The following is a 72,089-nucleotide window of genomic DNA, read 5'->3' as shown; positions in this document are numbered from 1 at the left end:
TATGATTCAATGCAAGGAGCTCGCGCTTGTAACCTCACAGGCTAGTTGATGTTAGGATGAGACGAAGTATTGGTTAGTTATTCTTTATTTCAATATCTCAAGTTTCTACGTTACATAAACATATCTTGAAATTGCAAAAATATCTGTCGTTATTGCACTTATGGGCTATCGGTCATTGTAGGGCATGACTATGTTGTTTTAAGAGAGGACGAGCTGCGCTAAAGGGAACGTCCAGTTTAACTAGGGAAGGTGTCGTTAGGCACGCTTGAACTGCACTTATTGACAGGTTTTTTTGCAGTGAACAGTGTTCCACGTGAAACAATTTTTTATTTACACAAAATATGGAGGTGTATCAAGTTTGTACAGTTCTGTGTTTGGTACTTGTATGCAAGTCCATGGTTGTTCATTATGTTTCTCATTTGGTTAAACTTCCTAGTATAAAATAAACCTCGAAATTAAAAAAAAATTGTCATTGCATCGCTAAAGAAATTGCAATGCTATGTACGTGTACCCCATATCTTTCACTGAGGCACCACAGAAAGTTCTGATGATTTATGGAAAAAAATAGGTAGGTGAGGAAACTGAATAATCAACACGTCTGGTGCACTTCAGGTGGTGTCTTCATAGGTAGAGAATTTGACACAGCTTACACAAATCTGCAGTTGCCAAATTTTTTGTGTTTTTTTTCACACCTGAATAGTTCTCACCCAAGATACTACGTAATGGAATGAGCTAGTGTGGGCCAGTTGGGCCTCCACTTAAATGGTAAAATCTGTTTTCTAGTGCTAATCCGTATGAGTAAAGTGAAACAAAGCATGAATGTTGTGTTTGGACCAAAAAATCGTACAGGATACTGTACACTTCTGCAGTGTGATGAGAGTACTAGAAAGTGTACAATACAAGGAGTACATAATAGTGTCATAAAAATTGGAAACATGTCAATCATTCATTCAAACCAAACGGACACAAACAAAGCGAGGGTTGAAGGTGGTTCTAAGGGAACATCCACGGACAACCACGTCCCACAGAATGTACTATATTACAATTTGGAACATGTTAAAATCGAATTCTATTTAAAAAATTTAGATCTTGGAATCCTTTCCCCCATCTTGAATTTTTACTCATGTTGGTGCAACATTGTATGTTTTCCGTAGTATGGCTGCCTTTTCCAAAAAACGTCCCCGTGCACGCCAATGCTCTTGATGAAGAGGGCAGTGTCGTTTCAGCCCAGAAACATTGGATAGGCTGCAGTTGCCCGATTGTCTTTTGCACTGACCGGAGTGCCCCTTTGTGGGTGAGCCGCACAGACCCAGACCGGCAACAGATGGTGTCCCTTCCTGAAGCATGGAGCTGCACTCTCTAAGCAGTTCTAGCACTCAGGTTATCTTGGCTGGTGCAGTAGTAGGAAAAGCTTTTTCCCCTTTCAAATTCAGCTGGGACTTTTGCTTTCAGCACTCTTATTCCCAACTTTTCCCGATGTTTCAAGTCTGGGAGTGTGGTGTCTGTGGCTCTGCAATCTTTACTCACATTAGCCGCAAGATGTCCACACCTTTCCGATGGGGTGGCTACTGCAAGATCCGAGACAGTTAAGCTGTCAAGGCTCATTAATGGGCCATTCCTATAAGAGGCAGGCAGCCTGTCGAAGCACCAACCTTGGCTATTCAAAATTATGGCACCAAAGTGTTTGCAGGGCAGTCTCGTCTTCTGAAAATCAGGGCAACTGCAGCTTGTTGTGGTGAACTGTGCAAGGTAAGAAGCATTTGCCGATGCAGCACTTTGAACATGAAATATGCCACTAGGCTCATCTGTGATTATGTGGTCCGCATCAATGTCCCCGGCAGCATGTAGACTTGCCATTATGTGCTTGACCACGGCACGTGGCCTGTTGTGCAGGAATGTTGGTACAGACTAGTGATAAACTCTGTGGCCTGAGGAGAAGTGCAAGTTGTCTTTTGAGAAATGTTTCTCCCTGTCACTCAGAAATGTCTTCATCATCTGCAGCAGACTTATCAGGCTCTTTCGTCCACTGTGGCATTTTAAGTAGTGCTCTTTGAGCATCTTGTTTTGGGCTTCTGTATTAGTTCTAACAGTTAGCTCACTCTTAAAGCAGGAAGCCCACATTTCTTTTACATTTAACCACTGTCCCTCCACATAGATCTGCAGCTTTCGAATCGATTTCCAGATGGTGGAAGTTAGAGGCACTCGACTTCCACCATCTGGTGGAAGTCGAGTGCCTCTAACGGCAAAATATCCCTTTAAAAAAAAAACAAGTTTTCAAATGCCCAGCCGCGTAGGTGGCTGGCGCATCTGTGTTGATCTTCTGAGAAGAGGTGGAATGCCCCCCGTGTCTTGGTCCCGTGTGCAACTAAGCGGCGTGGCAGGCGAGTTTGGAGGGCCTGCCTCCGGCGTTGCAGGATCGTTCTGACTCTCTTGAAACGTGATTGGAAAGTCGTCACTGGAAATCGGAGACGGTGAACCATTTCGCTGACTGATGCCGGAGGAAAGGGAAAACTTCCTCGATGTTTTTATGTGCCTGTGGCTCTCGTCTCGATTCATAGATATTGCCTCTTGCTCCTTGGGTATATTGTCTCGGGTGTGTGTGTGATCCTGACATTCTGCATGCCGCCCATTTTTTATGAATACGGCTGTACCTTCCCCTCTTCTGCTTTGTCGTGTGAAACAAAACTTACTGAAACCATCCAGATGATAACATTTAGTTGCTCACTCATGAGCGTTGGTCTCCGATAGTACAAACACAATAACGTTGGCGATGACACCTCTTATCAAAAAAACAGAACTGGTCCCAATATTTTCTAATGATCCGAATATTTACGTGTACCACAGTATATATCAAATTTGGGGGTTTTACGTGCCAAACCTACGACGGGCATCTGGCACGCCCCAGCGGAGGACTGAGGATTAATTTCGACCACCTGGGGATCTTTTGACGTGCAACCGAAAGCTCGGTTACACGGCGCCTTCTCCGCAATAAGCCTCCGTCATATTGCGGGCACCTCGGTCGGGATTCGAACCCGCCACCTGGGGATCCGTAGGCCGGCGCTCTCGCCTCGGAGCCACCGAGGCGGCTCACAGTATATATGATGCCGCCGTCCAGTGCCAAGTTACTCATAAGGCTCAAAAAATCCGATAGTCAGCCTAAAAAAAAACCTGAGACGAAGTCATCAAGTTACACTATTTCTTCCAGGTCAGCGTGTCAGTAAATTCAGATGGGACGGCCTTTCTTGTCCATCTTTGCAAAGACATTGACGTCCCTTACCTACACAAACTTCAAGTGCATTTCTCTGGCGTGGGAATGGGCCATCCAGAAGAGCTCTCGGTAGAGCCTAGTGAGGTTGCCATTGAAATACAGACGCTGCAGCGATGACCCCTTGCTTAGTGCGTGCAACCTACCGCAAGCCGTCATCCACTTTTTCTTGCCGCCAACCGGTTGGAACCTCACCAAAACTGGTGGGGTCCGCTTTTTCCACTCGGGAGGCGGTGTATGGCAAGCACCTGAACGGCCGGAAATTTGAGACGCCCGCTCTTCGCGCAATGTCTGCAATGATTTCCCCAAGGTGTTCTTGAGGTCACTGAGGCAGGCATTGAATCTCCAGATTAGGGAGGCGGCCATACTGCTCGTTGGTGTTAAGCTCTTCTTTGAGAGCCTAGATCTCTTTGGCCTGCTCATGCATATGGCCTCTCAGCTCCATCACCTCAGCCCTGACCTCGTTAATGACCTGGTCATTAGCCGTGACCGCTGCCAAAAGTGTGTTGTACTGGGCAGAAAACAATTCCATTGAGGCCTGGACTCCACTGATTGTCTTTCATCTGCTTGACGACGCGCCTTAATGCCAAAAGGATGTCCACTTTCAAGGAAGCTGCTGGAGCGAGTCTATATGCTAGCCCTCATCATCAGGAGCTCTTTCAAAATGGAAGAGAGCTGTGACGGCCATGCGTCACATTCGGTGTTCCTGGTGTCGTTTTCCCTGCAGAATGATATTAATGGCTCTTTGCCTCACCCATCCTCAGCCTTCTGTGATCCTCGAGCACATCTTCCCGATGTGGCAGGAGGCTAAGCAGAAGGCGCACCTTATCATCCTGCCGTTCCTCAAAAGGGCCTTGGAGCACACAGAACATTCCGAAGTTTGTCACGCTGCATCACGATACAAAAATGAATGTATAAAAAAAACAATAGCCAAAGACAATGAGGTGGGCCAGCTGGTTGTGCCCCTGTGAGAAACACAAATAAAAACAAAGCCAACAAAAAAACAAAAAAAGAAACAACTGTAGTTGGTCAGCTAGCTTTACCCCTGACAGGAACAGTCAATGGTTGTGGGCGCCGGTGCAACAAAATAGTCCACTGGCTCCTGCGCTCTTGCATACTCATTGCGCGGCCGAGGTCGGAGGCAATCGGATGCGAACGGCCCCGGCCTCGACTGGGCAGTGCCGCCTGCTCCCCCCGCTGGTTCCACTTTCGGTGAATGAGCCACCTCACCGCTAGCTGGACACCGTGCCGAGCAGAAAGACCGTTGCGGAGATAGCATCCACGCACAGTCAGTATGTCAATAAATCAATCAATCGCTGACAAGCAGTCAATGACAATCAATCAATCAATTAGTGTTTGAGTGTCCAGGAACAACCCCTTGAGTCTTAGCTCTGGCACACTTGTGAGACAAAAAAAAAGGAAATTAAAATGGAAACACCAGGGCAATGGTGGAATGGAGTTCACCAGTCTTAAATGTACTGAGTCCTGACATGTACAGTCTTACATTCAACTGAAAAAAATAAGATGTTTACGAATCTCTAACGCAAAATTGGAGTGCAGCTCTTGAGGAGGAGGGGGAAGGGTACGGAGGGGAGGGTATGCCCCTCTTCCTCTATCCCCTCCTCTCCCGTCCTCCTCCAAGTCAGTTTCCTTGCTAACTTTAGCAAGGAAAAATAACTTGCACCTATGAAGAAATTCAATTGCTCCGCTAGATGTAGCGGGGAATTGAATCGGTGTTAAGGTCACGTGACATCAGTTTTCCCGCTAAATTTAGCGCGGTTATGCTGATATCGCAAAACATGGAAACGGGCACCTTAGAGCTGTGTTCTAATATTAAATATATTAGTATTGCTATATTAATACCAGTGTGACATCAGGAAAGTCGCAAATTAGAAGACAGTTGGAGAAGTCAGAACAAGCAGATGAACAACGTAGAAGCTACAACAAAGCTTGCATATTCTAAACAAATGCAAGTACATGATATTGTAGTGACACACAAGTACTTATCAACCCTTTTCAAGCATTAACTGCCTGCAAACAGAATGACCAAAAGTTCTGCAGCACAAACAAAAAATAGAGTGCATCAGAGTACATGTTGTAGAACTCGGTCAATCTAAGAATAGGGCTTAATCGATTACAATGACGAGAGGTATAAAAGAATGATTGATGTCGTGTAAGCGCACGTGACACTCTAAGGCTCACTTCTAACAAAAGGCGGGGAGAGTTAATAAAATCGTGAAGAGCTCTGAATAAGAGCAACATGTTTACCTTAGCCCGGCACTGATGCAGGCTCAGCAAGTTCACAAGTTCAAAATCAGTTTCATAATTGAAGTTATGTGGACCACTCTTAACGTAGTGATGTTCTAAGATGGAAATGAACTTTTGAACTTTGTCGAGTGCCAAGGAGTTTTAGAAATGCTGTTCAATGCAACTGAGGCATACCCAAGTTGTGATCTCGCGAACGAATGGTGCAGTGTCGGAAACGTAAACGGAATTTTAAATTCTTTTGTTATGATATATGTGGTGCTAATGTGCTGAGAGACGAGTTCATAACTGTTTTTATGGGATCACCGAATCGTAAGCTTGAATCAAACGTAACTCACTGGTCCCTCATCTCAAATACAAGCGTTAAGAACTCACTGCGGATGCTGTACGCGAAAATGGTATTCAATGTTTTCCGTGAAAATGTCTTAACCATGGTTTTCGATTGGTTAAGACAAATATCATTAACCGAGCACCAGTTCTAAAAGGAACATGCATCCTCTTGAAGCTCAATGCAATCATCACTGCGAATTATTTGTTTGTAGAGTTTTATGTCATCTGAATACTGCAGAAATAAAGGCTTAGAAAACAGGGGGGAAGCGCTGTTTACGAAAGCAGAGAACCCGGGGGGACCTAAAACAGATCCCTGAGAAATTTCAGAGGAAGCCCTGTAGAATGAAGAGGCTATGTTGTTAACCCGGATGTACGCGATTCTTTTTGTCAGGTGGTCTTTAATCCAGTCCAGAAGTGAGCCACACACTCCATAGGCGGAACGCTTCGCTAAGAGAATAGTGTGGTTAACAATGTCGAAGGCCTTGCTCAAGTCAAAGCGGATAACGTCCAGCTGACCTTTATTACAAACGACCTGAGAAGGGGTGGACATTAATGTTGCGAGGTTTGTAGCAGTTGACCGGCCGGACATTAAACCGTGTGTGTTAGGGATGGCTATGTTGCGAAACTTAAGAGACGAGAATTGATGTATGACCATTTCAAAGTGCTTGGAAAATGAAGGAACAAGAGAGAGATAGGTCTATAGTTAAGGACATCAGCCCTATTTTCTGTCTTTAATATTGGAACCACAACAGCTATTCTTCATTTTTCTGGAAATATCCCCGACCTCAGGAAGTTATTAAGTACAGTGCACAAAATGGATAAGATTTAGTATTTCTGAGGGTATTCTGGCGCTCCAGCAGATAATGTGGCTCTCATTTTCTTAATACATAACGCAACACATTCTTTATCGACATGAATGCTACTGAGTAGGTTGCCGAACCCAGTCAAATGAAACAACGTAGGAGACGTCGAGTCGGAGCTGTTTTTATAGACTAAACCAAGATGAGCTGTAAACAACTACGTACACTCACCGCATCGCCTCCATAAAATTCGGAAGCTATCTCCGATCTCACTGGCGTACCTCCAGAATCTCTTTGGATATTTCACAAGATCCTATTCTACAGACTCGCGGTGAAGTTTTTGATCACAGTTAAAAAACGGTTGAATTGTTTTCTACCGCTCTTAATTCTGCTTCCCACTTTGAGAGGCAGTTTTTTTGTTTTTTTTCTATGCAAGAAGTCTTTTTTGACCAAGAGAGATTTTAGTTCTAAGGATAACCAGTTAGAAAAGTGAGAATTTTTTGACGTTCTTAAAGGGACACTGACAGGGTATTTATGCTCGCCGAGGTTTTTAGTTGTACGTGACATGAGAGCTCAACTACTCAGAACAGAATTTGCGGCTCGAAATTCGGTTTCTTTCCGCCCGAAAACCGCCGATCAAGAACTGACCGGTTCGAGTCTCGCTCACTCTCTTTTTCGCGGTCACGGGCCGTTTTCTAAGGTATCGATGCGACCACCAAATTTAATCAAAGTCGTGCGTCGCTGAAGGCACACACTCATTATTAAAAATAGAAAAAAATATGAAACCCATTTTTGTGGCTTCTAAAAAGCTGTAAATACGTTGATTGAAAAAAAGCCGTTTACAACTCCCTGTAACGCCGAATTAGAGCGCAGCTCTTGAGGAGGAGGAGGGAAGGGTACTGGGGGGTGGGTCAAGTGACCTCGGGGGCGGGGGTCACGTGACCTTGGGGGTCACGTGACCTTGGGGGTCACGTGACCTTGGGGCGTCACGTGACGTCGCGGGGGCCACGTGACGATACCGATGACGTCATCAGTAGCGTCACTGATGACGCCATCAGTGATGATGATGCGGATGCCGGTGACGTCACTAATGACGTCATCAGTGGTGATGATGACGACGACGCGGATGCCGGTGACATCATCAGTGACGTCACTGATGACGTCATCAATGGCTATGACGTCAACGGGGGGTCACGTGACCTCGGGGGTATCCCCAGGTCACGTGACCCCAGGGGGGGTCACTTGACCTGGGTAACCATCGTGACCCTCGTGAGGGTAACCCTAGTAACCCTTGTGAGGGCAACTCTCGTGACCCTCGTGAGGGTAACTCTCGTGACCCTCGTGAGGGTAACTCTCGTGACCCTCGTAAGGGTAACTCTCATAACCCTCGTGACCCTCGTGAGGGTAACCCTCGTGAAGGTTACCCTCACGAGGGTTACTAACCCTCGTAACCCTCATGAGGGTTACGAGGGTAAGTAACCCTCGTGAGGGTAACTCTCATAACCCTCGTGACCCTCGTGAGGGTAGCCCTCGTGAAGGTTACCCTCACGAGGGTTACTAACCCTCGTGAGGGTTAGTAACCCTCACGAGGGTCACGAGGGTTACTAACCCTCGTAACCCTCGTAACCCTCACGAGGGTTACGAGGGTTAACCCTCGTGAGGGTAACCCTCGTGAAGGTAACCCTTTTGAGGGTAACTAACCCTCGTAACCCTCGTGAGGGTTACGAGGGTAAGTAACCCTCGTGGCCCTCGTGATCCTCGTTAGGGTAACCCTCATGAGATTAACCCTCGTAACCCTCGAAACCCTCACGAGGGTTACGAGGGTTGCGGTTACGCCGACGCCGACGCCGACGCCGACGTCGACGCCGACGGCGACGGCGACGCCGACGCCGACGGCGACGCCGCTCAAGCCGGGAACGGGCCCCTAAGAGCTGCGCTCTAAAAAAGTTCCACAGACAACCGGAAGCATTCTGTGTGTTCGTCGTTTCGCGTATCGTGGGACTCGCGGGGACGGCGATGGCAGCGGACGACGGGCGTGGGACCTCTATTTCAGAACTGTCGTTCGCGGTACCGGCGAATTCTGTCTACCGTTAAAAGAGAAATTTGGGACTGATCAAAAGAATTGGTATTCATCCCGTACGACACGCCCGGCCACCAAGCCGATTTGCACGAAAACGTCGCCGAGCCGTCGCTCCCTTCTCGTGGCTGAAGACATCGCTCGCGCAAACGTCAAGCACGACGTGTCTACTTCGAGTTGAGTATGCACGCGTACGATTTCTTTACTACGTGAGAATGTCACCAATGCGCGGTGCATCCCGACTTCGACCCAGGAGTGCTTTTGCTAGAGAAAAATCGACAGCAAACTTTCCAACTTACAGTTTACCGGCTGAATTGTTACTAAGGAAAGAGATCCACCAGAAAAGTGATGCCCCAGTAGCTCAGTGGGAAAGACGTCCGGTTCACACGCGGTAGGACCGGGTTCGATCCCCCGTGAAACTTTATTTTTTTTTCTTCAAACAATTTCTGATGTTTACATATATATATATATTTTTTTACAATCATCACTGAAGAAACAAACTAATGTTGTGGACGATACTTCGCTGATTTAAATGGTATGGGATTTCCGTTTTGACACCTGCGAGCTCAATGTAATCACTTTCCACAAAATGCAAGGAGCATATAAATCAGGTAACGTCTGCTTTCCGAGGTGCCCGTATATGTTCTACAGGAATTGCAGCCAGCCGTTGGTCCCGATCCCATTGATCTTTCGGAAACTCTGTCGCACAATGCCACTTTTTTTCGGATTCAGGAAATGTGAGCCAGCTCGTCACGCAACATCTTGGGTGTATTCTTTTCGGAGCCGATCATGAAAATTCACCACGGGCACTCACTACTCATCTCCAACTCCTCAATGTACAAAACAACTCATCTTGGAGTACAGAACAACGAGCGGAACAAACATAACTGCAAAACAATCGCACGGCGAGCAGTTCCCGCACGCCCCATCGCACGCTGCATGTCCTGTCGTCTGCTACCGGAGAGGAGAAAAAAAAACAAAACGCACGGTCGGGTGTAGCCACGTGACTTCCGCCACTCACTCTCTTCTCTCCACTTCTCCGACCTCCGTCGGGTTTCGGTTTCGGTTTCGAGGAGTTGCGTCTTTTGGCTTTATTAAAAAAATACGCTACTCTGTTGCAAAATATTAATTGGGTAGTCCTCCGACACCATAATGAAGCGCCTGGCAAAAAATAAAATTTTTTTTGGGGGGGGTGTCAGTGTCCCTTTAATGCAATGCATATTGCCGCGCGCAGGGTCACGGACTTGTAGAAAGTTCTCGTTCATTCTTGCTTTGGACATAACTATCGTTCATCCTTGTTTTTGTTGTTCTAGAAAGTGCTTGTTCATTCTCGCCCCGAGCGCGCTACGCTCGAACCTTCTCCGCCGAATCTTCGAGATAGTGACTCACTCTAGATAAGAGGCCGCCCGCGACCTTGTCGAGTCAGTTTCGCCCCAGCGCTCGACTCCGCTGTCTCGCCGACCTCGACGCTCGCGACGCTTTGTTATTATTTTCTATTCTCCTTTTTGTTTTCGGCACAAGTTCGCCACATTAAACGTTTATTTCTTCCTGTTTATTTATTGTCATTCTGGTAACCACCCGTGACATTTTGGTGGAGGTGCGGGGTACCGCATGCCTGCACAGCGTTCCCCTCCAAGATCCCGCAGTGCAAGTCCGGTACCAAGCCCAGTGAGAAGACCACTCCCCGCGGAACCCGAAACTCGGACCAGCCGGCGCATCAAGGGAGAGGATCCTGAATACGGTTTGTTACTGGACAAGCCCAAGCCGAAGAAGACGACGATGGCCGACCAGGCGCAGGCCCCGGCTGCTCCTGCCGTCGTATACCTGCCCGTCGCACCCAAAACTCCGACGCCGTTCCACGGAGACGCACACGAGGACATAGAGGACTGGCTGCAACACTATGAACGGGTGGCCCGCCATAACGGGTGGTCAGCCGAGCACTGCTTGCAGAATCTTTACTTTTCGATGGAAGGAACTGCGAGGCACTGGTTGGAAAACCACGAGGCTCCTTTGACGTCATGGGAGGTGTGCAAGCAAGAATTAAAGAAGACGTTTGCCTGCCAACACCGACGTGAGAGGGCCGAAGATCTCCTGCGAACAAGGACCCAAGACCTACATGAGAGCGTCACCAGCTTCGTTGAGGATGTTCTCCGCCTGAGCGCCCGCGCCGATCCTCAGGCTACCGAGGAGAAGAAGCTGCACCACTTGATGAGGGGTGTGAAAAGTGAGATATTCGGCGGCCTCATTCGCTATCCCCCGACAACCGTCGACGGGTTCGTCACGGAGGCGACGAATATGGAACGGGCCCTACAAGCACGCGCCAGACACTACCAGCGACACCCCGGCGTAACCACTCTGGCGACATCCGGATCCGACCTTGGCACCACCCTCCCCGGCATCCATGAAATTATCCGTGAAGTCGTCCAGGAGGAACTCAAGAAGCTCCTGCCCGCTGCAGTACGCCCGGCCTCACTCTCCATCGCCGAGGTTGTGCGGGAAGAAGTCCAGAGAACCTTCCAGAAAGAGGCTCCCGTCGTCGTGGCAGCCCCCGAGGAGCCCACGTTGACTTACGCCGCAGTGGCTCGACGGCCACCGCCTCCTCCTCGTCGCGCCTATGTCGCGCCGCCCCGACGTCAGTCTCCTGCGCCGCAGCACGACCGACACCACGACGACCAGGTCCAGTACGCCTGCCCGGAGCCTCGCGCACCCCGCAAGACCGACGTGTGGCGTACGCCCGACCGACGCCCTCTGTGCTTCCATTGCGGGGAAGCGGACCACACCTACCGCCGATGCCCATACCGACGACTCGGGCTTCGCGGGTTCCACCCGAACGACCCGCGACCCCGTTATGGTGAACGCCCTCGGGAGATCGACGAGTACCTGCGACGACCTCAGTCCCCCGAGCCTACGTCCCGCCGAGAGTTCCGGTCGCCGTCGCCACTACGTCCAGCTTCGCCGATGCACCGACCCCGACGAGAAAGCCTGTCGCCCCTCGCTCCTCGCCGGGGAAACTAGGCGCGGCAACCCCTGGAGGTGGAGTTGCCGAAGACGACCGACGCCAAGATCCTCCACGAACGTCGGAGGGCCCCCACTCGAACGCTACCAGAGATCGAAACCACGCCCCTGCAACGGTGTCCAGTAACCTAAACGTCGTCATCGACGGCCACGACGCATCAGCGCTCGTGGACACTGGAGCAGACTACTCAGTCTTGAGTGGGAGGCTCTCCCGCCGCCTTCGGAAAGTCACGACGCCGTGGGATGGACCTCAGATACGAACCGCCGGAGGGCACCTCATCACACCGGTCGGGAGAGGCACTGCTCGCGTCGAGATCCACGGTGAGACGTGCCCTGTCAAGTTCGTCGTTCTGCAAGACTGTTCGAGGGACGTTATCCTCGGAATGGACTTTCTCTGCGAGTATGGCGCCGTCATCGACCTCGGAGCAAACCGGCTGACGCTTCGAAAACCTGCTCCACCACATGAGGACCCCAAAATGACGTCATCCGCGGTACGAGCCCTCGCAAACCATGTGAACCTACCGCCGCAGTCAAGTGTTTTCGTACCTGTCGGGGTCGATGAGACTTTCTGTGGCGACGTTTTGCTCGAAGGAAGCCTCCAGTTGCTTCTAGGAAGAGGGATCGGCATCGCAAGAGGCGTCACGGAGCTCCAAGACGGACGCACTACTGTCGCACTCGTAACGAACTTCCGACAGGAGGCCCAGCACCTTACGAGAGGCACCGCCGTGGGCCACGCCGAGGAACTCCCGGACGCAGCCGCAATCGCCGGAATATCAGAAGACCTCTCTTCGTGGCCACCTAAGACAACGCCGCCTTCGCAGTTTGACATCGACCCAACCCTGCCTACCCCACAACGACGACAACTCAGTGACCTTCTCGCCGAGTTCACTGAGTGCTTCTCCACGTCGTCAAAGGTGCGCCAAACGACCGTTGCGAAACATCGAATTGTCACTGAAGACAACGCGCTTCCTGTGCATCGGTCGCCGTACCGTGTTTCCGTGAAAGAAAGAGAAGTCATCCTGAAGCAGGTCCAAGAAATGCTCGATGACGACATTGTCCAGCCCTCAAGCAGCCCGTGGGCTTCACCGGTAGTCCTGGTGAAAAAGAAAGACGGGACTCTTCGGTTCTGCGTGGACTATCGCCGACTAAACGCCGTAACGAAAAAGGACGTCTACCCGCTGCCACGCATCGACGACACTCTGGACCGGCTGCGCCATGCCCGATACTTTTCGTCGATGGACCTGAAGACTGGGTACTGGCAGATCGAGGTCGACGAACGGGATCGTGAGAAGACTGCCTTCGTCACGCCGGACGGACTGTACGAATTTAAAGTGATGCCGTTCGGACTGTGCACAGCACCGGCGACGTTCCAGCGCGTAATGGACACCGTTCTTTCCGGCTTGAAATGGCAAAGCTGCCTCGTCTATCTCGACGACGTCGTGGTATTCGCAAGCGACTTCGACGAGCACCTGAGACGTTTGCGAGCCGTACTACAGGCTATCCAGAATGCTGGACTGACACTAAAGCCGTCAAAATGTCGGTTCGCTTACGGCGAGCTCAAGTTCCTGGGCCATGTCGTGAGTGCTCAGGGTGTAAGCCCTGATACTTCCAAGACATCTGCTGTTGCAGAATTTCCCAAGTCATCAGACAAGAAAGCCGTAAGAAGATTTCTTGGACTGTGCGCTTACTACAGGCGTTTTGTTCGCGATTTCGCCAAGATTTCTGCACCGCTCACGCATTTGACCAAGGACGACGTGAACTTCCATTGGGGGGAGGAGCAAGAACAAGCGTTCAACGAACTGAGGGAAAGACTCCAGTTGCCCCCTATCCTCAGACACTTCGATCCATCAGCGGAAACGGAAGTTCACACGGACGCCAGCAACGCCGGACTCGGCGCGGTACTCGCCCAAAGACAAGACGGAGCAGAGAGGGTGATCGCTTACGCAAGCCGGGCACTGTCTAAGGCAGAGAAAAATTACTCGACGACCGACAAGGAATGTCTCGCTGTCATCTGGGCGTTAACCAAGTTCCGCCCGTACCTGTACGGGATCCCGTTTCGCGTTGTCACGGACCACCACGCTCTCTGTTGGCTCGCCAACCTCAAGGACCCGTCAGGACGCCTCGCTCGCTGGAGTCTGCGACTGCAAGAATTCGACGTGGCCATTGTGCATAAGTCTGGCCGCAAGCATAACGACGCCGACTGTTTGTCTAGGGCCCCAGTCGAATCTCCTCCCGAAAGCACTGACGACGACGACGACGCCTGTTTTCTCGGTGCAGTGACAGATGCCGACATGGGAGCACTTCAACGAGACGACCCGGAACTTCGCGCCGTGATCGAACACCTCGAAGGCCAGGGAAGTTCAGTTCCGAGAGTCTTGGCCCGAGACTTGTCAAGCTTCGTTCTGCGGCGAGGTGTGCTCTTCAAGAAGAACTTCGGAACGAGCAACCCTGCTTGGCTGCTGGTTGTTCCGGCCAGCCTGCGAGAAGAAATCTTTCAAGCATGCCACGACGACCCGACGGCTGGACACCTTGGCTATAGCCGGACGCTCGCCCGGATTCGTAACAAGTACTACTGGCCGAGACTCCCGAAAACAGTCCATCTGTACACAAGGTCGTGCCATGAGTGCCAACGACGTAAGAGGCCTCCGACGAAGCCAGCAGGACTCCTGCAGCCGATACCTGCCCCAACTAGGCCTTTCCAGCAAGTCGGAATGGATTTGCTTGGGCCGTTCCCAACATCGACGCAAGGAAATCGGTGGATTATCGTCGCGACCGATTATCTTACACGATACGCCGAGACGAAAGCCCTGCCATCGGGAACAGCCGTGGAAGTCGCCAAATTTTGCGTCGAGTCCATTCTCCTTCGACACGGCGCACCTGAAGTACTGATTACAGATCGCGGGTCATCCTTCATGGCCCAGCTGACGCAAGAAGTCCTTCGTCTCAGCCACACCAGCCATCGTCGCACCACGGCGTACCACCCGCAGACCAACGGGCTGACGGAGAGACTCAACAAAACCATCGCCGACATGATTTCCATGTACGTCGACGTAGAGCACAAGACATGGGACGAGGTGCTGCCGTACGTCACGTTTGCGTACAACACAGCGGTTCAAGAAACCACGGGAATGACACCGTTCCAACTGGTACACGGCCGAACGGTTACCACGACGCTCGACGCCATGCTGCCTCACGTGCCAACCGGTGATGTCAACGACGACGCTCAACTCATCTCCCAGCGCGCGGAGGAAGCTCGTCAACTGGCAAGAGTCAAGATTCAAGACCAACAGCGAGTCGACGCACGCCGGTATAACCTTCGTCGCCGGGACGTCCACTTTCAACCCGGAGACCGGGTATGGGTTTGGACACCAATACGTCGTCGCGGTCTCAGCGAAAAACTTCTGAAACGCTATTTCGGACCCTACAAGATCATCCGACGCCTCGGCGATCTGAACTACGAAGTTCTGCCCGACGGAACGCGCCCATCTGCAAGACGTCAGCCGCGACCCGAGGTGGTGCACGTCGTTAGGCTGAAGCCGTATTACGAACGATAGAACTTTCCACTCTCGTCGACGGGTGAACTGTGAACTGTGAACTGCGACTCGCGATTCTGCTGCCTCTTTGTTTTGGATTTGTTTTTGTTTGTTGTTCTTCGTTTTGTGCTGCATCGGGACGATGCACTTTTTAAAGGGGGGGGGATAATGCCGCGCGCAGGGTCACGGACTTGTAGAAAGTTCTCGTTCATTCTTGCTTTGGACATAACTATCGTTCATCCTTGTTTTTGTTGTTCTAGAAAGTGCTTGTTCATTCTCGCCCCGAGCGCGCTACGCTCGAACCTTCTCCGCCGAATCTTCGAGATAGTGACTCACTCTAGATAAGAGGCCGCCCGCGACCTTGTCGAGTCAGTTTCGCCCCAGCGCTCAACTCCGCTGTCTCGCCGACCTCGACGCTCGCGACGCTTTGTTATTATTTTCTATTCTCCTTTTTGTTTTCGGCACAAGTTCGCCACATTAAACGTTTATTTCTTCCTGTTTATTTATTGTCATTCTGGTCACCACCCGTGACAATATCTCTATAGCCCCCAGAACAATTCTTCGTGGGGCAAGTGACTTGCTCATTCACATTGATAGGCTTAAGAACAGATGCCCAGTTGACATCCGTAAAATAATAGTGCATTTAAATGTAGTCGCCTGCCGAGAAATTACTATACGAGGTGTGAGGAAGACATCTTTAGGAAGGAGGAGTGCAAACTGGTGAAATACGGGAGAACACTACATCAAGTGCAGGGTGATATATATCTTCAGGGACCAATGGGGATTGACTCCGAACGATGGAAACGCGTTCCATACTAGAGAAACATGAATCTTAAGAATTCTCCTGGTTGTTAAAGGGGTACTCTGGCGATTTTTTTAGCTGCCTCAACTAACTACCCTACTGAAAAAACCCGTATAAAAATTCATACTGGTTGACCCGTATATCTCATACGGTGTTATGGGATACGGGTCTCCCGTATGATACTGGGAACCCGTACCTGTACAGGTTGACCCATTCAGATACAGGAACCCGTTTAGATACGGGGCCCGCACCTGTACGGGTTCACCCGTTTAGGTAAGGGAAAGCGTGCCTTACGGGTCGACCCGTTTAGATATAGGAACCCGTACCTTACAGGTTGACTCATTTAGATATAGGAACCAATATTTATGCATGTTCATCTGTTCAGATAGAGAAACCTATATCTTTAAAGGTTTATCCCTTCTGACGCAGTAATAGGAATCAACATGGTGTCCAACGTTTGCAAACGGATGGACGGATCTTTGCAGGTTTAACGATTCACATGCATTTGTCATGCAAAGAATGAGCATGAGCCAGGTCATTTCAGGTTATACGTGTATTTAGTGAAGGCAAATTGGCATCTGCAGAACACCAACAAGAAGCTTAACCTCTAAGCAAGCTTAGAAGTCAAACTTCTAGTTAATATCCTGCAGTAGGATATTAACAAATTTGCATACTGCAGTAGATTCACCCGAGCTATCCTCTTCCCTGGAGAGGCCTCTCGAGGATGCCTCCATAGGTACTCGTTGAAGGCATCTGCAGGGGAAAAGAATACAACAATAAGTCATGTATATCTACAGTTCCATGAAAAATTTAATATTTTACTTCCTGCAATTATAAGTAAGCAATTTCCGCTACAATTTATGCTTTGTTAATATCTTGTGATACCATGTAGACCCCAAGAGCAACTTCTTACGATTACACAGTCTGCTTAAAACAGCAGGCATGCATGATTCGGCCCGAAAGTTTTGAACCAGTTCAGACCGAGTTCAGAGGAGTGCAGAAGCAGTGCGCAAGTCGGGCTGCGGCTGCGTGAACTTAAGCTGCAGCGTTACAAACGACCCTGTAATTGGTTTCCGAAAGACCGAAGAGTTGCCATCTGTTACTGCATGAACGCTGAACTGACTTCGGCCAGCGCAAGATTCTGTGGAACTGAGGCTGAGCTCGTGCAGCACTGGAATAAATCGAACAGGCCAGTTCAGCGTCCATGCAACTTCCGGTTGAATCTAATGAGTCAGTTCTTACACTATTTGAACTAGATCAGCCAGTTCAAGCAAATCGAAAAGACCTAGTGTGACTTTCCACAACTATGCACTTAAAGTTTGCTTGCAACAATGTGTTCCTTGCATTTCAGTGTTTATGAAAATTATAGACCTTGGAGCAGGGGACAAAAAGGAACGGAAAGACACGAAGCTCCAGAGCTTCGTGTCTGTCTGTCCCTTTTTTTCCCCACGTTCCTGGGTAACCACGTCTATCCTTAACCAGCTCGCCTGCCTGTTAACTTAAGTAAAAGTATGTTCAATAAAGCTAAATATGTATTTTCAATTATGAACATGGGCCTCTGATTGCCCACAACCTCTAACTTATTTCATGCCCAACAATGTCACCATGGGAACAAGTAAAATGAATACTGAACACACAATTCTCGACCGGCAGTTTTAGTGCAAAAGAAAGATTTTGATTTGCAATTGTTGTTCTGGGCATGTATATAAATTGACAACACAGATTTGATATCAAGAACCATTTAACTAATTTAATATCCGTGTTACGACCCTTGAATGGTCTATTCATACGAGATAGTTCCCTGGTAAGAAAACTGAGCACTAGAAAGAAGGAACACCCACGGTCAGAAGGCGGTTCAGAAAAAATGGGCAGTACTCAAAGGACAGAGCCAAACATAGTTCGGTTGTAGCAGTTCTAGTGAACAAACAGACTCACTTTCACAACTCTGCTAGTGCCAGCTTTTCGTTCAAAAGAAAAAATAAGTGCCTCAGCAGAAGGTCCTGCAAGCAGGCCACTGATATCATGGGCCTCCCCCAAAACTTGCAGGGATTAGCAGATATTTGCAATGCGGAGCATGTTACTGTAAAACCTCCTCAGTGTGAATACATCAGAAAGCACCAAGGGACCTAGATGACCGTGACAAGGTCACTTTACTTTTCTTCATATATTAAAAACAAAGAGGGAGATAGGGCTTCTTCATTTCGGTTTTGCGCTCAGAGCTTCACGTTCCTAAAGCTCGAACTAGTCGAACCGTGACCTTTCAACAGCCTATAACACTGAAAGTTCCGAAAGCCTTGGAATATTTTATCACATTAATTTTGTCGTAGCAGGTTGCAACTTCAGAAGCCATAAGGTTTGAGTGACTCACCAAGTATGAGACATCTGTGAGAAGTGGGCACTTACTGCTGCCAACTTGACTGGAGTCAGGGCCCTCTCGGCGAAAGCGCCCTTGAAGCGCCGGCATAGCACCCCAGTCACACTCCGCCCATGCAGCTTCTCCCTGCCGAAGATCAACTTCGTGGCCTCTTTAACGAACATGGAGTCTCCCCGGGCTCCCCTCACGTAGAACAGTTTGTCCTTTTCCACCAAGACACCATGGCAAAGGTGAACCTAGAAATAGATAGAAATGCTCTACAGGAAATGCAGCCAGCCATTGGTCCCGATCTCATTGATCTTTCGGAAACTTGTGTAGACGTCTGCCGCACAATGCCACTTTTTTCGGACGCAGGACATGCAAGGCAGCTCTTCATGCAACATCTTGGGCGTATTCTTTTCAAAGCCAATCACAGAAATTCACCACGGGCACTCACTACTCGTCTCCAACTTCTCAATGTAAAGAACACCTCATCTTGAAGTACAGAACAGAGAGTGGAACAAACATAACTGCAAAAGAATCGCATAGCAAACAGTTCCAGCCACGCATGTCGTCTGCTATGCACACAAAAAAAAAAACACGGAGGGGAAAACAAAAAAGCTCACGGTCGGGTGTAGCCACGTGACTTCCGCCCACTCACTCTCTCCTCTCCACTTCTCCGACCTCCGTGCGCGGGTTTCAGTTTCAGTTCTGAGCAGTTGCGTTTTTTGGCTTTAAAGGGAAGATGGGGGACTTCTACATTTGAGAAAAAACGCTTGAATTGCGTTCATTTGGCCTTTAGAATAACAGATATCAAAATTATATTTCAATGCGACGCGCCGGAGAGTTACAAGAGCAATTTCAAAATATGGCTGAAGCCCCGCCCCCCTAGCCTTGGGCAGCGAAAAGAGCCGTCGATGACGTCATGGACAGCGACTGTCTTTCGAGTTTTTCTCGCGTTTAACAATACTTACGCAGCAAATGATTTGGGTATTCGGGTTCACGGGGTAAAAATACACTAGAATTCACTTCTAACTCATTTTTTCCAAGAAGCTCCGTAGCTTCCCTTTAATAAAATATATGTGACTGTTGCAAAATATTAATTTGGTAGTCTTTCGACACTATTAAAAATCGGCTGGCAAAAAATGAAAACTTTTATTGGGGGGTTAAGTGTCCGTTTAAGTGAGTTCAGAGTAAAGAGAGAAAGCGAAAGAAGGGTACCAATTATAACACAATTTTAATTGGGCTACTTGGTACATGATTTATGAAAAACCTCGAAATAAGACAAGGACACTAGATAGAAAACGTTTCAGAAAAGTGCCAATTAATTGGGAAAGAAATATCTTATCAATGCCCGGCCCTACTCTTTACATTCACCAGCATTCTGAAGCAGCCCGATGGTTCAATTTAAGGAAGCATATAAATAACCTCATTCAAGGAGCTGTGGAAACAATAAAATTTAGTCACTTGCCCAATATCTGGAATGAATATTCCATGAAATTCTGAACTTACCTCGTCATCAGCCTCTGCAAGCACTGGCACACACTCGGGAAATGCCTCCGGCGGGCCTGCTACAAGATCCGCTGCTGGAACAGCAGCATCAGCGGCCGGTACAGGTCGAGCGTGATCCACACCAGCTCGCACTACGTGAACTGAAGCAGGAGCGCCAGCTGCAGGAACCACTGCTGGGCAAGCTGGAGGAGCTGACCCAACCCTGCCAGACGGGACATTGTCCACTGCAACATAATAAAACACTCTTTAGAAACAAGACACAGTTCAGGAGTCAACCGATTTTTCGGACGCCAAAAATTCAGACAAGCTTGATTATTCGGACTTCAGCACTTTCCTCGTTCGTTGATGGCATGAGGGCTTCATAGTACTTCATGCCACAGAAGACTACCGGCAGTGTGCTTATTTGTTTTTCCGTAACACACCGGGACTGGAAAAGTAGCGCAAGCAGGACACAAAACAAAAGGATGAGAAACAAAACCAAAGAAGAAAAAGAGGAAGAAAAGAAATGCGCTCAAGTTCGCCGGCAGTGGGCGGCAGAGAGGTTGTTTAGTTTACACAAAAAATACCGGTGAATAGCTAATGAATATTCATGCCAAGCATTTCCAACGGTTTGCGAGATATAAGCTCAATCTTTCTGACGAAATTCAATGCTGTAGCAGATCGTCTGCTCACCTTTTAACCAGTTGCACAGTTGCGTCGCTAGACACAATCTGCCGCCCGATTAAAGTTCAGCCTTGTTGGTGCTGTGGTCATGCCTACGACCAGCTTCCTCACTCCCTCCTCCTCAACAAAAAGAACTCCTTTGTCCCCAATGACGAAAGGATGTGTGCTGGCCGGCCTCATCAGAAAGCGCATATTTAAAATGTTTTGACTGACAGAACAAACTTTCACTTCAAGCCTCATCTATGCGCACAGACCATGGTGTCTTGGTATGACGTAATTGTTTGACATACTGCAGAACCAGAAAAATATTTCTTCAATCAAAGCAAAAGTGCTGCCGAGCAAAACGGGCTCATCGCCATCAGCAACAAGAAACAAACTCTCAAAGCTCCATTTGCACCCTAAGAGACGAAAAGAGAATTATAGACACCTCTTAAACTCATTGATACATTGAAGCACCCCTGTAGTATATGCTTACTTCTGTTTGCGACAAAAAAAAAATTAAAATTACTTTTGATTTCTCAGATAAAGTGTGAGCACATAATGTGTAGTGTGTGAGGTAAGCAACTGAAAGTGCCTCCACGCTTACCTAGTAGTGCCAGCAGCTGCTTCTTGATAGCGTCCTCTCTATCTGGGGCTCCTGCTCCAGGTTCAGCACCCTCTGCTTTGCCGACCTCAGCTTTTCAACCAGCCGGGCATGCTTCCCAAGCGACACAGCGGACGTCCTGTCCTCTGTCTTTTTTTTTTTTTTTCTTGTACTTGCCACCCACTGCAGGGGATGGCGACATCAAAATCTGGAAAAGAAAAAGGTCCAGGTGTTGTAATATTTATTTAATATAAACTCCAACACATAATTGGGACACACATAGTTCACATTAAATTGCTCTCCCCCCCTTTATTTTTTGGGTGCAGGTTTCAGCCCTATACCTGTGATAGCCCCCTCCCTGAAGAAATGCTTCCAGACGCCCCTGACAAGATATCCGGTATTCACTGTCAGTACAGGAAATAATTGGTATATCGTCCTTTACATACTCTAGTTTGTAAAGGACGATACCTGTTGTCAGAAAACACTGTGTAGGTAAACGAAATAGTATGATAAAATATTGTGTTAAAAGGTACTTCTAAGTTAGTTAGAAAGTAAAATATGATAATACTACTTTGCACCCAGTGTACTTTCTATGAGGAACGTAAACTCTCAGTTGCTTTGTACTTGCAATTCAGTGCTTTTAAATACGATAGCATCTATAAGCAAAGCATATGCACTTTAGGCGTCTGTTGGTCCGAGGATTTGTAACTGCTTTTGAAAAGAGCATGTGCCGGCACATTATAATTCAGAAAAGAAAAACATGCCGCCGGCACTGCGCCTCAAACCCACAACTGTTGAAGTCTAAGCCGGGCATCGTATCCGCTTCACTACGAGCATACATGGGTAAGCATTTGCGAAAGAGCTACTGGTTGCAGGCAAGAGCTGCGTTGATGCACGTGCCAGTGACTCAACGCCGTTGTTGCCATAGCAATGTGCGCCGCATCTGGTCGCAGTCGCACATAGCCACATCTGAGGAGAGCTCTGTGAACCAGACTTGAGTATCATCTTTCGTTGTCGGTATACGAAAGCAGGTCTCACCAGAGGAACATTACGCAAGCGTGCTGAGGCACAGTGAAAGCAAAGTGCCTAGGGTACTTCGGAACAACATAAAACATGTTTGTTGAAAGCTGGAGAGGCAAGTAGCAACAAGAGGACCATTGAAGCGGATGAAAAGATTAAAGAGAGGAAACTTCGGCTGCAACGCAAGCAGGACGCCAAACAAATGAGGACGTCTTGCGATAGTGGAGAAGAGATGTAACTTCGTGTACAGCGAGATTTTGACTTGACTTAGAGCAGGTGAGCACATCTCGTAAGACTGAAGAGTGTCGAATTCAGATTTAATGCGGTCGAGAAACGAGCAGGAGAGTGTCTGTTGAAATTGAAGAGGGACAACTGCAGCTACAGCACAGTCGAGACCAGGAGTGGCCAAGCTGCGGCACTTTGTGTGTTAATGTGCGGCTTGTGGTCCACTTTCATAGAGCGTTCTACCCACCGGATCTGTGTACCAGAATAGCAAGCAATTTAAAAAGTGTCTGTACAAATAGTCCTGACCAGCCATAATGAATGGACACAATTACTCATAAAGCGAACAAAATGCAAGATATTCTTTAGCCTAACCGTTCAAATTTACCCACGATTACTGCCCACTGGTAACGGAAGTGAAGTATGCTGCTGATTTGAAAAAGGGAAACAAAAGACGAACCCCCTCCTTCTGAACAGAGCCGAAGATGAGGTAAGAAAAACAGCCTAAAGGCACACATAAACCTCGAACCTTGAGTTCAATACCATAGGGATGGCCACGTGCTTCTTTTTCAAAGCAGCAACCAGCTCAGCTCGTGTCTCTGTAAAACAAAACATGCACACTGAATTACATCTCAAAGTCGTCGTGTTTGTCTTCCTTTCCCTTCTTGTATCGGGGTTTACAAATATGACCGTTCACCAGCCAGCCTGCGCTAAAACCCTTGTTTCAAAAATTATTTTTTTCGATATTTTTACACATTAAATGCACCACCTAGTCGAACTTATGTGGTAAATTTGTCGAGCTTACAAAGCCGATTTGTTGCGATTTATTTTGAGTGTCGTCGCTACCATCTGGAGCGCCCTGTAGTTAAACAACGTAAAACCCTTCGCTCTTGCCGCCCAGTTCTTCACAAATCGGGCGCAAGGACCGAATCGGGCGCAAGGACATATTCGTGCCCACCACATTTCGCGAATTTTAGACGCCGGAACGGGGGCCCACGAAATTTCCGCTTTCCACGTGTCCTTAAATTTCGCTAATTTTTGGACGCGTGGAATTTGCAAAACATCGGGGGCTGGCGAACATTAGGGAGTGTTCGGAGACCGCGTTTCCCCCTCTGCAACGAAGATGCGCGTGCCCGCCGATAGTCTTGACTGTAGAGTTCCGGGTATATAGCGAGTTGCGGAGGGCGTTGCGGGACAGCGAAAACGATCAACGAAAACTCCCCATTAACGGTTTGCAGTATACGTTGTGCTTCGAGCCCCTGATGCGTAGACATCAACTTACCATTCCCCGGCGCACGCTCCAACAGCCTCCCAGTAGACGCTTTTCGGCACGTCGGGGTCGAAGTCGCCAACGCTCGCCGGTTTGAACTTCTTGATACGGTTCACCACGCTGACTATTGCCTTCGCGCCATCAATATAAATCACGTACGCTTAGTACATATCGACACCGATACACACCGATCGAGATAGCCCTAACGTCAATGCGGCTTTGGTTCACAGCACTGGCTCGCACTGGCCGGCTAGCCAGCGGCGCTGGTATGTAGGGATTCGATTGGATTAAATAAATAATCTGCCTTAGTTTATATTAATACTATTATTACTCAAAATAGTTTTAGAACATTTAAAAGCATAGAAACTTACCATGTTAAGTTTATTTATTGTTAAGAAAAACATTGTTTGTCCGTCGTTGGTTTTTCTGCGCTCTAGCTTGCAGCTACGAAATCCAATCCAATCCGACGTCAATAAACCGAAACCGAAACTACCGCGGTACAGGGCTCAAAGCTATGAAGCAAACTCTCGTTTATCTCGGCCTCGCTTCCCATGGATTTGGTTTTCTCATTTTATGACTTTAAATATGCATGTCATAAAATGGTTGAGTTTGATAGCTGAAACTGTTAAACTGAAATGACCTAATATGTGATTTTCTGATTAAAATTCTTTATTGAAAAAAATATCACAGTTTAGTTTCGCGGTGAGCGCGTTCCCGTCGAGGTCTGATAATTTCTGGTCGCGTTAAATAGACCGATCTCACCGGCCAGTTTGACTACGCCACCGCTGCCGCAATGCAGCGAGGGAACTTTAGTCTTTGGGCACGTGCGACAACCTCGCTGGAGCTCTTCGCGTGCAGAGCACGAGAAGGCACGAGCCCTCGCGTGCACGGCCGTCTGCCTCCTGTGAACTAAAGTTATGGCGGCTTTACGCATGCGCCCAACGCTTAGTGAGATCGGTCTATTGTGTATACTGCTAGAGCCTGTACAAGGTTACCGACCGCCGGTTTAAGTGCGGCGCCGGTAAGGCGTTACCGGTCGCTCCGATACGTGGTTGCTGTTAGCCGCGCATCGATTACTGGCCACCGGTACGTTATTACGGCCCACGAGTGTGGCGTACCGGCTTCGCCTGTACGTGTTCACTCGCCGCCTGTATTTGATATGGGCAACCGATACGGCGTATCGGCTTCGCCGGTACGTGGTTACCGGTTACCGGTGTGGCCTACCGGCTGTTCCCGTACGCGTTTACCGGCCGCCTGTACATGGTATGGGCAGCCGGTACGGCGTATCGGCTTCGCCAGTACGTGGTTACAGGTCTCCGGTACAGAGCTACCGGTTACCGATATGAGAATACAGGACTCCGGTGTGAACCGGTATAGGCCGGTATACATTTGTACAGGTTTTTTCAGTAGGGTATATTTCCTGACTCCCCGGCCTTTACCCTTTCCGGTATGCTATTTAGTATCACGAAATTCATAATAGTTATTGCCAATGCGGCAAATGAAAATGGTGCAAAAACCAACATTCAAACATACGCGCACTTTTCAGTGCCGTGACGTCAGTGGCGGGCAGGCTTGCCAGTCGAGCGAGCAGTCTAAAAAATAGAATATGCCAATCATTTGTTCCGTGCTGGAGCACGGGGATTGGAGCGAGCATCCAAAGCATTCATTTGACACCATGAAACTGCTTCGAATCAGTTGGGAACAAATTCTACAGTCCAAAGAGTGAACCCCTGCACTTTAACTGACGTCACTTTTTCGTTGTTGCCAGTAGAGACTTTCAGTTTGAGAAACACGGTGAGGACCAAAATTGTAAATTCTATAACTTCGTGAAAAAAAATTATTTTGACCTAATATTTGGGATACTATTTTGGCGATGTTGTTTGGCGAGTTTAGCAAAATTTCAAGCCAATCGGGGACCATAAAGAAATCGCCAGAGCACCCCTTTAAGAGCATAATTGTGCTGTCTGAGATCTAAAAACGATACGAAGTTCAGTAGACGGCTGCATTTCTGCTTGCAATAAAAGTTGTCAGTGTGAACATTTAAATTTGTCCAGTTAATACCTGGAGCGTTAAAGTTTCCATTATCAAAAGGTTGCACCTATACAACTCTTTCACTATATTCTCAATGTTACAAGACACCTGATGAGGTGTAGTTTGAGGAGGGAGATAAAACAATCCGAATAAAACACCCGCTTTGTGCACTCGATTTCAACCGATAGACACTCAGGGGACCCCTCTAAATCCTCGCGTCTTTTTGAGTTGTACCGCCTGTCAACTGCAATCATCACACCACCTCCTATGCTACCTCGCAAAAAAAAGTCACGATCGCGATGAAAAAAATTTCAAAATAGGGCGGAAAGTTATCTTCAGAGCTAATGGTGGGACGCAACCAGGTTTTCAAGCAAGCACATAAAAGAATAGTTAGATACAGTAACACGAGAAAAGAAACACTCGGCCTTCGTCCGAAGACCACAAAATGTTTTGATAAGACAGCCTAGTCTTACTCATCAGTGTTTTCTGCAGTGGTTTTTGGCCACTTACCGAGATACTTTGAGCAAATCATCTTGAAGAACAGCTCTGAAGGGCTTGAATAAACCCCAGTCAGCGCAACGGTTCGAGCCCTCGGGCATGTGGACATGGGCATTGAATGTGCCGTTCGCTCGTCATGTCCGTCACCCTTGGAGGCAGGCGGATCTTCGAGCATACATTGATTGAGTAAAATTATATGCACGGGCGCGTGCACGTTGACTGGAAATTGCTATGCACACGACGTTTTGAAACTCGTATAAAACGAATGGTTAGAACGAATTTCCGAAGCGGTAGCGTAGCTAAGTGGCAAGGTGTCTGCCTCATACGCAGCGGACCCCGGTTCGGTCTGCAGTGTGGACTTACTTTTTTTTTCTCTTTTTTCTTGAACATTTTATTTTGTCGATATTTACTACATTTCTTTTTTATGATTAACACTTAAAAAAAAAATGTTGCCAACAAAATTTTGCTGAACTAAAGGGTATAAGACTTCCTTTCCGGATGTGCAATGAAGGAAAGCAGGGCTTGGGTTGTCAGCTGGACGCCGCAACGCGGCGTGTACGGAGGGGGGGGGGGGGTGCCAAGTGGGTTAATGCTTTTGCACTTAGCAGCCACACACTGTCGCTGTGAAGCGGCGTGAACGCAGGTTGGGGGGGGGGGGGCGGGGAGCTTTACTTATATCGATTTCCACCATGCCCGTAACATTTGCGCCTAGAACCGAGAGGAGTCGGACACCCACCCAACGATTCCGATGCTAGAGATGCCGCGGATCTCCCAGCTCCAATAGTCTGTCCTCTTGGCAGCCCGAGGGGGTGAGGAATCTGAATCTGCGCATTCCTGGCTGTCAGCCATGGTGAACTAGAAGGCTGGAGGCCCCCGACACTCTGCCCGAGGGCAGACACGGGCCACGGCAGCCGGTTTCAAAGCTGCGCCGGCCTCCGCTCTCCTCAAGCCTGTGATTTCTGCAGGGCCCGCCTTTACGTCATCGCACAGTGAGCAGACGAGCTATAGCGAACCAGAATAAGGCGGGTAGTGGAAAAAGCGGCGGCCTCCATGTGAGGCACTTTGTGTAGAATCTATCAGGTGGCACTGGCGTTCCATCCCGGACCACTTCTGCCGGCGGCGAGCCCGTTCGAAGCGTAGCTGGTTTCAACCTTAGTGGTTCATTACCACGGCCTGTATGTGTTTCATGGATGTTGCAACGTCTATGAATTAATGTTTAAAGTTTATTCGCGCAATGTAGCGATTTTGTGTTTTCGGTACGCTGTAGTGTTTGCCCTGGCTGGCTGGCAGACGCTCCTCCATACGGACCCGTCTACCTGCCTAGTCTTGCAAGGCACCCAGAGTATCTTGTCTTTTTGGAAATAAAGACCATAATTAGTATTCTGCTTTGATTTTCAGTTATATGCCCATAATAAATGCGTGTACCACTTTCCTTTGTTAAAGAACATGCCATTGTGAAAAATAATTGTTGAAAAGCTACACTTCCATTTGGAACGTGCTGAACGAAGGAAAAGTAGGTAAAATACTCGTAATCATTGCGGCACTCTTTGTGGAACTATTTCTGGAGTGTTGTAGCGTTCGACTTCCGCCGTCCGCCGCAGGTGATCAATCAGACGACTCTTTCCTTGGGGTCAAGCGGGGTTTATTACCATGACTCCTGGATCCCGACCTGGCCAAGACTCGGGACAGCAACTCCTGTCGGCCGCACTGGCCACCCCTTTTAAGCCCGTGCGTATGCAATGGGCACCGGGAGCCGCCCCCCCGCTAGTCGCCGGTTTGGCCGCCGTGTGGCGGGCCGAGCGCCCCACACCTCTCCCCCTTAGAGGTCGAGGTCTAAGATGGCCTCCTCGTGGGCCGGGTCGCGGAGCAGATCCGGGCGGAATCGGCGGAGCACCCGGATGGCCTCCGCGACTTTCAACGGGCGGGGAGCTGCCGGAGGTGCAGCAGGAGGTGGTGCGGCTCGGCGAGCCCAGTCCGCGGCGACGCGAGCTTGGTGCAAGGCGCCCGCCAGGTGGATGGGGTGGTGCAGTTCCGGCACTCCGCAGACGGGGCACAGCAGGCATCGAGGCTCAGGCTGTAGAAGCTCTGTCGAGCCTGCTTCCTCGCCTTCATGAGGGCCTGAAGACTGATGTTGGATGAAGCTCTCCTGTCGTCGCCGAATGCACCCTGGAGGTCGTGGAAGACGTGATCTTGCGCGAACCGTCGGAGCAGCGCCCCTGTGTAGATGCGCAGTAGGATGGATGAGATGGTGATGGGCCTGAAGTCTCCGCCAGTAGTGGCCGAGCGGGACTTGGGTATGAAAACTCTTGGCCACCTTGAGGTCCTCGGGAAGCATAGCGAAGGCCAACCAGTTGGTGAAAATGATGGCAAGAATGGCTGGTGGAATCTGGAAACCTCGTTCAGGGTAAGGCCGTCCGGGCCAGGGGCAGTCTTTGCGTCGGTGTTCTTGAGCACTCTTTGGAGCTCTCCTTCGGTGAACGGCTCCACCTCTACGTTGAGTACTTGTTCGGATGTTATGAACCCGTCAACCGGTCTTGATGGTGTAGACATGAGAAGGTCGTAGACCCGGTGGAGCTCCGAGAAGAGGACTGCTGGGTCAGCCCAGTCCAGCCCCAACTCGTCGACGAGCACCTTAGGCCCCAGACTGTACAGCCGTTGATGTTCTGCATAGCGTTCGTTACGGCGCTGGTTACGGTTCTTGGCTAGACGACGCTTCTTTTTCTTGCTGCCCTCGGTGCCTCCCCTCTCCCCAGGTCCTCTCCTATCTTGATGGGGTCCAGCAACCCTTGAGCGATGGTGACAGGGGTTCCTGGTGCGGGCTGCAGACGCACCCAGGCAGATCCGGCGTCGTGAACGCGGACCGGTTGAATAGGAACCGGCTGCTTGTGTGCCGCCGCCTTGAAGGTCTCCAGGATCTCCTTGTAATGGCGTGTATTTCGCTGCCCTGTGATTCCCTGTGAGGACTGGGTGGTGAATACCCTGGCAAAAGCAAGGTTCATATGAGGGTGGTCCTTGCAGGTGATCTCTGCCCTGGCCAGTGCCGTCAGTTCCGAGACGGTCCACCGCGCGTTGAACTCTGCTGGTGGAAGAGAGTTTGCGGTGCCAATGTACGTGTGACCTCTGCGATGATGGATTTAGCAAAGGGACCAGGAACGATGACAGTTGGCGGGGTGTCTGGCGAGGGGCCACAAAGGGATGAAGTTCGGAGTAAGGGTGAGACATCCTTTCCCCGTCGCGTGCCGAGCTCCCTGCGCATCGCCTCTGCGCACTGGGGCATCAGACGGTAGTCCCGGACGCTCTGCCATGTTCTTCTTGGCATCAATGCAGCGAGCTCTTCGTCACTACGCATGCACAGAGAAGCCTGGAGCTTGCACAGCACGAGTGCATGAGTGTCCCTCTCTGTCCAGGGCCTTGCCTCCGGTGTAGGGGGGATATCTCGGGGGGTGACCGGGGTTGGAGAATGATGTATGGACTTCTCGCTTCACCGCTGTGGTCTTGGCGTGGTGAGGGGTGATGAGGGTATGTCCGTCTGCAGGCCGGAGGAATCTTGCACTGATGGCAGTGGTCCCCCTGGAGTGGCAGTGGGGGGCTCACCATGTGCAGGAACCCTGGAGTCCGGCCGAGGTAACCTGCTCCGCAGCTGTTCTTGCTGTAGCAAGTCCCTGTACAACTTCCGCCCCCTGATGCCCTTGATGGTTTGCCAAGGTACCCCTGCGTACCCCTTGGCGAGTTCTTTGTTGGTAAACTTCATCTTGGCGGGCATCGACAATTCTTGGACCGCCAAAGTCCTGACGTCCTCCGTGGTCCAGTCACCTGCTGGTGGGAGACGCAAAGCAGGGGTGCTGGTTGTGAAGGGCATCGACATGTCTGCCCTCTTGGAGTCCCGGGAGAACTCTGGGTGCTCCTTCTCCTCGGTGTGACTTGCAGGGGAAGGAGTGGAAGCCTGCGGAAGCTCGTTGCTGGCCACACTGTGTGAGTCGGCGTTCGTCACTACGGTTGAAGTGGGCGATACTAATGGTTTCTTCCGACACCTTGTGTAATGAGACGACATGGAGGTGCTCTTGGTGTACGTTTTGGCGAGGCAATAGAAGCACCTCCGTACGAAGTGACAACAATGAACATGTTCGTAGTGCCCCCCAGAGAGATGCGAGAAGTTAGTCGTTTGTCGCACAGGTGGCAGACAATCTCCTCTGAGGGATACAGCCTCTCAAAGGTTTGCTAACACGCTAGGTGATGGATGAGTCCCTGACATGCTGAAATAAATAGGAAAAAAAATATGAAGCACTATTCCCCCAGCCGCTTGCGACACAGGGTATTTGTATTTAAGTGTAGGCTGTGAGGCCGAGAGGGAGAGCCTGGTAATGTGGCCTGTGCTGTACAGGCCACAGTAACTTGTTCAAAAGGTACAAAGTTCCCTAGAGCACTAGATTATACTAGTCCTGCAGACTACGCCACTACATGTAGTGAAAACCAGCTAGTGGTGCCCTGCGTAGCCCCAAAGCGTAGATCCGATCCACAGGGCTGCATGCCGAAGCACAAAAAAAAACAACCCAAAAACCATGTTTATTGCGCCAAAGTGCCGAACTGCGCTTGATTACGAACAAAAAACCTACAAATGTTGCTAAAAGAAAGAAAAGAAAAGTGAAAAGACGTTTTTCTCTGCTGCTAGTCTAACAGAGGTGGTGAAATCCACGGGTGGAACGTATTGCCCTCTGTTGATGGCCGGCGCAACTAAACAAAGTTGCATGCGCTCCCAGTTCGCGTGCAAAGTTCGAACTGGAAACCGGCAGAGCTGCCACGAGAAAAAAAAAAGGATGGCAGTGGGACCAGGGACTTTTGTGCGTGGTTCGACGCACGGAGACTGAAAAAAAAAAATGTTTAGTGTAGGAACCAGCGGTCCACTAGCGCCTAGCACTAACTCCAGCAGCCAAAAAACGAGTGACCGTTAAGGGGTGAAGAAAGCCTCAGCGGCCGGCTGCTCACACGTTTGGAGAGGTGCTGAAACTGCGCTGGCGGACTTGAGAATCTTCCAAGAGCAGCGGGGGGTGCCCGGCGGTGTCCGGGAGCACGCAATAGTCGTGGAGGCGTGCGGACCTGGCCAAAGGCGCGATCGCCGGGAACTCGGCTCGCTAACCAAACGCAGCCGAAACGAAGCTGACTTTCTGTTTACCCACAAAATACCCAAGGCGTTTGGCTTTTTTTTTTTTTTTTTTTTTTTTTAACGAGTAGGATTTGTGCACAAAAATCGTTTCCTCGCCCACCCCTTCGCAGAGGCATCAGGCTGATCTTTGGCATGAAGTCTGGAAGTCCTTATCCTCTCCAAGGGAGAGGGACCCACCAATAGCCCCATGGCAACACACAACCGCCGGGGCGCTTCATCGCCCGTGCACCACGGAGGTCATCTGCTGATGCCGACGAAAGCACCTGACCCCCCCCGAAGGCAAAGTATAGTCAATACCTTAAAATCCTGTCTACCAAACCCAAGATTGGTAAGAGCTGCAGCACTTTTTGGCGACCAAACACTTGATATATATGTGATAGTCAAACTAGTCACAACCGGTGCAACACTATTGGCCCCTTTAATAATATCCAGAAGCTCTGGAACACTATAGTTTGCACTTTCCGCTCATGTGCGGCATCTGGGGTGGAATACGTACCCACCACCTGTGTATCAACCACAGTCATCTGACTACCTCCTGCAATAACGAGGTCTGGCACATATTTCTGTGTTGCGGTGTGGCACTCGGGTTCTACCAGCACCTCCCATCCCTTTTCTTTCAGATGACCAGGAGCATACTGCACTAAACTATCATGTCGTTTGATTCTGGCACTGTGCGTGCAGAAGCAATTTTGCGTAATGTGTCCCAGTGACTCCGCGGAGTCACAACCGGCCCGACGAGTCAAGACGTCCCGACCCCTTTTAGTCCTAGTCATGTGAGGAAGCGCATTTGCCCTCGTCTTTACCAAATCAATGAACCTCTTTCCATTCATCGGACGTGTACCTTTTCCAACCCACACCTGCGAAGACGGTACACGTGAGCACTCCTTCAGGGCAGCACCGTCTGCACTCTTGTGCCACTCTCTCGCCCAAAACCTGGATACAGCTCCCCTAGATCGAAGCACCTTGCCCTTAAAGATGAACGACCGTTCTAGTCAATCTTTCAAGTCGACCATGTGCGGCAGCTGCAAGGCCACGGCGCACGCAGGATGCGATGACGTGCCCAGTGCCAACAATCTATGCAGTGCCATACCTGGTATGGCGGTACGTAAACAAGGGGCACCAAGAGAGTCATAGTTACTCCCGCCGTTTATTCGCGCTTTGATGAATCTCCTCACGTTGACATTCAGAGCACTGGGCAGAGATCACATTGCATCAACACCGACCGGAGGCCATTGCAGAGTGTGTCGGTCATATCGCTTTAGGTTCCGTCCACAGGGACCAGCAGCCATCTCCCCCTTTCAGCCTTCTCCTCCCATTTACACATAATGCCCCTTTAAATTGAATATAAATTGGAACTAAAATTATTGGTAGCTCTCGACTGAATTCAAACCCATGTGCCCACAGTTTGGAGCGCGGTGCTTTAACCACTCTGCCATCGGCAAGAGTTCATAGCCGCTTCCAAGAGCGGGGTTTTATATCCACGGTTTTCTTTTTCAGGGGAGCACTAGCAGCACTGCCAAATTTCTGAATATGGCACATGATCACGTAACATTATATGACCACATAAGTTACCTAATCACGGAGATTACGGGATCATGTGTCACCTAAGTTCAGGCCTAATTAAATCATGCAAGTGCTAAGTAGGCCAGCATGATTACAAAATGATAACCAATACAGTAAAACCTCGTTATAACAAAGTTGAAGGAGCGGTCGTAGTTCTTTCGTTATAACCATTAGTTTGTTATAGCCAATGTCCATTTCTCCATACTATTAGCAAGCAAGGGGAATTATGATTGCTTTGTTATATCCATTAGTTTGTTATATCCCATTTTGTTATAACGAGGTTTTACTGTAGTGTAAGGTTACGTATCGCATGTCACGTAAGATTAGAAATAAATGGAGCGTGCAAGGCTTACGTAGGTATGCGTTCTTACCCTTCCTTAGCGGATGGGAGTGAAGAATGCACGAAGCAAGAGGCAGGCAGAAGATGAGGCTGAGCAGCCATGAACATTGTGCCCAGCAATCCCCATATGCACAGCACGCACATCATGTGTATGGTAGAGCTTGACACATTTTGTGCTTCTAAGGCTTTGACAGGATAGTCAAGCTTGGGTAACTTTTTTAAAGTGCAGCTTTTAGACGCCCGTTTCCGGGTTGAGCGGCGTCGGCATTGGCGTAAACGCGTGTTGCATTATGAGACCTTTCCCGTAATGACGTCACACTTGAAGTCTAGCTCAATTTAGCAGAAAAAATGTAACGGAAATATTTCTGCTAAATTTAACGGGGAAATCGACATCACGTGGCCTCAACACCAATTAAGTTTCCCTGCTGAATTTAGCGGGAGAGTTTCGGTAAATTTCCCGCTGAATTTAAGAAGAATATTTCCCGGCTTTATTTAGCGGGTAAATTTTCGCTTAATTTAGGGGGAAATTGAGCGGAAATTTCCTGATTAATGGGAGGGAAGCAGGAGAGGAGGAGGAAAGGGTATGGAGGGGGAGCAGGGACATACCCTCCCCTCCCCTCCTCAAGAGCTGCGCTCTAATTTTACATTACAGAGAATTGTAAACGTCTTTCATATTTTTTTTTGTTGATCTACACTATTGCCATCGCAACATTAGAATTGCTAATCTTGTGAAAAAAAGTTCCTAATTTACCTTGCCATCAGTGACTTCAAACAGATGCGGCTCACTGACTGGAACAGCAGTGACTGCAGCAGCAGCGACTGTAGCAGCCTGCCCTCGTTCAGGCACTGTTAATATAAGCATCATTGATGAGAGACAGCTAAAAAACTGCACTTCGAACTGATCACCAAACCTATTCGAATCCAATTAGCATAAGCCTCAAACCTAAAGATTGGGATCTGTAAGTCGTGGAAATTAGACAAAAGAAATCAAAATGAAGTGTGAACAAAGCAGATGTTACATGACGTCTGACTTTAGCAGTAATATTTCATTTTTCCCACTGCATTGAATCGTTTTCACCCACAAGGCAGGGCAAGAATAGGACAGAGCGCTCCGGCTTATCCTGGTCTTCCTATTCTGATTTTGTACAATTTTACCTTATATACCTTTTATGCTGTTTTTGCACTCATCATATACAACGAATATTAACTAGCAGAGCTTTTAGCATTATCATAAAGTTGCGGTCTTGCAGCTGAAACGTGACCCCCCCTCGGCGGATGGGGGGGGGGGGGGGGGGGAGGCAGGCGGCGGGCGGGCGACGGGCGGCTGCTGCACTGCCACTAAGCTTGCAGTATTGGGTGACGAAAATCTAGCTCTTTCCTTCGGAGCACAAGAGACAGAGATAACAATGAGTGTCCTTGTGATCCTATATGACTCTGACTTACCGACTACTATATCTGTTGTGATGTGTCCCAGCCTATTGTGGCATAAACTTCGTCACCCTTATTATAATGATCCGCCTTCCATCTGGCCCCCTTCATGCCCGTCACGAGAAATTAAGTAAACTAGTACCACTGTATACTGGAAACAAATTAATTTTCACGAAGACCTAATTTTCACGAATCGTCTACATTTTGCAAAAAATAGGTCTCACAAACTATTTGGCTAAAATGTGAACATACAGAAAGCTGTAGTGAGGTCCTTGCGGATTGCAAAAATGGGTACCAGTAATTATTCCAGCTCTTCAGCTTCAGTCGCATTCGCGAAAAATGGAGCCCACGAAAAATAAGTCATGTACAAATGCTTTGTTTTCCCTCAATTTGAAACTTGGCGATGACACAAGCATCAGTGGCCATGGCAGAGGGTTTTGTGGTGCTGGTTGGACCATTTTGCGTAAAAGCAAGTTTTGGAAACTTCGAAGTGGTTGAACTGGTCTTTTGGGGCTCCTCCCTTATCTTTCTGGAAATCTGTCTTATGCACCTTATGACCGGAGATTATGGCGAAGGTCCCCATGACCTGGAGATACAAGAAACAACCCCCATGGTTCGCCGAGCCTTTGGTACAACACTTCCTATGTGCACTGTGAAATCTAATGTTTGTGTGAATGTAATTTCTAAGCTTGACAAAGAGTCATACATGGTAGGGGCTCACTGAGCAAATGATAGCTCGATTTGCCCAACCTGTGGGGCCTGCTAAAGCGCATCACGGCACTTTTCGTGGTGTGCAGCCGCTAGCAGTTGTTAGTCACCCGGCACTTTATGTCTTTGATGTAGTCCTGGAGAAGGAGGCAGCCAGGTGGAGCCAGCATCGAGGTGTGGTCTGCGTACTGAACGAAAGAAAATCTATCATCCTGAGGCATGTCATTGACAAGAAACCGGTACTGTGGCACACTGGAGGGGACGTTCATCGTAGCTCAGTGCACACCTTGGTAAACAAATTGTGGGATTTTTCCCTTCAGTTAGTTTGGCAGCCACTTGAGAAGGAAGCCATGAACGCTGGCGCCTGACATTTTATGTAGCAGGAGATCGATGTTGAGGGCATCGAACGCGTAACTGAGATGAAGCCGTAGAAAATCTTTCTTTTTGCGACTGCCAAGATTGTTGCTTACAAAATGACACGGGGTCGCCAGGACCGTCCCACAGCTGCGGGCGTGCCTAAAACTGTGCTGTGTCTGCAATAAGTATCCAGTGCTCTCTAAAAATCGAGGAACTGACTGTTCAGTATGCATCCTAATGTGCGGTAGATGATTAATGTTATTGAGGTTGGACGCTAATGCTTGACGTCACTTGTAGGCTTCTCTTTCCTTTCGTGAATAGGGGTGAGTAAGGCGTGTTGCCAGGTGGTAGGAACAGCTCCCTCATCGAAAATACTTTGAAGTAGACATATGAGGGAGGGATCAAACTGTACTGCGTTATCATCCTATAAAAGGCAGGTGCCGCACCATCTGGACAAGGGCATTGTGATGGCTTGATCTTAGACACGGCTGTTCACAGTTCTTCCTTTGAAAAAATGATCCCCTTCACGCATGGTGCATCATTGTCAGATGGTGTGGGTGCGAAAGCAGAAGATTGTGACGACTCCGTGGTTCGTTGGTGTTGCAGACAGTGTTAAGGGCTGGGGGACAGCGAAGGAAGGCGGCCAACTCTGCTGTTTCTAGGAGAACCTTCTTGAGGCATCTTTCGTCTTCTTCAATGTCGGTTTCAAACCTAAGTTCCCTTTCAAAAGCAAGCTGAAATATAAATATATGTTACAAAGTTTCGCAGGCACATACTGGAGTGTACACGTAACAATACTTCCCTACCTGAGAACCCAGTTTGATTTTTTTCTGGAAGCTAATTGGAAAGCCAAAATCCAGAATGGAGAATCTTGATTCAATTCTGGAAATGTCGGTTCCAGATTGGAGAATCTGGATTCGGTTCTGGAAACGTCAGTTCCTAATTGGAGAATTTGGATTTGGTTCTGGAAAAGTCAGTTCCAGAATGAAGAATCTGAATTCTGCTCTGGAAGTTTTCAGTTCCAGAATGAAGAATCTGAATTCTGCTCTGGAAGTTTTCAGTTCCAGAATGAAGTTAGTGGAACCATCACCTGAAAATTGATATCCAGTTACGCCATGTGATACATATTGTGGGAAAACAAATCCAGGAGGTGAAACTATAGTGGTCACATACTGGGTTTTTTTAAAACCACCTAGGTATCTGGCTCTATACTTGGAACCTCCATTCAGGGATCTGTTCTGTTAACTTATCCCCAAAGCCAGTTTGTGCAAACTGAAATGAATATTGAAAACAAAATGTGGTTCCTAGAAACCTGAATGTATTGTAAAAGACCCACTTAGCAGAAATTCGCTGAAAAACCCTCAGGCATCCAGGCAAAACATTTCGCGAAACAAAAAATCTCGGATATGTATGTCGTTTATATTTTTTTAGTTGTTAGGCTGGCCCAACAAAGTGCAAACAGCTATGGAAATTTAAGTTATAGGTATTACATTTGGTGGCAGAGTTGCCTATTCTGTAAAGCATATATACGAGTTTGTGGAAACTGGAAATAATATAGAACAAATGGAATTCCTGCCAACCAAAACTTACAGTATGCCTAGAATTGAAAATGCTCAGTCCAGCTAGTGGATAGTGAAATTGATATAGAGCTGTCTTAGCTAAATGTCGACACAGGTTTTTTAGTGGCATCACCTACTGCTATTATGTCTTGCTAAGACGAGCTAAAAAAGGCACGTTCTAGGCAGATTCATGACAACTTGAAGAATGCAGCTGGCCCATCAAGTGCAGAAGGCATTTTTAGAAGCATTGAAATGAAAAAAAAAGTAATTGTTTTTTATAATGAAGTCGCCAAACATTTCTACCTTATTGGAATTCGTTAACAGCAGTTAGCATCCTCTGCATCCGCTCTACATTTATTTCTATACTATGATTGATCTCAGAAAAAAAATATTACTAGAACCCCCAAGACACCGAAAGGCCATTAGACACTACATAAATTTAAACCAACTTGCACAAATGCTTACTTCAAGTAATAACCTCAAAGGGCAACTCCACCCCAGAAATACATTGCTATACATTCTAATGTGCACGCTCTATTTAATATTTGTGTTTGAAAGCTCACTAGACAAGCATCAGTAACTATCTTGCTGTTCAGTTTTACGTGTGCCAGTTTAAGATTTTCACAAGTACTTGTAGGTGTTAAGAGACAAATCATCGAATGACAGTACAGTAATTAAGAGAGCCAAGAACTTATAACCCTCATACATAACCTATAGTTACTAAAACAATTAACTAGTCAAAATTAACACAGAAGTATGAAAACAAAATCAAATCATATGTGAAATGCTATTAACAAAAGCCTATTTTGTGGTCCACGAATACAGAAGGTTTTTGAAGCTATTCAATTATGATGCAATGTAGACAGAATAACGAAAGGTCTAAGTCTATTTCAGTCTTTTCAACTTGCATTATAATAACAAAAGAGTGATTTTCTCATTTGCCTGCTTGCAGTTAAAAACAAGCCTACCCTACTGCTACCCCTAGAAGCTTCACACATTTTTGTCAGAAAGGTTAGGGAAAGACACATTAGGAGGCTGAGACATGGAATTGATTTCCTCAAACAATAGCCATCTTCCACAGGTCGATAATCAAATTAGCCCGACTAGTCTCAGAAGAGCAAATCAAGCACACGAAGTATAACAAATTGTAAACAAAGAAAATCACTTATGAATGTAGAGTTACCTGAAGGAACACCTTAGGAGCAAAACAAGAAGTCTGAAGATGTGAAAGGCACAATCTCGATAGATTTCCCTTGTTGACACAAAGGCAAAACAGGGACAAATTATCACAGGATGTTTGTTTTGAATATTTCAACTCCTAGGGAACAGTCACTTTACTTCGGCACACCTGGTTACATTACATCAATCGCGCTCAAGAAGGTTTGACAGATCACAGACATAGCATGCTGAGGGCTTCTTGAAAGTGAGAAAAAGGCATGGTGCCTTCAGCTGCTGTGGTTTAACAGCCTGCAAGTTCACGTGAGAAAGAAAACAAAGCCTGATGTGCTGCGGGAAAGCACCTGCCAAGTGATGACAACTTCCCTGCACTGAAGTGTTACCTCACCTTTCAAAGGCAACACTCTCAAAATGGTGAAATCGCACATATCCTTTATTTGAATGACCTAGGAGTCTGTCTTTTTACTCCTGGCATAGTTTCGGCTGTGACAAATCTGCCCTTTCCATGCGAAGTGCTTGTACTCTGTAGCCTGATCAAAGGCGGCCCCAGATCCAGCGGAAAGACAACTCTGTTCCTCTTTGCTCAAGGATGCCTTCGAAGAGGAACCGAGCAGGCACACTTCGTTTGCATACTTGAAGTTTTGGTGTTTAGTGTATCCCAGAATATCACAGCACATCACTTTGACGCTGTCACTTAGAAGCGAGGACACCAAAGTTTGATCCCAACTGCTGATACTTCACTACCCTTTCCGGAAGAGCATTTGATCCTTTCACCAGCTTCACAAGCTGCCCGTTACCGCTTTCAAATTCAAAAGCAGAATGGCCCCACAATGGCCCCAGTTGCTGCACTGCTTCCGCTAGGTGGAGTAACTGGTGCAGGCTGAACGTCATTGCTGGAGCTCCATACAGCCTCCCTGTCATGCCCACAAAGGTCCAGAGGAGTTTCTCTGAAAGCACAATATGACATTATTAAAGCTGGCCCGAAGCAGGACACAAAGAAACCGAAGGGGGAGAACTCGCGTGCAACATCAATGGATGCTGGAGTTACGGTGTCCCTCAAAAGTGCATGGACGGCCTCCACCAGCTTCTTTATGTACGGCCAGTATTGGTCCAGAAGGACCCTGTACATGCAGGGAAGCGAGTGGTACAGCAGCCAGTGGCGCCATTCGGAAGCCTTCCAGAATAGGCGTGTGCTCAGTGCCCTTGGGAGTCTCGTGGAGCTGTGTGGTGGCTTGATTTCAGCCAGCTGGCTGTTGATGACAGCAATAGAGGCAGTGTTTCCTGTAAATAAACAGATCAAATGTTACTAAATAAATGAAAGCATTTGCCAGTCTGTTTTTGAAAACTGGGTCAGAATCTTTGGCAATTTAGTATGAAACAATTGGCTTAGATAAATTATCCCTCTTAAAAAGAGTGCAAATTCTATGTGCCATTACTCCGATAAAACATACGCTTGGTTTTCTAATACAAACGTCTAGCTTTATGGTCGAATCCACCCAATATGTAAGTGAAATCAGTGCATACTGCCTGCTAAAGATGACAGAAAGTGCAGCAACAAAGAAAATAGTTTAGACGAGACATAGCACGAAATGCCTTGCGTGGTTTAGCTCCCCAGTTTTGCCCATGCTCTTTTCCCGGTTTATCTTTCTACGTTACACAATCCAGCTGAATTCTTCGTTTTATTGCTCAGTGCAGTCAGTCTGCAGAAGTCTTACGAGGCTTAGCCTCCACAATTCATTGAGCTCTTTTGCGAACTAATAAGCTAGTTAAAGTACCTAGAAGCCACACTGACAGATGTAATGATCTGGTTCCAACCGGCTTGGTGTCCTGTACTGTACTGTTGTAAAATCTCTAGAATTGCATAGCGAACTGACATAATGCCTCCTCTCCTTTTTCCTTCCTTGTGCTAAAAGTTATTTAAAGATTGTACAACATGTTTCGAAATTGGCACCCTGGATTAGAAAGGATGAAACAGGAGATTCTCCTGATGTTCACTTCCAAAGTCTCTTGTTTAAGCTACCGTGATATACTGGCCATGCACCATTGTCGCATAACTGCCTACCCCATATCACACTTTTGAACCGTTTGAAAAGTAAGCAAAGAACATGCAAAGGACTCCCATTAAACAAAAGGGGCAGAAGTCATTTCCAACGAGAAAGGAAATACCAGTGATGCTGATATACTTTTTAGTAAGCTGGTCTCCTCCACCTCTTCCATGTGACAGGGCTATATAACACTGGACGCAAATGTCACCACATGATGTGAGAAGAGCCTTGAGGAACTGACAGAATGCACTGAAAGAATAAAACACGTAAAGGACAAACACAGACACACACAGTTCTTTCAATGAGCAGCGAACATTTATGAGATGCCCATTACGCTACGACCTTGAACGACAAAGAATTGAAAGAAAACGAAAATATTCAAAATTTAATATAAAACCAATTTACTCACAAACTTTAAAAATACCAAATTAAAATGATAGCAAAAAAATTATAGGGAAAAACTTAAGGAAATTTCGTGAAAAAGGGGGAAAGGAAGACAAAAAGAAAGGAAATTAATGACGAAAATAATCCTGGAAAATGGGAACAAGAGGGACAAAGGACAAACACAAATCTCCAAACACAGCTAGGTTCTTCTCCAGCTCGCTTGTACCTTTACATTAACTGCATTATAATCAGGAAATTAACCCCTGAAAAGGGGGGAAAATAAATAAGAAAAGAAAGGAAAAGACAAAATTAATTGATCACAACAAGCTTTTTACGATAATTTTTACGCTAGAAATTCCAGCTTTTTTGACGACAAAGCCAAAGATGTCCCAGAGACATTGCTCACGGCATATCTGACCTTAAACGCTTCTATTGTTTCGGGCCCACATTTATCTATGTGTGAACTTAGCTAAGTGGTGTTTTCAAAGTGTGGGGTGCAATCGTGGCAGGTACGGGCATGCAGAACTATTGGGTGGAACGAGTCCGATGATGCCTTGGTAACATCTAAATGGTGTTCCCTAAAGCGAGCATTTAGGCATCTTCCGATGGCCGATGTATTCGCCTTCGCAGCTCAATGGACTCGAATCAAGTTCAATTTCAAGTTTTATTCGCCTCAAATACGTTCGTTCAAACGTATTACATGAGGGGGGTAGAAAAATACAAACAAATGCAATGATATAATGGAAATAAAAGAACTAACTAAGGTTAAAAATTAACAACAAACAAAAACTAAAAACAAACTATACAGAATTCAGAACAAAGTTTACAGAAACCGGGCACAACAGAACTGGGGACTCAGTGCACAATTTATAGGAAACACAAGCAGACATGGCGCTGAAAACATAGTACCAAAGCCAAAAATTTTTTGCGGAATATTTTTTATCATTCTATTCAGTGACTATGTCGTTTGGGAGAGAATTCCCATTTTTAATGGACAGAGCAAGAAGAGAGTATTTGTATCTATTAGTGCGACCAAATATAGGTGCAATTTTCAAGGAATGATCATGACGCAAAGAAATGTATGAGACAGACTTACAGTGAGTGAGCATAAATGATTGCATGTTGTAATAAAAGTTATGAAAAAGAGTAAGGCGAGCGACTGTCCGACGTGATTCAAGAGAAGTTAAATTAGAAAGAACCAAGTCTAAGTGGGAGACACTGGTTTTCGTACTGTAGTTTCGATAAATGATTCCAATGGGTCTTTTTTTATTTTTAAGGCCTTTTGCAAGGCGTTTTGTTCGGCCACGCTACCCATGCATTTGCGACCTCGCTGCACCAGGATAGAAAAGTGCGTTCATTTCGCGCGTGTGGGGAAAGGGGAGGGGGTCAAAGTTTTGACTTCCCAGTTGGGGGTGGGTTTAATATGCAAGTGAAAAAAAAAGTCGAAATTTTGGAAGCCGACTTGGGGGGTGCGTTCATTACGCGAGTGCGTTCATTGTGCGAGTAAATACATACCTTACTCATAACTGTTGCAAAGCATGACCTGATGCACACCTCCGCTCTCTTTATATAAACATTGCCCTCGTACTCCACTGAGGTTGAGTGGAGGTAAACATCCAGGAGATCCAGGAACTGACACGTGCCGTGTTTGTGGATAACGTTGTTCATACTGAAATGTTTTTGGTTGACAAACTTTATTACGAGAACGGGAACGACGCCAGGCACATAGCTGTTTTGTGGTGTAAGGCTAGCTGAGTCGCACGTGTGGGTATCAACGCCGATTTGTGAGAAACTGCGAAGTGGGCACCACCAACCATAGTTTTCTAAATACATAACAGATCCTTTTTTCCCTTTTATTTTGCAAAAAGAAAGTTTATGCGAATTTTAAGAGTTCAGAGTCCACAGATTCGGCGATACCTTGCTGGCTGAACAACTTGATGGCTTGATCGAGTGGTTTCGGGTATGCGGGACTACTGGGCAGGACATTGGTGAGGTTGGTCGTTGAACGTGAGTTGGTAGTAGTCCTCAGGGATCGCGTTGTTGTTTCAAGCGAATGGTCAGATGGGGAATCGATTTCTTCTGTAATGCCCCCCCCCCCTCCCCTCCCCCGTCTTCCGCTCTGATTAGGTATGATCGTGGCTGTTGTCCGACTTGGACCACAATTCCGGGTTCCCATTTGTGGTTTCGACGGAAATAGACTCTCTCGCCTTGACTCAGAGGACGTAGTGGTTTGCTGTGTGCGTCACCATGTCGGTGCTGACACTTTTGACGGAACTGAAGGCGTGCTTGAACCTCCCTGATGTTGTAGTGCTGCTCAATTTAACGCGGAGCAGCTGGCTTGAGGGTTGTGATCCTGCGGCCCATTAGCAGTTCCAATGGGGACAGGAGCTGATCCATCGGTGTGTCCCTAAGCTCCATAAGGACAAGAGACAGGTCGTTGCCTTCCTTCGGTGCCTTGGTCAAGCTGTTTTCATTCTTTGAACTGACCTCTCTGCAAGTTCATTCGACTGTGGGTAATCAGGAGAACTTGGATTATTTGTCATGTCCAAGCACTTGAGATACCCTTTGAATGCTTCAGAGTTGAATGGCAGGCCGTTGTCACAGACCCCTTCTAGAATGCCGAATCAAGCAAACTCCTTTTTTAGGGTTGCGATCCTTTGATAGCAGAGGTGTCCCCCTTTTGCTCTATCACAATGTACTTGCTAAAGTAGTCCACTACAAGTAGGTAGGTGACACTGTGGAGATGGAAGAAGTCATTGGTGACGATTTGCCATGGTTGTGTTGGAGACCGTCTGTCTCCCAGGGGCTCTCGTTGGTTCGACCGCTGGTGTTGCTGGCAGAGTTGGCCGTTGGAGACCATTCTTCTGCCAGCACCCGTTCTCCGAAACAATGCCGCGGAGCGGGGCGTTTTCTGCATGGGTCTTTGCAGAAAAAAAAGGCACTCTTATGAACTGATGTGCGGGCAAAGCTAACGCATTTCTTTCTCAGAGCGGGGAGGTTCAGTTGAGAGCATATCTCCCTAGCCTCAGACCTTAAAGACCCTGAAGGTCTTTCCTTGAGTAAAGCAGTTCTTTTTTCGAGTGCAGCTTCCACGTTTTCCTCTTAGATGTCCTCGTTCATAACAACGAAAACTACCATCTTTTCTTACTCTAGCAGCTTTAGCTGGGCGTTGCGGAGCTCCTCTACTGTTGAGTATACATATGACTTGCCTGGAGGAGGCAGGTGGGCACAAACGGAATGCACAGCTGTCCCTACGAAGTTCTGACGATCCTTTTCAGGGTTACTTGCTGCTACCTTGTAAACGGATGTCAGTTGGTCTACCCTCGATGCTGGAAGGTCTAGGGCGAACTTGGGCCCGTGAGACAGAAGTCCCACCGTGTCCGGGGAAAGCTGTTTGTCCAAAAGTACAACAGGGGGTTTCAGTTGAAGTCCGAAGCCTTCTGGCAAGACTTGCGTACCTCCCCAGGATTTTTACCCCTGCGGCCTCCAAGAGCCCGACTGCAGAACTCCTGAGGAAGAGGAACGAGGGTCTGTGGCGTAAAACGTATCGAGGAGTGCTGTCGTGGCCGGGGAGAGTCATTCTCATGAGTCGAAGTTCCTGGGATATCTCTATTCTTGAAATCTGCATGATCCTGTAGCTTGACAACCAAGTATGGGAGTGGAATCCCAGCACAAAGTCCACGGAGGCGTGGGCCACGTTTTTTCGCAAGCAAAGCCCCAGGGAGCGTAGACGGAGCCGCAGAAAGTTAATTATTGAGATGTAGCTGACGGCTTGAAAGAAGTTGCGGGGATTGAACACAGGGTGACGGGCGGACGTACTGAGTCAGGACATGAAGCTCACACAACTTGAATTAAAATTTAGGGAGCTTGTTTATAGAGACTTACAAACACAGAAAGAATAAACCCAAAGAGGTCAGAAACACAGACAAGTACATATCTTTCTTTTTTAAAGTTATTATATGGTTTTCCTCTTATCTTTTATCACGGAGACAGTATAGACCTTTGCAGAAACAGCTCGCTGGCCGCCGCCATTTTGCGACTCGAGTGACCCCTATTAGCCAAAAATTTCTGCCACCCGCCTGAGCTGTGGAAACCCGATCAGCGCGACTCCCCACCTGCATCGTGTGTTCGGAGTTTGCCGGCTTTCCTTCTAAGTGTTTACTCTATTTGCCTGTTCAGGATGCTTGCGTGTTTTTGTAATCTTCCACTGTGAGAACTTGGGAATACCAGGACTTATAGCCTTCTGGACCTTCGCAAGAAACGAGCGAAGAGAACGGGCGAAGAAAGCGAACGTCAAGCAGCCCGCGACGCAGGCCGTTCGACGTTCTTCGAGGATTATTTCCGTTGAGATAATCTCCGAAAAGCCTTCCCGAATATGTTCCCGGTCTTGGCGAGAAGTAGCTGATAGGGTCCGGGGAATGGGAACTAAATAGACACGTTCGTTCATTCGCACTAGTGCTGTGTATAAAAAACATCACTCTTCAAAACGTACCCCAAGACAAGCCGGATTCCTTGCGATCGTCGTGAAGTGACTGTCGTCGACACTGTATTTTGGATATGCTGTGTTATTTGAGACCTTTCTCAAATCATGTCCGGATAACGCGGCACCGTGGGGTACGCGTACAATATATGTTGTTCGATTTATGAGACTCGTTGAATTTCATATAGTGAGGGGGAATACCCATGCAGTTCGGCTATCCTCTGGTGTGGTCAAATATATTAGGCAGTTAAGGTTGACACGGCTGAGTGTATAGTGCCGTTATAATCGCCACAGAACACAAAAGAAAAAATAAAGTGAGGCGATTTTGCCGCCACCAGCATTCAAAATTGCTCCTACGCAGGCTGCCACAGCCTACTGACGAGAAAACCCACAGCTCAGCGCAGTCGGGCAACACTGACGTACAGTCTCAAAACCAGGGATGCGCGCTGGAAATCGCTTCGTTCGAGACTGCCGCTGGAAAGGTCTATATCGAGGTCAGGGGGAGTAAACCTTGTGCGGTTTTTGATCTGGTCTGGAAACTTCAGGGAAGTGTTCTGGGTCTCTTTTTATTTTCGATATTTATAAAAGATCTACCCTATGACGTTTCAGTTCAAATCAAACTTTTTGAAGACAATTGTGTGGTTCATAATAAAATGAAAACAAAAGATGGTCAGATCAAATTAAACCGTAATTTACAAAAAAAGAAAAAAAAAGAAAATAGGCATTGGTGCGACAAATGACGAATCGTGGGGTTTCCACACCATATCAAAAATCATTATTTATGTCTATAACTAAAACAAAAAATCTGCTGGCCTATAATTATGACATGAATGGTTCTGAGCTTTAAGAGTTAAAGAATTTAAGTACCTAGATGTAGTATTTAATCTTGACTTAAGATGGAATACCCATATAAACAACGTGTGCATCAAAGCTAAAAAAGCACTGTGGGGCGACAGACGCAACTTTGCTGAAGCGACTCCTGAATGCAAATATGCTCCAAAAGCCAGGGTAGTCATAACGGAATAAGTTTACAGTGGCTTAACACAACAACAAAAAATTAACAACAACACAGACGTTTCGCCACCTATCCGGGTGGCATCATCAGTGTGAACTGGCCCGGTGGTTGGGAGAGTCAAAACCAGTCGACTCTAATCTACAAGTCCCCGTAAACGTCCGGTGGGGGGCCCCGGTTCGTCTTGCACGCCTCGGGGTCTCGGCGGATAAACCACGATTCCACGAACTTCCTCGGGCCTCACCTCTGCTCACGAGCAGCATTGTCCAAGTCAAACGTATGCGCAGTCGTCCAGCTGTGGTCAACAAGCTCAGACTTGCTTCTCGTGGCATGCGTGGCCTTCACCACATCCCTTCTGTGTTCCTCAAGTCGGAATGTACCACCACCTCTCAAGCTGAGGGGCAACATTCCGACGTAGTCTCCTGCCGAAAAGTTATACAATGCTTGCGGCGGAGAGGCATCAGAGTTACTGCGAGTTGGGTAATTAAAAATAGAGATCACTACATCAAGCGCGGGGTGGTACATATCCTCAGGCACCATTGGCATTTCACTCCAAGTCACACGTACACCGTTCGTATTTGAAAAACATAAATCTAAAGCATTGCCTTGCTTATTAAGAACATTGTTGAGCCGCTTCAGATCCAAAAAAGAAGAGAAGTCTAAAAGATGGTTGCATTTCTCCTTTCAATAAAAGTTATCAGTCAAAACGTTGCACGCCTGTAGCTCGTTGAGTTTTTCTAACCCAACCAGACAACGCTGAAAATCACCAGGTGGCTTTTCTGGGGGGAGATAGAACAGACCAATAAGAACACGTTCTCTCTTTGCATACTCAATTTCGACGAACAAGCTCTCAGGAAAGTTTTCTAAATCTTGACGCCTCCTTGAGCTGTCGACCGCGACCAACACACCGCCTCCCGCTCCAGCTCCTTGAAACAAGTCACGGTCGTGCCGGTACACAACAAAACCAGGCGGAAAGTAATCGGAGGACCCGATGTTAGGACGCAACCAAATTTCCGTTAGACAGAAGATTGCATAATTAGACACTGTAACGTTACAAAAAAAAGCAATCGGCTTTTGTGCGTAAGCCGCGGACGTTTTGATATAATAAATCTATGCCAGGCATCACTTGTCAGCGGTTGTGGGATGTCCCTCTGAAGCGTGGAGCATGTCTCTCTGAAGGGTTCCTCTGAAAGGTTTAAAAAGGCTGGATTTAGGCCACACAGCTGGATCAGCAAGTTTCTCAAAATCCTCCGCAGCCGCGGCCACATGAAAGGAGCCGTAAGTGTCGAAACGGGTCTTTAGGTGACGGCACTCCACTTTGTCGATTCCAACGGAGGACAGGCGCGAAGAGTCGTCCTTGCAGATAATATCCGGCGCCAGCTTCGTAACAAACAGCGCTCTCAGACTCGTTGACGGCGAAACAACGCACAGCTTGTTGGTCTTGAATGCCCCGGTCAAATAATAATAAATGTAATAATAATAATAGTAATACTAATAATAGTAATTAGACGAGCCATACACGAAAAATATGTATTTTTAGCTCACCGTTTGGACAAAGTCTACAATGCTGTCCGAATGTACTTCTATGTTGCATTCAAGTGCCGTTTGATGGTTCTGCTACCGAGGACCCTCCTCCCTCAAGGCACGGGAGAAGAGGACGCCAAAGCGGTGTTTGCAAGCCGACGGGAGGCTAAATATGTTTAGTATATAGAGACATGGGCCGCCTTTCCTTTGGGGAAGGATCTCTACGATGTCGTGCTCCACGTCGACTCCGCCAAGATTTTTGTACGAAGCGGTTAGATGTCTACGAGTGAGGATGGCGGTATTGGGTTCCTCGTTGTCAGGAGTTTGGAAGGCTCTATAGATGGCTAGTTTGACCGCGCGGCGGGTTTTCTGAATCATTATGATATCGGGGGGAGTTTGGAGGGACTGGAGGCAGTGTTAAAGATAGCCACGCTTCAGTCGGAAGCTGTGGTAATTCCATTGCCAGATAGTGGTTTGGTGCCTACTGAGGCGTGGCGGGCGTGGGAGAGGTAAAGCCATATTGAGGGATGCACTGTTAGAGGTAGGGTATGGATGGTGGGGGTGGTGGAGGAGTTTAGGACCCCAACTTGGATGAGATGTTGGTGAGTTGGTTTATTTGACTGGTGAGTTGGGCCAATCTGGAGGAGTACTTTGAGACAGCGTTTTCTATCGCCGTACAACGGCTGTAACGTTTTGCTCTAAGGTTTGCAGTCTGGCACTGAAAATGCGAGACATTGCGGTCATTGACGCCGAGTCGGTGTAATTTGTCTACGATTTTGAGGCCATAGTATTGATTACTCTACGCTTGACAGACTGGGCGGTGCTGTCAGGTGAGGATATGGCAACTGCAACGGGTAGTGGGGGAGGAGTAGGAGTGGGCGCTGGAGGGGTAGGAGTTGGCGCTGGAGGGGTAACCTTTCTGTTTAAGGAGGGGTCGTAAGTCTGCATTTTCCTTCTAAACGGCAGTGATTTATTGTGTGAGGGTTTGGACCTTTTGCCGTAGAGTTTGGACCTTTTGCCGTAGGGTTTGGACCTTTTGCCGTAGAGAGGGGCGGTGATGAGAGACATCCGACGGGCAAGGAGAATAGCCGGGTCGTGATTGCAGTCGATTAGGTATTGGCTGATGTTCTCCGGTGGACCGTAATCTGGCACATTAAAGATGATTCCGCGTGAGATCTTCGCAGGATTTGCCATATATGTGGCCAGAAAATAGTTCTCTTCGCCCTTCAGAGGGGGTGCTGAGTAGTATAGTTTTGAATGGCATTGATTCGAATTTTATCATTGCGTGCCACGTTGTAATTGGTCTGGGCAGTGTTAAAGACGAAGTCTTGCAGCTTGCCTGTGCTCATCGAGCTTAGGTTGAGGCCACCACGTGCACGGATGATGATCTTGTAGTAGTCAGGGAGTCTTGCGAGCTGCGGCGGGCGCGTCTTGAAGCCAGGCCTTGGCGAGCTGCGGAAAACCGGACGCCAAACGCGCCTCGCCGCTCGACTTGGTCGTTTACGTCGCCATCCGTTGTTTACCCTTGCAAGTTTTTTAGCCCTATGTTTTGCAGAAAGGGAGCTACGCTTTGTAATTTTACAAAAACCAACCTGTGAAATATACCTTTGACACAAAGTTCAGATTGCTATGTGCAGGCGCCAATTTTTATGGCCCATTTTAGATCGAGCCTGGTTATTTCAGTCACCCTATACTTACTGCCAGGTTGGATCACATTGGCATCTTATTAGCCTTCCTTTTCTTCACTTGGCTTTTACTAGTATGCTTTCACAAAAGTAGGAGTGAGGTCCTCGGTCGACATCGGCGCGAACCTTAGGATGAGAGAAAATGGCAAAATGGCCCGTTTCCCGCCTTTCATGTACTTTATGTACCCGTAGATCATTGTGAACACTACGAATTAGTTTTTAACCTCTAGGTGGTAGTGGAACGACTGGTTGGCAAGAAGCTATCGAAGGAACAAGCGAAAGTGAGAAACCAGAGCAGCCAAGGCGAGCAATGCTGGCGACACGCACGGAGTGACAGCGGATTGGATCTCGGATTGGATTGAAAGTGTCAAAGACAGTTGGTTGTAAATTAGAACGGAGCAGTAACTTGTTACCAGTATAGGGTTGTTGCACAATACCATGGTTCAATGCTGCTACCTCTTCGTGGATCTGATCAAAACCCACTGGAATCCATGTTGGAGGCATTCATTGCTGTTATCCTATGTTTTGTGTCCTTTGGGGCCTTGTCTGCATGGTACTTTGTGCACCCCCTCGAGGTTGAAGACAGTCAGTTGCTCTGTGATTGTTTTAGCCGTAAAACTTGGTGTCAACGGAGCCACGGCCAGCAATATTGTTTTTTCTAGAATTCCGGAAATCATTAGGAACCAGGACAAGGCGACGCTCGAGCAATCGGTTTGCCGACATTATGAATGGCTCCCAACGGACACGCCGGCACAACCTCAACCAGGCGGGTAAAGACAGGAGTAGAACACGGCAAGTCCTGGGCGCTAACATCTCCAGTCCCGAGAGAAAGAGCGAAAAAAGGCAGAGAAATAAAGCAAACAAAAAGTTAGGCGTGTTCGTTTTGCCGCGACAAGTTGAAGTTGCTCGAGCACTTGTCAGGTTTATTTAAATTTATCACTGCGCGACTCCTGTGTTCTTCTGCAAAGACAGAAAATAACAAGGTAAAGACTTTACTGGTGATGTTTGGCTGCATCTTGGTGCATATAAAGGCCTCGGCAGCGATAGGGCTCATCGAAATCGCGAACTGGGACCGCCGATCTCCGCTTCTATGTTCCGCCATTTCGAAGCGGCCAAACGCAGGGGACCTTTCGTTTCGGATTATTATGTTAACTCTACACTCTTAAAAAAAATAATTAAAAAAGGAATGGACGGGTGTTGACTGTACTCTTTTTGGAGAGAATCCGGGTTATCGCAAGCTATACTCTCTCTAGGGACCAGGAATATGAAAAATACATGCAAATATGTATCAAAATACAAATACAAAAATACTTCGTCAAAAATGTATTTAATTACGAGTCTAATTACATTTAAAAAAATTGCGGTGGCTTAGCTCGGCTATGCCAGGATATACGCAGCGTGAGCTTAGGCGCATAAAATGAGAGGTGCTATCAAGCAGCTCCGGTGCAGCGTCAGACTTGGCTACTGCGCAACGGAGGCACATAGCTGGGCACGCGGCGCCGCCAGTGCGTCTGCCGTGGCTGTGACGTCACTCCTCTGGAATGCGAAGACTGGCGAGGCGAGCGCGGTGGCGGCGGATCCCGCGGCGACTTGGCCTCCGCCCCGCCAGCTGTGCGCCGTGCGACGTCACTGCTCCTCGCACTTGCGCAGCACGGAGCATGGCTCATTATGCCAGCCACGCGAAACTGCTCAATTTCGGCCAGTGTAGCTCACGCTACAAAAAACATTTAAATACAAGATACAAATACAACCAAATGTATTTGTTCTCTTCCAAATACTTTTCTAAATACATTCCTCAAAATTTGCGAGAGCGACTTCAGGGCACCTGCAACGGGTTTCTACGTATCTCTACGCACACTCTGGAGTAAGTTTGCGAGGCTCTAGTAACGTAATAGAAATATAATCACAAAAAATGTAATCAGCTTGGACGTAATAGGTGAAAAAGTACAGAGCCTCAAGCAGCTTTTTTTGTCGATTACATGTTGGTATATACCAACAAAGAACCGAGACGACCAAGACACGGAGCACTAGCTAAAGAATTTTTTATTGTTGCAACTCGCACCAGTTAACGAAAATCTGGACGACACGCGCATTTAGAATGTTCCAGGCAAAATTATGGATGGAAATCAGGCTGGAAAGCATCACAAGTTGTCACAGGCGCTTATTTAGCCAGTCTTCCTGTGAACGTCGATTTCATCACTATTCTTGCCCTGGACTAGCACCGTAATCACAAAGTCACTAAACGCTTGTGCTTGATTAAGAGACACTGCATTCGGTGCAGAACGTAGTTTTCTTTCTGCTCTGGACAGTGCCAATAAATTTGAGGGATGTATTTTCGCCCACAAAATTGTATTTAATTACAATTGTATTTGAAATACCCACCTTTTAGTATTTAAATACACACGTCAAATGCATTACCCAATTTGTAATTAAATAGAAATTCAAAATACACAAAGTATTTGAAATACATATTTCAATTACTTGTATTTGAAATACCGCCTATCCCTGCTAGGGATAGGTAATCGTTACCTTTCCACGACTAGTGTATGTTTTACTCTCCCATACGAGTGCTCACTTAACTTTTCTATAGTCACACAAATGGTTTTGCAAGAGTCAGGACTGTCTACAGGTTTTGAATTTCAGAGTTTGGTGCATTATTTTAACTGCCCCTTTTTGCTCCTAAATACAATTGTTTAAGCGACAACCAGTCTGTCGTATGTAAGAAAAAGTGTTGCCTGAACTCTGTACTAAAGAGTTAAGCACGCTCTCCAGGAAGAGTTATTGTAACCTTAGAAGTGGTGCCTGCACTCCGTATTAAAAAGTTTAGTGTGCTCTATAGCAAGAATTAATATTACATAACAGCAAACTTAGCAGTTTATATGATCCCTTCCTGGAGACTGCTTTACTCTTTCATACAGAGTTAGGCAACACTTGAAGTGGGGATTTAATTACTCGCACTAAAGAATTTTGTAGAGTAAGTACAACCCCATTTGGAAGTGTTGCCTAAACTCAGTATTAAACAGTTAAGCACACTTTCCAGGAAGGGTTCACACGAACTCTGCTCAAGTATAGTGTTATGTGCTGAGTGTAAAATCACCCAGTAAAAAGTAACGTAAATGCCTGCTAACAGAATTAGGGGAAGGGAAGTGTACAATTGGCTCCTTGTTAGTCAAACGTTTGCTGAAACAAAAAAAAACTCTACTGGCAAGTGGCATTTTTAGCCTGTTGAAGTGCGACCACTGTACTTTTATTTTTGCAGCTGTTGTATCAAATTTCAATACCTCCCTTGATTTCTCTGTAATGTGGAATAGTACTTCTGTCCTTATTATGGGAGCCGCTACATACAACTTGAGACAACTCAAGCACTTTGCAATGAACAGTAGCCCTAAAATCTAAAAGCAGCTATGTATATGTTCACAAGGGGAGGGTTGCATTGGAAATGTGGAAGTGCAGCTGAAAAAGGACATAAAAGAGGGAGCATGAGCCTGTTCGGAGGCCATAGGTTTTCATGAAAAGTCAGCATAGAAAGGATAAAAAAAGTAGAATAGAGCTCAATAAGCCAACACTTTAATGTTAGGACATGGGAAAAAAAGGCAAAAATGGCACACATATTCCCTCTGGTGAACAAGTTTCTTACTTTGTGATGAGATCCAAAGCCAAGGCAGACTTTATATCGTACTTCAAATCAATGAAGTGCCCAATCCGTCCGTCACCTCAAATAAGTGGTTCTCCAACACCGCAGTTATGGCCTTTGAGTCCTCTTTGTCAATTCGCATCAGCGGATAGGTCAATCTGTCGTGTCGGTCCTCCTGTGAAGAATGAATGCTTAAATGTAGACTCAGCAGTATGAGAAGGGAGGAAGCAACTCACTAAGTGTAGAAGGGTATGCACTTGGGCTAGTTGGTGATCCATATTTCCGAGGGAAAAAGCGCCAAAAACAATGAACAAGTAGAAGTGTTGTTGGTTTCTGTTACTTTTCCATTGTTTTTAGTCTTTTACCCTCGGATATATAGCTCGCTAAGTGCCCTTAGTTAATAGGAGTGCATTCATTTGTAAGACAAGAGACCATTTGCGAAAATCCCAGGAGCCATTCACAGGATACGTTCCAATAGTTGTCTGGTACTTGTTTTCTTGCCGATTAAACGAGAGTCCGAATCGAACACTTAGGCAGCACTCACTGCTGGCTCACTCAGCCGCAACTACCCACGACTGTTTGTATCCCCTCTGATATGAACATCTAAGAGAAAAATGAACCACATCTCTCTTTTTTTCCTTTGTATGCAGTGGCAGCCATAAGGGGTTGCATTTATTTATGGCAGGGAATCCCCAAGTTTGCATACCCTATTAGTGGCATCGGAAGAAGAGGGCAAGGCAAGGGGGGCAATTGCCTCGCCCTCCCGCTTCTCTCTGAGTGACATTTTAAACTATTATAGCAGACAATATGGGAGACAGGGACGGGGTTTAGCTCCCTAGCACATCACCCCTCCACCTTCCAAGCAATACAAACTCAGCTGGCTCCTGCCCATAGCGATGAAAGTCATAGCTCTATATAGACTAGCCTTAGGGGTAGGATGAATGGAAGTTCTTAACTTGAAACTTGAGATCATGTCCGGTTTTCAGTTTTGAAGGCGTGAGGTCGCATCCATGGATAAGGACATAGGGGGGCTCCGAATGCGGCCGAAGCGCCACCGGCTTTCACACCCGAACTCCGACCAGGCAGCGTTAGCTTTATATGAACGGCGGGTGCTACGGCCGGGGACGCCCCGGGCACGTGACGGTTAGTCTCCCCTCTGGCTAGGTCAACGAAGGCCACCAGGCTAAACCTGCTCTCCGCGAACCCCCTCTCAGCAAGGCCCCCCGGACAGCCCGACGCGCACCACGTATGGCTACCTTGGGCCCGACTTCCTTCGTTCACCTAGACACCGGCGCGGCCGCGCCATCGCCCCCAACCCCATCCCGGTGTCCGGCCGACTATCCGCCGACCCTCTTGGTCCACACCGACATACGAAGGGACCAAGCACCCCGCTGGGCCAGGAGTGACAGGCACGAGGAGATCGGGGGGTATGATATTGCCCCCGATCCGCTTAAGGCAGGCCATGGCAGCTAGGGCCACCTCCTCAGCCGTCCGGGAATAGCCCATCGGAAACGCCTTTGAAAACTTCTCCTTCTGCTCTTCGGGAGAGCCAGCCAGGCGGCCTCACCGTCTTCGCCTCCTCGGAATTTGAGGCTCTCCGCCGGAGAGAGCGAGTTATGATCTTTGGCGACAAGATCCCTGACATTGAACGACAAGGGCAGGATCGGGCAGCCCCCCTCCTGATGTTTCCCCGCCGTCTGCACCAGCCGGAGCAACGGGTCCCAAACGAATGGGGCCCGCGGCGGCGGCTTAGGGCTCCTCTCGACCGCGAGACTCCGACAGTCTCGCTATGACGTCGAGTCTGCTGTACCCACCCGGCCGGGAAGTCTGGTATGTCAACGGTGGGACCGTTGATACATTTAAACAAGTCGAAGGTCCCGACCACCTCAAGTTGATCTCCCTTCCACGTCACTGCCAGACCCCGCTGCGTGGCCACTGCCGACAAGGTCGCGCGAAGACCTTCCTTGGCCTCCCCAATGTCTGGCAGCGTCACGGACCCGCGTTTGCCAGCAAAGAAGTCGTCAACCGAGATATCGGCCAGGACTGGGTCTGGTAGATCCGGAAAGACACGACGCACTCTGTGAGTGCCAAAGGCACGAGTTATAGTGGTGGACAAGGCCATAGGGTTAATGAGGCTCGGGTCGGCAACCCAAGCCGCTCTGGCCTCCAGCAGGTCCCTGATGAGCGGGTCCTGCTCTGCCTCAAGTGCCTCGACACGCTTAGCAAACAGATCATCTTCCCATGATCCTTGCAGGTCTATGATGCCAGTCAGATTGTTGGTGCAAAGGGGAGTCAGTGGAAAGCGCCGAGTGCTAATACGCGTGGACTCTACCAGACGGTGCCGGACAGCCCACATGACAGTAGCAAACGGGTCATCGTCAAGCCTGGCCGCATCTCGGCCCTCCACTGTTCTAAGTTCGACGGCATTCCCCTTCCCACGGAGAATGAGGCCATACTGCTTTTTGAGAAGAGATTTGAAAGAGAACATGGGAGTTCTTAAAAACTTATTCAATGTCCTCTCTCTGAGACTCAACCACGAACGGATAAGAACAAAGCAGCCTCACGAGCAACAACTGTTCTAAACCGTAATTCGCGTAGATGTACGACGCTACCTCAAGTGCGTCCAGGATTTCTCTGGAACGTCCTTCTCCGACCCTTCTCCCACAGATCAGATGTCTTCGATATCGGAGGCCCCCGATTTTTAGATTGGGGCCTCCGACATCGGAGACATTCGGGGGATATCGGGGGGCATTCGTCCAATTGGTATACAATATGTTAGGAACGTTCTTAATATTTAATTAGTTTGAGCAACCTATTGTATTTCAATGCTGACTACCGTATATCATAGTTTATTTCACAACTTTAGAAGTTAGCAAATGCAGGTAACCTCTAAGTTTTGGGACACCATTGATTAAATATTGTAATTACAGCTCTACATGAAGCTAATTTACTATAAAGTACCATTAAACCTTAATAATATAAAAAAAAACTGTACCTACTGAAATTCACAAACTCAAAAAAAAAAAGAAGCAAAATAAATATAACAGTAGCCCAACCAAGAACATACAGCTTCGATTGGTCAGTGTTAAAAAAATTGAAAGAAGTGCCACATTCCAAAACAAAGCACGCATCGTGGCGAGCCCAAGCTGTGCCATAACTGAAACTACTAGATAGCTAGTGAGCTGCTCACATGCACCACTCCATCATGCATGTGCACAATAGATGTGGGCTCTGAATTTCTGATTTGCATGTGGCATGGACTGGTTGCACCACTCTGAAGGCAGGTGTGGGCACGCGCATTATGTGCCAGAGCGCATCCTTCAGTATGTCCAGTAATGCTGAGGTGAAGTTTGCCCAATAAGTTGAGTTTCTACATGGCTTCATCTGTTAAAAACTGCTCTGCCAGCATTTTGTGATGCTTTGTGTGTGTTCATCAAATTGAAGATTATATATTTATGTCAGAACCGCTGGAGCCTCCTGCTAAACAGGCGTGTTAGTTTTATGAAGGCAACAAGGGCGGCAGTGGCTCCCCGCCCCTGTCTACTCCCCCATCGGAAAGCAAAGAAAGTTCTGTTGAGAGCTGGGGTCTTAAGAGATCGGCAGAAGTTCCATACCATAATTCCTCGACAAGACAAGTTGCGAAGTCCTTCAAGATCATGAGGGTTTTGATTAGCTCCATGGCAGGAGCTGCAAGAACAGCAGTTTCCCTTGTTTAGTGAGCAAACATTATCTCCAGCAGTCACACTGTAATCAATAAATTGTTCATATGCAGTAAGGTTCAAGGTTCAAGGTGTTTAATGGCACAACTTCCACACAGCCGAGTGCCTGAGGCAGCCAAAAGGCAGAAGCCCATACAACCAAGTGCTGGCTGCTTCCTCTCTTTCTCCCCAACTGGAACAAGTTTCTGCACTCTTGGCATTCCTAACTAAGGAGACAATCAGGTCTTTATATGACTTTGATATGGAAACTTGTCATCAGTGTAAGATGGCGTGCAAAACGATGACACTTGAAGAGGAGCAGCCAGACGCTGAATCCTTGTATCCCTCACCATGGTCGCTGAGCAGGTGGCACCATGGTTACAACTGATCCTCGGCCACAGCAGTAACGGTATGACCTAGGACGGTACCCTGGACTAAAGGGTGTTCTGCTGCGGTTCGGATCCAGCTGTGCGGGAAATTGGCACCTTAGAGATTTCTTTTTCTAGGACAGGGTTTATGCATGTTGAAGCATGGCATCAGAAGTTGAGTTGTATCAAGAGCGTTGAGAGTAAGTGCTCGGAGAGCTTGTCCAGTTAACTTCTTGTCCCAGCATCTCAGCATGACTGTAATCTGCTTCAACATTAAAAATAAGTCTGTAGGTAAGTAGCTAAACATTCGGATGGTTACTAATCTGCTGCACCTCTTCTTTTTGTGGAGTGCATGACGACACTCAGCTTAAAAAGAGCTACTAGAATATGAAGATGCCATCAGTACAACGAGAATATGGTGAATGTAGGCATAACGGAATGGAAGTCCTTGTTACACCTGGTCCACAGATCACGGAAAGTTCGTCGGAGTGCTTTTCACTCTGAATGGCATGCACACGAACTCGCAAACCGAAAGGCATTGTTAGGCTCCTTTTGAATTACCAATGGCTTGTCTGGTATTGGTGCTAGGACTTACCAGATCGACCTTGGAAAATATGGCAAGCTATTGTTGAGCAGTGTAATGAAGGTGCTGATGCAAAAGAACTGTGTTTTTCTGTTTTGTAGCAGCTGTATATGGCAGAACTACATCGTACAGCGCATGAATTATGTGCAAAACTAGCATTTTTAAGTTGATGAGTAGAATCAGTGCGTAGAACGCACACATTCATACATGGATATGTTAGCAAAAATAAAAACTAATGTCTCGTTGCAAGGACTCACACAAAAAGCGGAATTTGTTGAGAACCACATGTAAACTGGTAAAATCACTGCAGTACACTAACAACAACAAAAAAGCTATTTTTATGTTGGCACACCACGCTTCCTCCGCATTAAATTGTGCATACGACCGCTGCTGGAAATTCTGAGGAAAGCAGTCTGAGTAGCCACAGTCGGCAGCGACCCCAGACATGCTCAACGGGGTGCGAACCGGACCTGGATTGGCCTCGACATCATTGTCGTCGCACCCGTTTCGCACCCAGGCGGAGCCTGGGGCGCTCAGCACGTACTGGGCCGTGGCGGGCAGCTGGGCGAAGAGGCCAATAACAGCTGTACGTGTTGAAGTCTTGGAGAAAACACAGACGGCAAGCGTCGACGAGTGGCTTAAGGCTAGGTACTTCTAGCAGAGTGTGTTGGATAGACTGCAGCTCACGCAGGAAGAACTGTGTCTGTCCCTCGTCTATTTTCAGTGTTTTTATTCCCACTGTGTGAACTGTGGCCTAAGGCTGCAGCGTCACGTGGCGAGAGTAGCAAGGGGGCGTTGCCACTCGCAAGCTTGTGGATGTCTGTCGAAGGGCAGCGGGTAAAGATGTATTTAGGAAGTTGTTTGAGCTTGCCTGTCCATAGTCTCAATGCTCTCTTTAAAGCGGCGTAGGACTGACGGGATCATGCAAGCCTTCTTTTTCGGGCTCTTAGAAGGCCACCTCTCCTGAGACTCCACCTCACAAGCCTGAGCCTCGCGGCTCATCGCTTCGGGACAGGGGCCCGTTCGTCTGCAGCTCCGCAGGGTGCGCACTGGAACCCGATACCCGAGCAAGCTGCCTTTAATATTCACCACTCCAGGCTTCTTGCGCATCTCGATGAACTCTGTTGACTTTGCGCTTGAGAGCGGCCTTTTCTTCGTTCACCTCACTACATCGCACAGTTCTTCAGATTCTGGAATTGTTGAATTAAGGTGCATTTGGTTATATGCACTTCGATCAACCAGTTACTTATAAAAAGAGGAATGCTAGGGGGGAGAATTTTCGGCATACCTGGCACGTTGACAGTCTGCGCGTGGTAGTAGCCCCCCTTGGTTGTTATGTTGCCGCTCCAGAAGACATTGTACAAAAAGTCTGGGTTGAAATCCCCGCACGTTACGGGGCGGAAGTCTTATATTTCTTCTAGGGACAACCGCTGTCGTCACGGTCTATCTTATATCCCACCAACGCAAATAATTCGCACATCACTAATCCAAGCTCTATGTATAAATGGTAACAAAGCTTCCATGGAAGCTCATAAGGCGCGAATATGGCGGCTCATTGGGTGCAGCGCCATTTGTGAGGTGTGCGGCATTGCCGCTAGTCATGCTGGCCTGCGACGTACGGGAAGTGACGCCTTATTAAAAACAAACAGAAAATGACACAATTGCCTCTTGACTGCAACATCACGATTGCTCTTCGCTAGTGACACAAAATTTAAATGCCTTTCGCCAGTGACACGAAATTGAAATGCTTTTTTTATGTGTTCTACATGCCTGCGCAACTACTGTCCTTCATAACTTGCTTCATACAAAGTAAAGTGAATGGTACTTAAGCAGGCACATAGAATACGGAAGAAAAACAATTAGACACGTTGGCATTGCTACTTGTAGTGCATTAGACATTGGAATCTATCACTTCCATATAATCTCTTTAGCAAAAGAACCACTTTTTTCATCAGTTCTGGGAACCACCAATAAGTTAATATATTTTTGAAATTATCCAGTGTGTTACAGCACGTCAATGAATGGATGCTTATTATTCAAAGTGTCGGAGGGTTAGGCGAGTGGCCAAGAGAAGGCGCCACCGCTTGGGAGACGGGGGGTGCCCGGAAAAAACAATAAACGCAAACTCGCCGGACAGTACTGACTCCCTGCCCAACCGGTACATGGTGGCATGTTCGTAGTTCTTGCCTTCGTCCTCAGTCAGCTTCAAAGAACAAAGAACGTCCTCCCCTTCGCGGCCCATGGCGTAATCGTGTTTACTTGCGTTTCTTGAGAGCGGAGACGCAACTCGGTGATTATCCTGTAGCGTTGCCATCTCGTGAACCACGTCTTCCACGTGTGCGGCTGGTGAAAGTCGAACTTTTCCAGCAGTTGTGTTGAAATCGGGTTGAAGTAGCTGCTTCCCGCTTGAACCGCTGCTTTTTGATCCGTCATGTTGGACCGGCGTTGTTGCGCAGTTAGGCGTGTCCGCTGCTCCCACTGCTGCTTCGGTTGTGCGTGCCGTGCCCGCTACTGTTGCTCTTATCGCTGACAAACTAAACCACTGAGAGACCTACTTCGTCATGATGCAGTCTGGTACTGGGGAGAGGCTCAGCAGCAAGCCTTCCAGCAGACCAAGGCAGCTCTCATCACAAACTCGGCATTGGCAATGTACAACCAAAGAGACCACTTGACACTCTTGGTCGATGCCTCATCCTATGGATTGGGTGCTGCGCTCCTCCAGGAGTCCCAAGGCGAGCGATGACCAGTTATGCATCCAAGGCACTAACGGAAACTGAGCAACGCTATGCCCAGATTGAGAAGGAGGCACTAGCCATCATCTGGGCTAGTGGCCATTTCCGCACATACTTCCTAGGGCTCCAATTTCATATTGACACTGACCACAAGCCCCTTGTGCCACTTCTCACCACGAAGCGTCTAGATGAACTCAGACCTCTTCTGCAACGTTTCCGCATGCGACTACTGGAGTATGGCTTAACGATCTCCCACATCCCGGTAAAGAAGATCCACCCGGCAGATGTGCTGTAACGCAAGCCACTTACTGGAGCAGGAGAAAAGGAAGCTGCCGACCTGGAGGAAGCCGTTCTGGAGTATGAAGTTCTCACAGTGGATCTGTTACCTGCGTCAACAACACGCTCTCACGGATCAAAGATGAGATCGGGAAGGATCCTGTCACGTCTGGAGTTCTGCTCTACGGGCTGGCCGAGCATGAGAGCTCTACCACCAGAACTGCGGCGATACTGCGAAATAGCAGGTGAACTCGAGGCTGCATTACTGTTTATTGGTCTGGGGGACGACTACAGCAAGTAATATTAAGCAATTATTTACATTGCAAAAACGCGCAGTTAGGTCAATTGATAATTTACCTTGGACTGAATCGACTTCCCCTAGCTTTATTAAACATGGAATATTAACGTTAGACAATCTTTTTTGCCTAAAGGTTGCAATTTTAGTTCATACTCAAATAAACAGGAATCCCGCAATATTTTACGAAACATATTTATTTAAGCAAACAAATTACAATTTGAGACACCAGCAGTTTTCAAAACCTAAAATAAGAACTAATTACGGTACACAAAAAACATCCTACCAGATACCCGATCTTCTTAACAGAAATTATTGTGTATTCGAATTAGCCCAGACAATAGCGTCCGTGTTTCTTTTCAAAAAATACCTTACGGTATACTTCAATGTGCCTAGTGTGTATTCCTATTATAGTTCACATCAAAATAGATTGTAAATTTTTGAGTGTCATATTTTTATCTTCTCAGATATTGTTTTATTTTTTATTTATGCTGTTTTTGATTCATTTCCTGTGCCCTGCTGCTGAGTGCTGTAACGGGGGTTGGGGACCTAGTCAGGTGATTCGTTTTCGCCTTTTGTCCCAACCTCCCTGACCTGACTGTACCAACCTCTCTCGCCACGGTGCGAGCTTGAAACGGGCATCGTCCCATTAAGCCCATTTCCATGCTTTAAGCAGTAATATCGTCCAGTTATTTTAATGAATATTTGTCCCGGGTTTCAGCACCAATATTTTAAATATTCCACCGACGGTGTCTTATTCTCTGTATGTGGATGATGTGCAAATTTCAGTTTCTTCTTGCAACCTGTATAGTTGCGAACGTCAACTGCAACTGACAATCAACAGAATGAGCAAGTGGGCAGCCGAAAATGGGTTTCGTTTCCCCCCGACAAAACCGTATGAGTTTCGTTTTCGCTGCGTCGAGGGTTGTCACCAGACTTGTGCACGTTACTGAAAAATAGTAAGGAATTACAGTTACAATTACTCAAGGCTAAATTGTAATTTATTACAATTACAATTACCCTTCCATAAAAGTAAGTGACCGTTACCCCAAAAAGTAATCCGTTACTTTCGTGGCGTTACTTTCAAGAATATTGCCTTCAATTAAGAAACAAAAGGAAGAGGGTTATTCAAGTTTTTATTGTTGCAACCTGTCCCATTTGCGGACAGGCGGCGGCGGAGTATCGGGTATCGTTAATGGAGTGATCGGACCGATCGACTAAAATTCTCGATTCTCAAAATCGCAAAGCTGTAGAAGTCATCATACATCTAGCCAAAACTAGAATAAGAGTTGATTTGTGCCCATCTTACTATACCGGCATATATTGCCAGGCAATAGCAAAACATCGTTGTAACAGTAAGGTGATAATTAAATAGTAAATAAGGTTTGGCTCGATATTCTCCTTCATTTGGTTCTGAACAGGTCGAGCCTCGGTTGAGACGTTGGTGAATAAATAAAAGTTTCCAGTAAATGAATATAGTAATCGAAAAAAAGGAAACTGATAACAACAATTAATTAGAACGTCGGTTAAAACAAGGAAATGTAAACGCACGTTTGTCGTGTGTACCTTTTTTGGTGCCGTTTAAAAACGCACGGAGCACGAATTGACTGCATTTTACTCCGGTGTTCTCCAGATAGACGTCCGCTGATGCCACGGGCAGCGAAGGGCATAGAACGAAGTAAGCCGCGCTATGGCCCCACTCTTGAGTTTCACTCTCTCCCCAAGCCCAGAATATCAAGTCTACGTCAGCCACCATTATGTTTTATTTGTAAGAATATCTGCTTGAGATAAGATGCGTCCTGCTGGGGGAAAAACGGGAAGAAGAAGAAAGGAAGACTATTACCATTTTGGAAAGTGCTCACAAAAAGCTGACTCACAAAAGGGGTGACTGAGATGCAGATAACCTGGCTGGAATTCACAAATGAAGTGGGCCAACTCTAGAAGTTGGACTACAAAAAATTAAGTAGCTTTTAAAACAGGGTAAGGTGAAAGAAACAGAAGACAAAATACATCCTGTTTTCGAGAAGATAAGTGTGCAGCAACGAACGAGGATGCTTGTGGCAATAGCACTTTCGGTTTCGGAGCTGGCAGGAACGAGGCAATGTGCTCACGAAAACCTTTCTTGATGCAGGCGATTGTTCCGTTCTGCCTCGTCACCGCTGGCATCAGTTTCCTGAGTCCAACGTCAGCGCAGCGTCAGCTGCATGCGACGTCAACGACCTATCAGCCTTCCCGTCAGACGATTCCAAGTTCTTCGGAGTTCTTCAGGGTTCCACCCGTCCCACCCTCCAGTCAACCGAGTGGACTGTTCGAGTCAGCATATAAGCCGACGCGTGTCACGGAATCCCTGGGTTTCGGAGCTGGCAGGAACGAGGCCATGTGCTCACGAAAACCTTTCTTGATGCAGGCGATTGTTCCGTTCTGCCTCGTCACCGCTGGCATCAGTTTCCTGAGTCCAACGTCAGCGCAGCGTCAGCTGCATGCGACGTCAACGACCTATCAGCCTTCCCGTCAGACGATTCCAAGTTCTTCGGAGTTCTTCAGGGTTCCACCCGTCCCACCCTCCAGTCAACCGAGTGGACTGTTCGAGTCAGCATATAAGCCGACGCGTGTCACGGAATCCCTGGGTTTCGGAGCTGGCAGGAACGAGGCCATGTGCTCACGAAAACCTTTCTTGATGCAGGCGATTGTTCCGTTCTGCCTCGTCACCGCTGGCATCAGTTTCCTGAGTCCAACGTCAGCGCAGCGTCAGCTGCATGCGACGTCAACGACCTATCAGCCTTCCCGTCAGACGATTCCAAGTTCTTCGGAGTTCTTCAGGGTTCCACCCGTCCCACCCTCCAGTCAACCGAGTGGACTGTTCGAGTCAGCATATAAGCCGACGCGTGTCACGGAATCCCTGGGTTTCGGAGCTGGCAGGAACGAGGCCATGTGCTCACGAAAACCTTTCTTGATGCAGGTTAGTGATTTGCCATCTGGCCCTTTCCGATCTGTTGGTGGTTTCCTGCCAGCTCCACCCAACCAGCTATTCTTGATTGCGAGCACTAGGAATAAGCACTTTCATGCCATAGTGGGTAATAGACGCAAACTATATTACAGGAAAAAAGTGTTATTTGTGCTCTTGTTGCTGTTGTTAAGTGGCGACGTAGAAACTAATCCTGGTCCTGCAACTAAGGAACAAATGGAACTCATACAATCTATGTTCACTGAACTGCAAAACGGTCAAAGAAGTGTCCTCTCGAAGTTAAATGTTATTGAAAGCAAACAAACGGAGATTCACAATAAAATAGAGAATTTAATTGCAAAAAACGAGCAATTTGAACAACGGATCTCAGATGTTGAAGTAAATAGAAGAAAGCTGGAAGCAAGACTAGACGACCTTGAAAATCGGAGCCGCAGGACAAACTTGGTGTTTTTTGGCATACCTGATGACACAGTGCGAGAGTCATGGGAGGAGTCAGAAACTCTTGTTAGACGCATCTGTAAAGGTAATCTAGATATCGATGTCACCTCAATACAAAGGGCCCACCGTCTAGGTACTTTCAAGGAACGTAGCTGTCGGCCGATTATAGCAAGCTTTCAAAATTGGAAAGAACGTGACAACATCATGCGCAACGCCTTTAAATTCAAAAACTCTGCTTACAGCGTTTCCGAGGATTTCAGTGCACTTGTCAGAGAAAAAAGGCGCAAGCTATGGGACTATTCCAAAGAAAAACGACAAGATAAGAACAACAAAGTATATCTTACCTACGACAAGCTCGTTATCAACGGAGACACGTACGCCTGGGATTTCGAACAAAGCATGCCTATACTCGTTCGTAAAAAGGCTCCACCAATTCAGCAGGATTGACGCCGTGCGAGAGATATCAGTCAAAATGCCGCTTTATCAGATGTAGATGTCTCGGTATTACTTGTGAACTTCCGTAGCATAAAAAATAAAGTGGACGATTTCTTATCTCTAGTCGAGACAATCAGACCCAAAGTTATTATGGGAACGGAGACATGGCTGCATGACTCGGTTTCTAATTGCGAAGTTTTTCCCCCTGGTTTTTCCGTATACCGCAAAGATAGAAATGGACACGGAGGTGGTGTCTGTTTGCTAATTTAATCAGACTGGAGTAGTAGTGAACTAGTTTTTTCCGAAAACGACACTGAGTCTGTATGGTGTCGAGTAGTTTTACCTAAGGGGACCACTTTAGTTTTTGGTACATTTTATCGCCCCCCAGATAGTGATGCGTACTCGATAGACAAATTGGGTGACTTGTTGACGACAATTCCAGATAGTGTATTCTTAGGAGGAGACTTTAATCTACCAGGGTTCAACTGGTCTGATGAAGTTCTTGATACAGATGGACCCCGCGCTTACTCGATGTTTGCTGACATAATCAGTGTATTTGGATTTGAACAATATGTTAAAAAACCGACGCGAGAAAATTCTGTCTTGGATTTAATTTTATGCAATTTTCCTGGCGTTGTATCCGAGGTCACTGTACTTCCCGGCATAAGTGATCACTGCGCGGTTGTTGCTAAGCTCTCGGAGCCCGGAACGCGAAAGCAAGCGGAGTGTCCACGGAAAGTATTTTTGTACGACAAAGGTAATTACGAAGCGATCGATGCAGAGCTTGAATCCTATTTTTATACATTTAGTCGTCTGTCCGAAAATAGTGACGTCGAAACTATATGGCATGCTTTTAGAAATAAAATATTAGAGCTTGCGGAGGTGTATATTCCATCGAAACAAATGAGGAAGCGTAAAAAAATAAGCCTTGGTTTAATGTAGAAATTCGCAGACTTATAGGTAAAGCGAGACGTGCTTACAAAACGCTGACCAAAAGTTGGTCAGTCCAAACTGAGCAGAAGTACAAAGAGATTAACAGGCTTCTCAAATTGCAAATAAAATTAAGCAAAAAAGTGTTCTTTGACAAGTTTAACGAAAATCTAAAAAGAAACCCTAAAGAATTCTGGAAGTTCGTCAACGCGAACAGAAAGGAAGACACTTCTATTCCTGCGTTGAAAGTTGATGGTAATACTGTGGTGTCTGATAACGCGAAGGTTGAATGCTTTAACTCGTACTTTAAGTCGGTATTTTCGGAAGACTCCGCATCTGCTATCTCCAGTGGCTTGCCGAACGCAGCAAAGCGTAATGCCCAGCATTACAATTGACATGAATGGTATAGTAAAGTTGCTGCGCGGAATTGATGCAACCAAGGCTGTCGGACCTGATGGCATTTCCCCTGTTATTTTTCTTAAGTGCAGTGAATCCATAGCGCGTTATCTTTTTGTTATATTTAGTGAAACGTTAAAGACGGGGATGGTTCCAATGGATTGGAAGATGGCAAACGTTACACCAGTTTTTAAATCGGGTTCTAAAGCCAGTGTTGAAAATTATCGCCCTATTTCATTGACATCGATCTCATGTAAGTTGTTTGAACACATTATTTACAGTAACCTTTACTCGTTCCTGGATTCATTACACTTCTTTTCCCCCTCACAGCATGGTTTTCGAAGCGGCTACTCTTGCAAAACACAGCTGGTAGAATTTTATCATCATATATCCAGATCACTAGACAGCAGGAAATATGTCGACTGCGTGTTCTTAGACTTTCGAAAGGCATTTGACACGGTCCCCCATCAGTTATTATTGTATAAATTGGCTTTGCTAAACATAGATCCCAACGTCCTGAATTGGATACAAAATTATTTAGAAGGTCGTGAGCAGCGGGTTGTTTTAAACGGTACTATATCCACATCAACTCGGGTTACGTCGGGAGTGCCACAAGGGAGTGTCTTAGGGCCTTTACTTTTTCTCATATACATAAATGATATCACCGAAAACATACAGTCTCATATTAAACTGTTCGCCGACGACTGCGTATCGTACAGGGAAATAAACACGTCAGACGACCTGGCCATGTTACAAACCGACATAAATATTTTATCTTCTTGGTGCAATCAATGGAAAATGAGCCTAAATTTAAGTAAATGCAATCATATTCGTTTCTCGAGAAGTAAGCTGCACGATTCTTATAGCTACCTAATCAACGGGAAGTTTTATGTACTGTGTTTGAGTATGTTTACCTAGGAGTGCTATTTGCGGATTCCCTAAAATGGAACAGCCATATAGAACGTACAATCCTAAAGGCTAGTAAAATGTTTTATTTTATCCGTCGAAATTTTAGATCCGCGTCGCGAAACGTCAAAGAAACACTTTATTTTTCTTTGGTAAGAACGATCCTTGATTACGCGTGCGTTGTGTGGGACCCTTATCACGACTTGCTTATCAATAAACTAGAAAAAATTCAAAATCAGGCCGCGCGTTTTGTACTGAACAACTATGACCCTTATGCTAGTGTTACAGATATGAAGGCCATGCTGGGATGGGAAACACTCGAATGTAGACGAAAAAAAATAAGACTAAAATTTTTCCACCGTGTCTTTCACAACAAAACAGGAATTGATAAAGCCACTTATCTTATGGAGCCATCCTACGTTTCTACCCGTTGTGATAATTCTAAAAAGGTTGCTGTTCCCACTTACAGGACTGACAGTTTTGCGAATTCATTTTTTGTCAAAACCGCGAGAGAGTGGAACGATCTCCCGGAAGATGTTGTGTCCATTGATGATAATGACGTTTTCTTTTTCCACTCTTTATATTGTTTTCTAAAACCCCCCTACAATAATGCCCACAGGGCGATGTAGGTACAATGTAAATAAATAATAATAAATATCACATCTCTTTTTAGTGAATTTTAGGGTATACGGAGCATTGTCTGGTGTTGTAACATAATGAAAATGGTCGTAGTCACTCAAAACCGAGAAGGACATTGTTAATTCTTGTCTGTGCACTTACCGCCTCGAGCTTTTCAAAGAGGCATACACCCACTTGGTGTCCTCTTCCCGCCTTCGATAGCAAAGAAAAAAACAAAGGGTCTAAAAAAAGCGGATATAACTTGACCCCACTCCCCCCCCCCCCCCTTTTTTTGTGTAAAAATGTTTTTTATTTCTTTTTTTTTTACATTGTTGTTAGGGTCTAAACAAATATAAATTTAGGGGCTTGGTGTTGAAAACAAAAATGGTTTTGCGGAACTGAAGGGTGCCAAGCCTCGCTTTGCGCGTGAGAGTGTCACTGAGCTCGACTTTACCAAAATAAAAACAACCCTTCCTTTAGAAAAAAAAAAGTGGGGTCTTCAATAAAAAAGTAACGGATTAAAAGAAATCCGTTACGTAAAAAATGTAAGGGAATTACTTTAAAATTACATCAGAAAATATGTAATTATTTCGTTACTAAATTACTGATAAATGTAAGGGATTACAAGTAATTTCGTTACTTGTAACGGATTACGTACAAGTCTGGTTGTCACCGGATACTACCTTGCATCTGAATAACCTTACCATCGTTGTAAAGGAGGCGCATAAGTTTCTAGGCGTGATATTCGACAAAAAGCTAACATTCGTACCTCACTTGAAAGAACTAAAACAAAAATGCCTACTATCTTCCAATATTCTTAAGGTGCTGTCACACACTACTCGGGGGCCTGACAGACAATGTCTGCTGCGAATTTATAACTCTAGTGCGGTCCCGGTTGGATTACGGTGCACCGGTATATGCGTCGGCACGACCATCTGCTTTGAGGATGTTAGACCCAATCCAACACTTGGGGCTGCGTCTAGCCACAGGTGCTTTTCGCACGTCGCCCGTGCTGACTCTGTATGCTTAAACGCATCAGATGTCGCTTGAGCGACGCAAACAATATCTTAGTCTGTGTTATGCCTACAAAGTTTATAGGGATCCGTACCAACCTTCATTCTCCGCTCTGCGGACCTCTGCATCACTGCGGCTTTTTGAGAATAAGCCTAGTATTGTTTGGCCCTTGAGCCTTCGGACTGAGAGCATGGCAAGGTCGCTGCACCTTTCTTTTGATGAGCCTCCCTTGTTGAGACAGGCCTATAGGGTTGTTCCTTGGGACTTGGTGCCAATCTCTTACGATTGGTCCCTTTCAAGGTACAGCAAAAAGGTTGTTCCTCCTTTTGTTCTCTTGCGGGAGTTCGCAGAGCTAGGGCAGAAATATAGTGACTATCTCCACTTTTACACTGATGGCTCGAAAACGTCGACTTGCGTAGGGTGTGCAGTTTGTTCTCTCGCTTACAGTTAAGTTAGGCAACTCAACCCTCTAGCAACTATTTTTACCGCCGTATTGTATGGTATCCTGATTACTGTTGAATATATTCCAGAAAATAACATTAACAAAGCAGTTCTGTTTACTTCCAAAGTGTTCTCTTAGCTATTTCATCTTTAGCAGACAGTAAGAATGCTCTTGTGCAGTAGGTTTGTTTTCAGATAAACAAAGCTTTCCATCTAGGACAAGTTATAAAATTCTGCTGGGTGCCCAGTCATGTGGGCATTCCTGGTAACGAGAATGCAGACCACCTTGCACTTTCTGCAAAAAACTACACGGAAACGTCTCTTGGCCTGCCACACCAAGACCTCAAGCCAGCCTTAGAGGGCAACTCTGCCCGAAACTCAAAATGAAATAAATTACTGGTATCGCTGTAGTGACACAAAATACAACACCAGCCAAAATATCACGTCCGTGGGACGCCGCATTCTCAACTAATGCCGATAATAAAAATGAGACTCACCGCGAGCCGCTGCTCCTTAGCGGGCGGCCAGCGGGTTGCTGATTGTAAAGCAACATTGGGCCGTAACATCAGTATCGTTCTCTTTTTTTCCTCTGATCCGGGCGTTGCGCGGAGTGCGCTTCTTTGAGCCGCTACCAGCGCTACTTCGGCTTGTGATTGGCGTGTTTAGCCGTTGCTTTTATCTGGAGCCCGTGTAGCTCCGCTATAGCCTTTTGTTTATTTGCTTGTGAGGACTGCAAGACTCGTTTTAGTGAGCAACTCGGTGCGTCCCAGACTGCCCAGCTGTTCCTCGAAAGATGCCGAGTACAACTTGAAGCTCTGTCGGCTGCTCAAACAATCCGCTGCACAACCCGGAGGTGCTTTTTCACAAGTTTTCAACGGACCGGAAATTGGAGAAGGTGTGGGTGAACGCTGTTCGGCGAGTGGACTTTGGATTTCGGCTTTTACGCGCCCGAGGAAAAAGAACAAAAACACACACACAAAAAAAACAGACGTGTGCAGCCCAGCGCACGTCTGTTCGGGCGCCGCGGCCCGCGCCGGAGAGCCTCGGAGCTTTGTGTCTCGGACTGACCCGCAGCGCGATAGCGAGAGGGTTCCCAGTACTTTATGTCACTGGCAGCACGGCGCAGAGCAACGCCGCTCCATCCACGGAGCCCCGATGACAATTCCCCGCAGGGGGCACCTGTGAAAGCAGGTGTTTGGAGAGTGGCGTCTCCACGGACCCCGAGCCATGCGGGTTCGCCCGCCCACGTCTGGCTGTGCGTGGCTTTCCCGTGTCCGGGGAAAAGGGCATCCTGGTGGTTGAGCCGAGCCCGGGGTAGGGTTGGACCCTTCGGGGCCCCCCGGGTGAGGCAATACACCACTTCGGCCCCTGCTTCTCGTAGACGGGAGTCCTGGTAAGGCCCGGCCAGGATGATTCAGCCTAGTCGCCTTTTCTTCTACTATCCCCTCCGATCTTTCACTCCCACCTTTACTTATACTTCTCTCTCTTTTCTCTCCATTCCCCTTTCACCTTCTTGGCGGCAAGGGCCAACCTTGAGTGGAGAAGGACGCTAGTCTAGACCCATTCTTGGGTATAACATCTGGGTAGGTGCTACTTGAGTAACGTGCACAGCAAAGCCATTTTTGTTATGTGCCGTTACCCTGTCCCATGTTGGGCTCCATGGTGGGCGGCACACCGGAGGTGTCGAAGATCTCCCATTTTTATATGGGTTCCAAAGCAAAACTTCCTTCTGATCGATCTCTGAAAAGAGTTCGCACCGAAGCCACCGTTCCTCTAAAGACTACAGATAACACTCAAGCCTTCTCAAAGTTTCTAGTAATACACTGCGAATACGAACTACCACTTGGAAAGCTGTCCCCATTCCTTGTGGCAAAAACCTTGGAATCATGTGTTGGAAAATCTTACAAAGCAAAGAAGCTTCGCTCTGGAGACCTCCTTGTCGAGGTTGAAACTGAGCAACAAAGTAAAGCGCTCCTTGGACTTACTAGTATAGCTGATCGCAAAGTCACAGTAACGCCACACCGATCTCTCAACACCATTCAGGGCGTGATCTCCGAAGATGATCTGTTGGAAAGTACTGAAGATGAAATCCTTGAAGGACTAAGCAATCAGGGTGTGATTGCAGTGAGGCGTATTACCTTTCGTCGAGAAGACCAAGAGAAGCCTTCGAAGCACCTTGTGCTTACATTTAACTCCACAACCCTCCCCCAGACGGTCAAGGCTGGCTATCTCAACTGCAAGGTTCGACCGTTTATCCCCAATCCGAGACGTTGCTTTAGCTGCCAGCGTTTCGGACATGGGGCAGCCACTTGCAGGGGACGGACAACCTGCGGAAAATGTTCAAGCAATGATCACCCTACTGACAGCTGTGCAAGTGATTTTTCCAAATGCGTGAACTGTTCAGGTGCTCACCCTGCATACTCCCGTTCATGCCCAAAGTTTAAAGAAGAAAAAGAAATACTAACACTGAAAACCAAAGAAAATCTGACCTACTTTGAAGCACGAAAACGCCTCTCATTCCTACAGAGAGGCACCTACGCCGCTGCGGTCAGCAAGGGGGCTGCACCGACAACGGCTTCCGTGGGGACACAGGTCTGCCTTTTAGACCTTTCTGCCCCGCGCAAACCTCAAGCCCCCAAAATCTCACCTGGAATCCCTCAAGAACAGAGGGATTCAACTCAAACCGCATCCTCAAAGGC

At 47.3% G+C, this 72,089-nt stretch overlaps 1 long non-coding RNA gene across 1 annotated transcript; it reads right to left on the bottom strand.

The window, feature by feature from the left end:
* Nucleotides 1-38,922: 38,922 nt before the first annotated feature.
* LOC121834405 lies at nucleotides 38,923-53,539 on the bottom strand. Its single transcript, XR_006077190.1, has 3 exons — nucleotides 53,299-53,539; nucleotides 40,715-40,825; nucleotides 38,923-39,812 (listed from the first exon to the last, which is right to left on the bottom strand). It is a non-coding gene; the product is annotated as an uncharacterized LOC121834405 (long non-coding RNA).
* Nucleotides 53,540-72,089: the final 18,550 nt, after the last annotated feature.

The sequence above is a fragment of the Ixodes scapularis genome, unplaced genomic scaffold (genome assembly GCF_016920785.2).
Source record: "Ixodes scapularis isolate PalLabHiFi unplaced genomic scaffold, ASM1692078v2 ptg001158l_1___fragment_1__unscaffolded, whole genome shotgun sequence".
Taxonomy (NCBI): Eukaryota; Metazoa; Arthropoda; class Arachnida; order Ixodida; family Ixodidae; genus Ixodes; species Ixodes scapularis.
The sequence above is the reverse complement of the archived record's forward strand: the minus strand, read 5'-3'. Positions and strand labels throughout refer to the sequence as shown.